The 72,089-nt window shown below is 44.2% G+C and overlaps 1 long non-coding RNA gene and 1 other non-coding gene across 2 annotated transcripts; both read left to right on the top strand.

Annotated features, from left to right (window-relative positions):
- The first annotated feature begins 55,312 nt into the window (after positions 1-55,312).
- Positions 55,313-55,419, top strand: LOC122033179. The gene has a single exon (XR_006126427.1). It is a non-coding gene; the product is annotated as a small nucleolar RNA R71 (small nucleolar RNA).
- Positions 55,420-63,213: 7,794 nt separating this feature from the next.
- Positions 63,214-63,549, top strand: LOC122030978. Its single transcript, XR_006125691.1, has 3 exons — positions 63,214-63,234; positions 63,325-63,348; positions 63,449-63,549. It is a non-coding gene; the product is annotated as an uncharacterized LOC122030978 (long non-coding RNA).
- The last annotated feature ends 8,540 nt before the right edge of the window (positions 63,550-72,089 follow it).

Here is a 72,089-nt window from a genome sequence, read left to right as displayed (position 1 = left end):
CGAACAATGATCACCCTCACCGTCCGCCGCTAAAGTTTGGGAAGACGCGCCACAGCTGTCGCGCTCCCATGTCCCCTAGGGGACAAGAATCTCGCAGTGATCGGGTATGCCTTCGCTTTACTAATATTTTTATTTTAGCTTTTAACTTAACCGCCTTTATTCGCAGAGTTGGGTAGAGCAGATCGTAGTCAAGAATCGACTAGGTGATGTGGAGGATGAAATGAAAACTCAAACTTTGAGGCAAACCAAGGCAATCCACTACCGCTTGAGAAAAGCAAAAAGCTCTTGGAAGCCGAACGGAAACGAGCTTCCGATCTGGCGAGCGAGGTCGCTCGGCTTGAAGCTGTGGTCAAACAACGAGATAAAGAGATCAAGACAGCGACCACTCGGAAGCGCAAGGCCATTGACGACATGGACCTAATGAAGGTGGAGATCAGAGGGCTGGAGCAACGCATCAAGGATCTGGATGCCCTTCTGGCCACCAAGAAGGAGAGCCGCTCGGCCGATTTGCTTAAATTTGAAGGAGACTTGAAGGATCTCCATGCCACCAACGATGCTTCTCGAGCCGCGCTCAAAGAGTATCAGGAGGGGGAGTCGGCTCGCTCTGACGAAGTGAGGAAGGCATTTGTCCGCTCGGACGACTTCGGAGAGAAATTCACCGACAAGATTTCCCTCACTTTCGAAGAGGCGATTAATGCGGCGGTGGATTACTTGAAGACTAAAGGCCACCTTCCCGCCGAGCTGACCATCCCCCCAGAGGATCTGGCTACCATGATGGGCGCCATTCCTGATGCTCTTTTTGATTTTGACGCGTGAGGAGTGTTTTTTATCAACTTTTTTGTATCCTCACTGTTCGGAAAAACTTATTTTTGCTGTAACTTCTTTTGTTTGCCCAGCGTTTGGCGTAAATAGATCATCTTTTCGTTCCTGCAACTTTTGTTTTGGCAAGAAATTTTTCTTTCGTCATGTTTAAAGTGTTGTTTAAAACTCCTCCGCTCGGCTGCATACTCTAACATGAGCTCAAGCCGATTGTTTTCAAAAAACGCCTTTCGCCATGCGACTGCATAGCCGCTCGGGGCGCGAACGTCATTCGTTCACGCGCTCCCATCTTTAATTCTTATTAACCATCTTTTGCTTTGCACCTTACCTCAAAGGGGTTTTTCATCTATTTTTGCTAAGCGAGCCGCTCGGCCGTATGTTGGCCTTAAAGAACAGGCTCTGTCGTCGATCGGCTCTTACTGCCGGAATGTATCACGTGGATGGCTATCCGCTCGGAGGGTTTATAGACGCCGGCTCGTCTCTCGATGTTTAACGTCGGAGCTCGACGGTCTTCCGCTCGGAGGGTTTATAGACGCCGGCTCGTCTCTCGATATTTAACGTCGGAGCTCGACGATCTTCCGCTCGGAGGGTTTATAGACGCCGGCTCGTCTCTCGATATTTAACGTCGGAGCTCGACGGTCTTCCGCCTCGACGCTTATAATGCCTGCCTCGATCTCGAAATCCTTGCACGCTGACGGCTGCCTTCTCGATTTTAACGTCGGCGGACGCGTTTATAAGCGGCCGCCTCTCGATTTTAACGCGCTCGACGCTCTTCCGACGCCGGTCTCCGGTCGCTTATAGACGCCGCTCGCCTCGATTTTTAACGGAGCTCGACGGTCTTCCGCCGACGCTTATAGACGCCGCGCGTTTATTCGATTTTGCCGGGCTGCGGTCTTCCGCTTCGGGCGTTTAACGCCGTTCGGAGCTCGACGGTCTTCCGCCGGACGCTTATAGACGCCGCTCGTCTCTCGATATTTAACGTCGAGCTCGCCGCGGTCTTCGCTCGGACGCTTATAGACGCCGGCTCTCGATATTTAACGCCGGAGCTCGACGGTCTTCCGCCGGACGCTTTATAGACGCCGGCTGCCTCTCTCTCGATATTTAACGCCGGAGCTCGACGGTCTTCCGCCGGACGCTTATAGACGCCGCTGCCTCTCGATATTTAACCGACGGTCTTCCGTATAGACCTGCCTCTCGATATTTAACGTCGCTCGACGGTCTCCTTCGGACGCTTATAGACGCCGCGTCCTCGATATTTAACGCCTGTCGACGGCTTCTCCGGCGCCTCTCGATATTTAACGCCTGAACGCCTGACCGGCGTCGCCACCGCTCTCGATATTTGCAGCTCGACCTCCCGCCGGACGCTTATAGACGCGCCTGTCTCGATATTTAACGCGGAGCTCGCGGTCTTCCGCGTCCGGTCCGCTTATAGAGCGCTGCCTCTCGATATTTAACGCCGAGGCTCGACGGTCTTCCGCCTTGACGCTTATGTCGGCTCGTCTCGATTTTTAACGCCGAACCTCGCTCGGGCTTATGACGCTTACGTCTGGCTCCTCGATATTTAACGTCGGAGCTCGACGGCATTAAAGGCTAACTTTAATGAAGCCGCTCGGCGAACACATTAGCCATCCTTTTAATCATTTTTGCTTCCTGCATTACAAGGACATGGGCGACTAGCATATACACAAAAATGAGTTGCATCAGTGCACCTTTCACCTAGCTCGATAAGGCTAGAGATGATTTGCGCTCCAGGGTCGGTCCAGCTGCCGCCCGTCTTCATCCTCCAAGTAGTAAGCGCCCGAGCGGAGCTTTTCGATAAACTTGAAGGGGCCCGCCCAGGGAGCTTCCAGCTTGCCGACATCGCTGACCGGCTTGACTTTCTTCCAGACAAGGTCGCCGACCTGGAATGATCTGGGGATTACGCGCCTGTTGTAGTTTTGCTTCATCCGTTGATGATACGCCATCAGCCAGACGGACGCCTTGGCTCGCTCCTCATCAACCAAATCCAGTTCCATGTTCCTCCGCTCGGCGTTGCCCTCATCGTAACACTAGATCCGGATGGATTCGACACCGACTTCGACGGGAATCACCGCTTCGTTGCCGTATACCAGATGAAAAGGCGTGACGCCCGTTCCTTCTTTTGGAGTCGTTCGGATGGCCCATAGGACGCCCGGCACTTCATCCACCCAACTTCCTCCCAAATGGTTGAGCCGAGCGCGCAGAATGCGAAGAATTTCCCGATTGGTTACTTTGGCTTGACCGTTGCTTTGGGGATAGGCCACGGATGTGAAGTGTTGCTCGATGCCATAGCTTTTGCACCAATCCTCGAGCAACTTCCCTGTGAATTGCCGCCCATTATCGGAAATAAGTCGACGGGGGATGTCGAACCGACAGATGATGTTCTGCCAGATGAACTTTTTGACCATCTATTCGGTGATCTTGGCTAGCGGCTCGGCCTCCACCCACTTGGAAAAATAATCAACTGCCACTAGCAGAAATTTCCGCTGCCCGGTCGCCATAGGAAATGGACCAACAATATCCATTCCCCACTGATCAAACGGACATGAGACTGTTGATGCCTTCATTTCCTCTGCCGGTCGGTGGTAGAAGTTATGGTACTTCTGGCACGAAAGGCACGTCGACACGGTCCGAGCGGCGTCTGCTTGTAAGGTTGGCCAGAAGTACCCGGCCAATAGGATCTTCTTAGCCAGCGATCGTCTGCCCGGATGCCCTCCGCATGATCCTTGATGTACTTCTTCGAGGATGTAAGCCGAGTCCTCCGAGCTCACGCATTTCAACAGCGGGCGTGAGAAAGCCATTTTGTAAAGCTGATCGCCGATGAGTGTGAACCGACCGGCTCTCTTCCTTAGCAGCTGGGCTTCATTCTGATTGGACGGTGTGGCGCCCGAGCGCAGAAACTCCATAATGGGTGTCCTCCAGTCGCTCGGGAACGTAAGGCCTTCCATACGGTCGACGTGTGCCACCAACAATACTTGTTCAATTGGCTGCTGAATGGCGACCGGCGTTATTGAGCTCGCGAGTTTGGCTAACTCATCGGCCGCTTGATTTTCCGCCTGGGTATCTTCCGACAATAACTTCTAAAATTGGCTTTAAGTTTCTCAAAGGCTTCAGCGAGAGCTTGAGCCGAGCAATCGTTGATTTCAAGGTACTGCAGAGGCGCCGAGCGGCCAATGGGAATCCAACGAAGCGGCACGACCGGCTCCCACATGCATTTCGCGCGTGCATGGCCGCCATGAGGGCCTCATACTCTGCTTCATTGTTTGTAGCTTTATAATCCAACCGGACGGATAAGTGCATCTTTTCTTCTTGAGGGGAGAGCAACAGTATTCCAATCCCGCTTCCGAGCCGAGTGGATGATCCGTCCACAAATATTTTCCACATAGCTTCCGGCTCTGAATTCTGCACTTCAGTCACAAAATCGGCCAAGGACTGCGCTTTGATTGACGAGCGGGGCTGGTATTGGATGTCAAATTCACTTAACTCCGTCGTCCATTTGATGAGTCACCCGGACGCTTCTGGATTTAGTAATACACGCCCGAGCGGGCTATTGATTTTGACAATTATGGTATGCGCCAGGAAGTATGGACGAAGGCGCCAGGCGGCGAGGACCAGAGCGAAAGCCAGCTTCTCGAGCCCAGTGTAGCGAGATTCAGCATCTTTTAAAATATGACTAAGAAAATACACAGGCTCTTCTCCGCTCGCCCTCACTAGTGCCGAGTCGATTGCTTGCTCGGTTAAAGATAAGTAGATACAAAGTAGCTCACCCGCAGCCGGCTTGGCTAATACCGGGAGAGAGTTCAGATATGCCTTCAAGTCTTCGAACGCCCGATCGCATTCTTCATCCCAGTGAAACTTAGTGGCCTTGCGCAAGATTTTGAAAAAAGGAAGGCTCCGGTCGGCGGTTTTGGATATGAATCTGGACAAAGCAGTTATCCGACCGGTCAAACGTTGCACTTCCCTTAGATTTCTTGGGGGCGGCATGTCTTGTAGGGCTTTTACTTTGCTGGGATTTGCTTCAATACCCCGCTCGGTCACTATGTACCCCAAGAAACGCCCTCCTTTTGCTCCGAACAGGCACTTCTGGGGATTTAGCTTGACTCCATATTTGCGTAGCGTTCGGAAGGTTTCCTCCATGTCTTTAAAGAGATCGGCCGCTCGGACGGACTTGATGAGAATGTCGTCCACGTACACTTTCATTACCCGATCCGCTCTGAATACTTTATTCATCAAGCCGATATGTGGCTCCATGTTCTTCAATCCGAACGGCATCACATTATAGCAATAGGTGCCGCCGATCGGTTCGACTTTTCTTGATCTTCACGCGGCGCACTTGATGATAGCCTTAGTAAGCGTCGAGCATACATATTAATTCGCAGCCGGCCATAGAGTCCACCAGCTGATAGAAATCCTTCGAGCAAGCTTTGTTGAGATCCGAAAAATCTATGCATACTCTCCACTTGTTGCCCGCTTGAGACTAATACTACGCTCGCACCGACGACCAGCTCGAACGCGCCATATGGCGGCTTCGAGCTTCTCCACCTCCGCTGGATGATGGCATTCTACTCGTGAAATCTCTTTTTCTCGCTTTCAGTCCGAGTCCGTCGGTGGACATGTAGCTCAGTCTGCTATGCTCTACGAAATTGACATCTCAGTAGACCTGCCGACGAAGACATCACAATTTCTCTGGAGGCATTTGATCACTTCCTCCTTCTGGTTGACCTCCAGATCGGACGCAATAAAGGTCGTGGCCTCTGCTCGGGTTGGGTGAATCTGCACTTCCTCTTTTTCTTCATAAATTAAAGAGGGTGGCTTTTCGGTGATGGCGTTTACCTCGATCCAGGGCGCCTTCCGAGCGGCATTGGCCTCTGCTCGGACCATCTCGACGTAGCATCGCCGAGCTGTCAGTTGATCTCCCCGTACTTCTCCCACTTTGTCTTCGACAGGGAACTTGATCTTCTGGTGGAAGGTGGAGACGGCCGCCCGGAACTCGCTGAGGGCCGATCACCCCAAAATGACGTTGTATGATGAGAGAGAGTCCACCACCACGAAGTTTGTTGTCCGCGTCCTCCTAAGCGGCTCTTCTCCAAGAGAGATAGCCAGCCGGATTTGTCCGACCGGCTGGACTTCGTTACCCGTGAACCCGTAGAGGGGGGTCGTCATGGGCAGCAGCTCGGCTTGATCAATTTGTAGTTGATCGAACGCTTTCTTAAACATGATGTTGACTGAGCTTCCTGTGTCAACAAATACGCGGTGAATAGTATAGTTGGCTATTACCGCTTTGATGAGCAGAGCGTCGTCGTGGGGCACTTCAACTCCTTCCAAGTCACCGGGCCCGAAACTGATTTCGAGTCCACTCGCCCGCTGCGACATAGAATGCATGGATTGGAGGCCTGTGACGCCGCCGCGTTGGAGTCCCTCCACGGTCCACCAACTATGATGTTGATCTCGCCGGAAGCATTGCTTCTATTTTCTTCTTCCGAGCGGACTGGGGACATTCCCTCGACATCCGAAGATTCTCCTGTCTCTGAGAGCGATACCGCCTGAGATTGTTGTCTTCGTCATCCCGCTCTCCTCTCTCGCTTCACGAGACCTCCGCTCGCGTGTGATCACGTGAAGCGTCGACGCCACCTCTCGGGAGCGGGGTGGGCGATTAGTGGAAGACTACGGTAATCCCCGTGTTATGTGTGTCCGTCTGTGAAAGGAGTAACATCGGAGTCCATCTCTTTGTCCGGCTGCTCTCGCTCTTCTTGAACATGAGGTCTTGATGAGCACGAATTGTTTCGCCCGTGGTCCTCTGGGGGCGATGAGCATGTCGTTGTGCTCGGCATGGGAGCCCGCCGACTTGAGTTTTTTTTGAGCGCCATGCGCTTCCTCCACGTTGATGTATTCGTTGGCCCGGTGTAGCATGTGGTCGTAGTCTCGGGGCGGCTTCCGAATGAGCGATCGGAAGAAATCCCCATCCACGAGGCCTTGTGTGAAGGCATTCATCATGGTCTCCGAGGTGGCCGTTGGAATGTCCATGGCCACTTTGTTGAACCGCTGGATGTAAGCTCGGAGCGATTCACGGGCTTCTTGTTTGATGGTGAACAGACTAACGCTGGTTTTTTGATAGCGCCGATTGCTTGCGAAGTGGTGGAGGAATGCCGTCCGGAAGTCCTTGAAGCTTGTGATGGATCCGTCCGGCAACCTCCGAAACCAACGTTGAGCCGATCCAGATAGGGTGGTGAGGAAAACCTGACACTTCACCCCATCTATGTATTGATGCAGGGTTGCCGTGTTATCAAGCTTGCCCAAATGATCATCCGGATCGGTGGTTCCATTGTATTCGCCGATCGTCGGAGGCACATAGTGCTTGGGTAGAGGGTCTCGTAGAATAGCCTCTGAAAATTGGCAATTAATCCGCTCGGGCGATGAGTCCGCGCGGGGGGCTTTTCCTTTTCTGTCATCTCGTCTAGGCATTTCATCCGAAGAAGATCCCCGATCTCTATGAGTCCGCGGCTTCGGGGTGCGGAATAGGGCTCGATGAAATGCACGGGGTCGGTGGTGCTTAGCTCCGACCACCGTATCGATGCAGCTTACTGTCGCGCTTCTCGGCCGCTGTTGCTTTTTGCTCCACAAGCTTGGCGCCCTCAACTCGATCGAGCGCCGAGTTCCTCCGGTGGAAAGCGCCACCGTGGTGTGTCGCCCCCTCGCCCATTGTTTCTGTCGGGATGCGAGGCGCCCGAGAGCAGGCGGCAAATTGATCCGTCCGAAGTGAATCAACGGACTGGGCACGTGGCGCCTCCGAGTCGCTGATGTAGATCTCCGGCTAGTCGAACGAAACTCCGGTGAACCCGCATGTAAGTCGGACAGAAGGGCTCCCGACACCCTCCGACGCCAAGTCGTGCAAGCAAGCAATGAAAAAGTGGCTCCAAAGGTATTTTACGCGTACCTCCGGCGAAATATGAGGCTCTTTATATAGAACGGTGAAAGAGCTCCTGCACGTCCACCGAGGCGCATACGTGTCCGCGTGCCCATACCTCGGTATGTGTCCGGAAAGCTTACCGACACCATACTCGCGCTCCAACCAAGCACGCGTCTTCGATAGGACAACGTAACACCTCGTTGTCGACTTGGAGTATGGTCTAGCCATAGGACTTGACATTTGTCATAAGATGTTCTTGTCCTTCTCATCGACCACAGGCGTCGAGCCGAGAGTCGTAAGTCGGGTGGAGTCCATCCGCCACCCTCATCTACGCCGGCGGCCACGGCCTCACATCACGTCCCGCCGCTGGCATCGATATCTCCGGAGATATTTTCGGAGGGTGCTATGTAGGGACTGCTGTTTAGCGGCATATTCTCTTAGGCCTTCCGCCGGCTCTTACCGCTCAATTGAGGCGACTTTTGCCATCGGCTATTCACCGGTCGGCCGGCCGGGAGGTCGGCCCATCCTTCTCCGATCGGCCACCTGGCCTTTTGACTCCCGCGTGGTATTGACCCCTCATAATGGGGGTCCCCTGTTCTAACTGCCGGATCAACATTGATATTCATGCAGAGAGAAAAAGTAATAATATATAAAAGGGTTTCCATCTACAGGCACAAGTACACTACACTAATCTTCACCATTAGAATTTACTGTTCATCGTCCCTATTCTTCATTGTCTTCTTCCACCACTTGTTTGACTTGAGCATCGGAGTGTCTGGGCTGGGACCCTTCCTTGACCTAGTTGTTGATATTTTTTTCTCCTAGTTCTTGTTTTTACCACATAGGCTCATTCACAATGCCAAGCCCTATTCTTCTCATGGTCAACATCAGAGTTATCTAACCAGCGCATCATTTTCTTCACTTTCAGATAAAATCAGTGTTAAAGGTTGATTACCTCAACGGGCAGCTGTTATAGGTACAGAAAAAGATGTGCCAATTACAATGGTTATAAAAGATGAAAGTCATGCCGCTGCCGCCAGAAATGGTATTTCCGTCCACAATAAAGATGCTAAATAAAAGTAAGAGGTGGATCAGTTCTTCTTGTGTTTCTATAAGTAAGTGAGGATTTCAATGGATGGGGTATGCTCTCTTCAGAACACACACTACATTTCTTCTTTCATTTTCAGTCCATTCCCTACATTCTCCATGCGGTTCCTAACTTGAGTGTTGGAGAAACCGAGCTAAGTTCCACTAGGTCACTCTCTAGCCCTTTGTCCAAGCTTGTTTTTTGTAGTTTCTAGTGACGGAGATCTACATTCGATTCGAGGAGGATCACATTGGCACAAGGCCGATTCGGGAGGAGACGTAGGTTAACATCTGATAATATGTAGCGTAATACCGAATTAACAATACCAAATTCTGTGGGAATTGACTCATCCCTCATATTTGGATCGGAAGAAGTTGGATGATCTTCTAAAAGAGAGAGAGAGGTGACCCAAAATTCTATTCCGGATGAAATGAAAGAAGATTTTTTTGACCTTAACCCTTGGGAGATCCTAACCCAATATATAAACCTTAAATCCGTTTTAGTTATGAGTCCATCGTAAATAATGGATAATAGACTTTCATATATAAAATCATATTCTTTAATTTAGCCCGCCATTGAAATATTAATTAGATCATTTTATTAAATTTATTCATAATGATAATCCTTCAAATAAAGAAAATAATACCAAACATTCCACTGGGGAAGAGAGCAAAACATGAGAGGGGGAATAATACAATCACAACGTGGCACTTAGAAAACTTAGAATTAGTTCGGCGGACAACCACGGACCACCAGAAAATTGACCCAAAGACAACCCCGACACGCCTATTTTCAATGGTATGGTGTGCTGTACTGTGCGGTGCTTGGCACCAAGCCACCAACTCAAGCACATCAACTTCTCGTGAATTATCCCATGTGTTACATGCTTTTATATATGAAATTGAGCTATCAGATGGAGCTAACTGTAAAGTAGATAGGTTGTGGGGCGGATTAAGGTCAGGGGAAGAAGTCCACCAACAAAATATAAAATATAAAAAAATTATATAAGAAAAATTAAAAATTTCCAGTTTGATTAGAGATTAGCAATTTAGCATGAGCCTATTGAATGATATATATATATATATATATATATATATATATATATATATATATATATATATATATATATATATAAAAGTAGATAGGTTGTGGGGCGGATTAAGGTCAGGGGAAGAAGTCCACCAACAAAATATAAAATATAAAAAATTATATAAGAAAAATTAAAAATTTCCAGTTTGATTAGAGATTAGCAATTTAGCATGAGTCTATTGAATGATATATATATATATATATATATATATATATATATATATATGGAAAAATTTATATGTAATCCCCATTAGCAAACATAATTTTATATGTATTCCCCATTGGAAAAATTCTTTGTTTTCACTCCCTAGTCTAATATACTTACCTAATTGCCTCTAATATTTTAAGTATAAAAAGTCTAAAAATGAGTATAAATCCTCTTAAATTCAGTACATTAAACTAGAATCTAGTATATTTTCTATCAAATCCGATTTTCTTTACTCAATTGGATGGAAAATATACTAGATTTTCTTTAAATGGTACTCAATTGGATGGAAAATATACTAGATTTTCTTTAAATGATACTCAATTGGATAAAAAATATACTAGATTTTTTTTCAAATAGTACTGAATTTAGGAGAAATTATATTAAATAGAAAAAAAGTCATACTCAATTAAATAGAAAATATACTCGATTCTAGTTTAAAATGCTGAAATTAATAGGAATTATACTCATTTTTAGACTATTTATACCTAAAAAATATAAAAGGCAATTTTAATAGAAAAATATACTCAAATATACTAGATTTTCTTTAAATGATACTAAATTTGATAGAAAATATACTAGATTTTTTTTAAATGATACTTAATTAGATAGAAAATATACTAGATTTTCTTTTTACATGGTGCTTAATTTAAGAGAAATTATATTAAAATAGGTAAAAATATACTCAATTTAATAGAAAATATACTCGATTCTAATGTAAAGTGCTGAATCTAAGAGGAATTATACTCATTTTTGGACCTTTTGTACCTAAAAATCTGAGGGACAATTAAGTCACAATATTTGCATGAGGCAGTTGAAGCAAATAAAACTTTGCATATAGGGAGTGAGAACAAAGTTTTTTATAAATGAGGATTGCATGCAAAATTCAAGTTGTCATTAGGAATTTTTCTCTACTTTACCGTATGTATATATATATATATATATATATTTATTTATTTATTGGGACTGAGTGAGGCGGGACACTTGAATTCCGAGTGTTACAATGTAAAAAAAATATGTTTTATTTTAACAATAGAGCAGTTACTCAATAGCATAATTACTCAGTACAAAATGTTAAAATATAAAAATAATAATAATTTTATTTAAATTAAAATTATCATATTAAAATACGCTTTATTAAATTATTTAAACTTCATAAAACTTATTTTATAAGTTGATAAAAATAATTTTTAAATAATTATAGAAACTATTAAATAGTTATTAGTAGAAACTACTCACAGCTAAATCCTAAATTTTAAAGATTAAATATTAAATACCAGAATAATATTATATTAACATAATCTTTATCAACTTTATCAAAGTGTATTGAATTTCATCAAAAATTATTTTAAATAACCCTAAAAATTAGGAGGGTAAACGAATCAAAATTAAATCGAACTGAATAATATAAAAATATTAATAATTGAGATCAACTCAAAATAAAATTTGAGCTCGAGCTCAATTTAAATTGTTCGAACCTTTATTTAAGCATATTCAAATTATAATTCGAAATGATTTAATTTGAATTATTTGAACCTTAATTTGAATTTATTTAAAAATTATATATAAATAATTAGAATTTGATTCAAGTTTGGCTTGTGAACGGCTTGTGAATAATCGAATAAAATATTATTGATTTAAATTCAGTTTAAAAAAATTATTGAATAGGTTCGAGTTCGGTTCGAATTCAATAATTTTAAATACAAATCAAATAATTTTTGAGCCGATTTGAAAAGTTTATGAACCGACTCTATTCGATTGTACCCCTGGTAAAAACTGCAAAATGAATACTATATAGTTATCAAAACTACTCATAATTAGTTGCCACACAATTATATCTAAATATTAAATCTTAATCATAATATTTTGAATCCTAAATCTTACATTCTAAAACTTCTTATATGAAAAGTAATAAATATAATAAATTAATCAAAACTATTTAAAATTCATCAAAATTATTTTAAATTAGTTAAAATCATTTAAAAATATCTTTAGGAGTTACTAAAACTGGTATTCTGTTGTTAAAACTACTAAATAATTATGACAATATTACAATGTTATATTAATTATTGCATGTTGAAATAGATACATTGGTTAAACATAATTACTACAACAATATTAAAAATAAAAATATTTTTAAAATAAAATATTTGATGGGCGTTCTTTTAATTACTTTTTTTTTATAAAAAATACATCTTTTTTATAATTTACATAATCTATGATTTTTAAAATATATATATATATATATTTTCCTAACAACTCGCCCAATATCCTAATCATAAATGATCTTATTGAAAACAGTGAAAATAGTTAGCTGAGAATATGATTATGTTGTTGATCAAATGAAAATTTTGCGATGTCCTGCGAAATACAGATAGTGTTAGTGTTAGGTCAGGGAAAGGGTCTTCATGTTAGTCCTCCGACGTTCAAATCAGTGATCGATTTGTGAGGAGAAAATAATGAAGTCACACAGTAACAAATGAGCGTGTCAAATTATAGAGTATTGCATACCTTTGCTTGTAGATGAAGCCCTTTTTTATAATGTCACTATTGTAAATATGCACACATTCTAAAGTATTCCTAAAAAGGACAAGTCATAAAGTGACTCTGACATATTTCCTTAAATAAACCTACAAATCTCTATGATTTGATAGGCTGGAAGCTTCAAATGCGTGATTTATCTCAGGATATTCTGTCCTTTATGGCACAAACTTCCAAAAAAGATTACGAAGTCATTGGGCTTTATGGCCCAAACGGGGCCAACCGACCACCTTTTCAGAGGATCGTCGGCTCGGTCTTGTATAACATAATAAGTAACTTGGACTTCACTCGGCCCCTTCGTTTTCCCTGTATACACCATATGTCCGATCGGCCCGTATGCCCGATCGACTGGAGCAGTTGGTCGACGTAATCAATACTTAGTCTTAAGCCTGATCCATGTGTCGTAAGTTGAGACATGAAGTGCAGTCGATGGGAAGGCCAGGTTGGCCAGGTTCTTGCTACTCCGTGCACACTGCCTACACGTAAGAGAATCCACACTTGAGATTCGAGGCCTCGTCAGCCACTCGCATCTAAATGACAGCTCGAGGCCCGCTCAGCCCCCCCACCCCCCAAGTCTGATTGGCAATTCTAGACTCGATCAACCATATGGTCGATTCAAGCACACCCCCGCTCCTATTGGTGACTTTGACCACTTCTTAACTTTGATCACCTCAACAGCCGTTCTTCCCTGCTTTAACCTTCTTTTGAGGGGTCCACTCTTATCACCGTATCACATGTCTCCCTTGCAAGTCTAGACGAAGGAGATTGTAAGTCCGATTGACTGGATCGTTAGGTTTCGCTTTCTTGGTTGTCACTCGGCTTGGATATCCACTATCCTTATCTATAATTTGTTAGTGAATTTTTTGTTCCCTGACGGGAGAATTCGTAATATGGTGTCGTTCGTCTCAAATACCATCACCACTTAGTTGTTGTCGCCCTATGCCACTTCTTTTTCCCAAGCGGGCTTCCATTTTCCATAGTGCCCCTGGATTATGGTTGACGTCATTCCACTTTCTCGGAAACCAAACAAATCCCCTATTATTAATGCAAAGCATGTCAAGCATGCTTTTTAACATGAGCTTGCTAATTACTTCCATTCCTCATAAATACACCACATGATTTACCACCACGTGTCGCACTCTCAAGCCGCCGAATATTCGATGTGACAGGTGACTATTGAGATTTGATGTGATAACTATCTTTTCAAATTTGATGACCCAGATTAAATCTCGCCTTTTTATATCCTTGATCGGACGGTTTCCTATACCCCTAACTAGGGTTTTTAAAGTCGGTATTATTGGATTGCAAGGTTGCAAACAAAGTCTCACATTGAAAATACATTAAAAAAAAATCATAGATTTATAAGGAAAAGATATTTCTATTGGTATGAGATATTTTGGGTAGAGCCCAAAAATAAAATCATGAGGGTTTAAACCCAAAGTGGATAATATCATACCATTGTGGAGATATTTAAATTCCTTTTATTCCTAACAATTGGGATCAAAGCAGCTTCTGTTCTTAATTGGTGCAACCACCAATCAAGTCAGAGGAACTATTTTATTTCTTTTCAAATTTTAGTTTTTCGTGTTTTATTTAAATTGGTAAAGTTTACCTCTTCATATAATTATTTCTTATTCGATTTTAACTCGAAGTTGGTACAACACCACTCAAGTCTTTAATATTTTTATTTACCTCAAACTCTGCTAATCCAAGACCTAGTCTTAAGATATTTCTCCTTTTCTATTTATTTTGCAAGATAATTCAAATGGCTCAAAGCGAAGGACGAAGTATTCACGAACCTCCACCATACGAAATTGATTACTTCAGAATATGGAAGCATTAGATGGAGTGTCTCATCATGATGGACGACTTTGACTACGGAATAGCATTGAAAAGATCCACCCAAAATTCAGAAGTAAACCAAAAGGTAATAAACATTATTTTAGAATTATTGCCTAATAAAATTGTATGCAAAATTGGAGAAATCAAATATGCCTATAACTTTTGGACCTGGCTAAATGAACTTCACGAAGATCTGTCACAACTAGAATATTAAGTCAAACTCAAGCTTGAATCTGAGTCTGAATCCCCAGAATCTTCCTCAGAATTAGACTTAAGAGAATCATATCAAACCAGCTTCATGGCATTAATGACAAAGGAGGAGATAGAAGGATCTGAATCAGAGTTAAAACAAAAGTTAGAATCTGAATTTAAGACGACAGTGGACAAGTAGGAGAACCCTAACGATGATTCAAAAGGTAAATTTGTAAATTTAAAATTCAAAGATAATATAATATGCTTTAAATGTAGTGAAAGAGGACATTACAAAAGTAAGTGCCCCACCTATAAGACTCAAACCGCACAACCGAAGGTAAAGGAGAAGCCAACACCAAAAGTTCAAAAAGGGAAGGAGCATATCCAATGCTTTAAGTGCAAAAGGACGGGTCATTAGAAACATCAATTCGCAGAAAGAAGACCCAAGGATCCAAGGGAAGCAAGATCCTGTCTGAAAGTCGATGAGATGGAAGCTGGGGATGTGGCGCTCCTGTTAACCTCTAGTGGACTTCGCTCCGACCTATAACACAAGCAGTGTTAGTGCCAAGCCAGGGAAGGGGTCCCCGGCGATGACCCTCCGACGCTCAAGTCAGTCTCCGGTAAAGAACAAGAAGAAGTAAGAAGCGGAGCAACGAGAATTGTAGCGTAACAGTAAATATCGCATACCTCCGCCGATGCTTGGACCTCCCCCCTTTATATAAAGTTCCTGTAGTGTGTGTGCACACTTCTCAAGGTGGGCATGCGTCCCCAAGTTTTCCATGAAAAGATGTGTCAGTAAAGTGTCCCTGACACAGTACCTTAACGGGCCGAGCATATCTCTGAAGTGATAGTGAAAGCTTCCGCCATACGATCTTCTGTCTGACCATGCTGCATTTCAGCGGCACTAGCTCCCTCTCAAAAAGATATTAAAAGATAGTCTACTGTGTTCGTTGCTTGGACGAGCAGAACAGTCGCTCGGTCGAAATTCTGCTGTCCACTGTCCGAGTGTTGTTTGTTGTCGAGCCGAGCGAGAAAGCCGCTCAGCCAGAAGTCTACTACTGCATTCTCTGTTGCTGGGCCGAGCGGGATAGTCGCTCGGCCGGAAGTCCACTATTTGCGTGCTCGGTTGATGTCAATTCTGTTGTCAGGTCGAGCGAGGTAGCCACTCGGTCGAAGTTGAACTCTGTCGATGCCAGGCCGAGCGGGATAGCCGCTCGGCTTGGCTTCTACACGTCGTTCTCCCATGAGTGTTGGTTGTTTTGAATGCTCCCCGTGTCGAAGTCGACAACGAGTCAGGGCCTTCTCCCCGATCGAGCGTGTTTCGCCCGACCGGTCGATGCCTTTTACGCGTTGACCTCCTTTACTTTGACCGAAGTTGACCTCCACCGTGGTAGTAGGGTAGGGCCCCTCATCATCACCGCATCACAAGCCTCCCCATCAAGTCTAATCGAAGGAGATTGTAAGTCTGACTGACTGGACAATTATATGAGCAGATTCTCTCCCGATCGGCCTTCGTCACTGTGTGGTCTCCGATTAGGATAAGACCGATCCTCGTTGATCGGCCTGTTGAAGCTTGTCGCTCAGGCATAAGTATGCTCCCTCTATCCGATCGACATGACGAAGCTTTGCACTTGTAAAAATTCTACAAGGGTTGTCTCAGGTGAGCGCCAACCAGGCTGACATCACCCAGATTTCTTGGGAACCATGCAAATCCCTGCTCATTAAGGCTGAGCACGCTCTATCACGCCCAAGAGGAGTCCCTACCAAAGGAAAATCCGGCAGCATCTCTCTTGTACCGGTGACAATCTGAAGCATGAATACATCACAAAAAACATACATCAGCCCACACGACTGGAATATACACAACCACACAGTTATATATATAAAATAGCCCACACGGTTGTACTAAAAACACAACCACGTAGTTATATATATTAAACAGCCCACACGGCTGCGCTAAAAACACAGCGGAAAAACAAATGAGAAGCCCATACAACCAAAACAACATAATGCGTGCCAGCACGGATTAAACACAAATACAACACCAGGACAACGAAATAGCCACATAAATAAACACCAATACAATGCTAAATCAATAAAAAATATATAAAAAGAAATTAAGAGCGAGGTAAACCGTCTTCTGATGTGACGTGGGACCGGCAGACAGGATACTCCAAGAGACATGACAGATCTATGTGCTAACCTGAAAATAACAATAAAAATAAGGGGTAGTGAGTATAACATACTCAGCGGGTATCAAGCGGATATGTATAGTAAAATATAACTATCAGTAATAATCATGGAGTATAGTCTCCTGAACAATAACAGGTAATGCAAAACTGACACAAGGGGAGAAACTGTGCTCACCAGGGCCTCCTATCCTGACATAAAGGTGTGAACCTCACCAACAGATGCAAGGTCATCAAACCAAATACATCATGTCTCCTGTATGCATGTCAATCATATGCAACTACCAAAATACATCATCCAAAATGCAGCAAGCACAAACAATAAATGCATCCATGCATATGATGCAAATGACATAGTCACCCCTGACGCCAGTCAGCCATCTCACATGCGATGGCGAGACCGAGTGGACAGGATGCTGTCAGAGTACATCTATCCTCCTGCCCCAAACATAGTGGGGGAGCCCAAGCTCTCATCTCCCTGTATCCTAGTCAAGGGGAGGGATCCCTGCCCGCTACACACTACAGTCATCGCTACCCATGAGTGGATCAGCGGAGCCCTGACAGAGCAAACTGCACACACCCTGCCTGACATACCACTAACCCATAAGTGGTTGTGTGTACAAATCATGTAACTGGCGATGTGTTCAATAACAATGGAGCCGACAATCGCTCAGCATACAATCATACAAGATGGTGCATGACACTGCAGCATGTAAATCCTAACACCTCCATAATATATACCAAAAGGTAAAGAACTCCAACAAGGATCTAAGTATCATGAAACTAGGTACACATGTTAGGTATGTCTAGTAACTAGTCTTGTACACAATAAGGCAATGTATGTCACTACTTATATGATCATAAGTACACATGGCAAGAACAAAAGAATATAAGTCTAAATGCATAACAGATAATAACAAACAAAGTCATGTTATAAGTATCAAGTAGTGACATACCAATGGTAGATAAAAACACAACCATTACTGCTAGCTATAAATTACTACGCATATCATAGTGACAATATCAAAAGAGATAAGTCAAAGGTACTCACCTTAAAAATGAAGATCGTATCAGTACAAATCCCACGTTAAGGCACTCGCCTCGAATTAAAGTCCTGCAAATCACATAATGTATTTAGCTAATTACATACAAAGTAAATAGCTAAATCAACTCCCCACCTAATTAGAGCAACTCTCGTCGAACATGATTATGGATTAATCCATCAAAGTGGTTGGATTAAGTTAAATCCTCAATTAACCATAGTCATACCATAAACTTTCTAGATTAAAGTTACCAATCATGAACTTTCCCCCAAAGCAGTAATTGAATGGGTTCAAGTTAACTTTTGGAAATCCCTTTGCAAGAAAACTATCCTCTCGATATCCTAATAACAGCCAACCCAATCAACATATCAAAACCGCATTCTAACTCCTAATCAATGCTAACACAGGACAACAAATCTTAGGTTACAGTATTAATTACCTTCGGCTTCTCTTCCTACATCTGGTTGTTGATCTAGCAACGACTAATACGGCTCATAGCACTGATGAGGCGACCATGATTGGCTTGGCTGGGCACAGCTGATGAGGATGGTGGCAACTAGTGAGTTGAGCTACCGATAAAAGCAAAGGCAGTAATGGCCACGAGCTACTGTGGTAGCTGGAGTAGAGAAACGACGATGGTAGATTTAGGTTTAGTGCATACCTTAAATCCGACCGTTGGAAACCCTATACCAGTGATGGAAAGGAGGGTTCGCACGATCTGGATCGAGCAGGAAAGGGAATTCCGTAGGTGAACTCAAGCCCAAGCCGAATCTCCACTACTCGGCGACGATCCACTAGAGGAAAGGTAGGTCGGCGGTGAAGACCAAACTAGGGCAGAGAAGATGACGCTAGGGCATGGAAGAGGGAGGCGGTGGTGGCTTCAACTTCCGACGAGTGCTTGGCGTCCGCGATGAGAAGAGGAGGCGGCGCTACGACTTCAAGGTTGTAAGGGCGTCGTCGGTTGAGGAGAAGAGGAAGGAGACAACGCAAGAGAGAGGGCTAGTGGCCAGATCCGCGTCGGCGACGAAGAGGGGGGAAGAGGAGAAGGCTTCGCGAGAGAGGAGAAGGGAGAAGAGGGTTCGACGTCGAGAGATTAGGGCATGGGAGAGAAGAAAAGGAAAAGAAATAGAAAATAACTTCGGTTAGATAATTAAACCTAAGGCTAAATTCCTCAATCAGCTCCCATCTTTGGGTATTCCAAACAGGCTTTTCCCAAGCCTATATATGCATCCTCTTAAACTCGTCATACGAGCTCCGGAAAATTTTCAAAAAATTTCTAAAAATTTCTTTAAAGTTATTCGTCCATTAAACCCTATTATTTTATTATTATTTTGTTATGATATTTTACATTCTCCCCCACTAATAAAAATTTGATCTCAAATTTACGCTATTAACCATCAGTAAACACTAGCAATAGCAAAACAAATAAATGCTGAACGGAACTCTAACCCACCTACCTCAAGTAAAAAGATGGGGGTATCAAGCTCGGATCGTATTCTCGAGCTCCCAAGTAGCCTCCTCGTCAGAATGATTATGTCATCCGACTTTAACCAGTCAGATAGTCTTGTTCCTCAATTGACGCTCTTTGTGGTCCAGAATCCGTACTGGAACCTCCTCGTAGGTAACGTCAGGCTAAATGGGAACTGATATATCTGGAAAAATGTGTATAGGGTCGGGTACATATCTCCTCAGCATAGACACATGGAATACATTGTGAATGCCTGCCAGAGCCGGTGGTAGCGTCAGACGGTAAGCTACCGCTCTAATCCTCTCCAAGATCTGGAAAAACTCAATGTATCATGGAGATAGTTTACCTTGGAGGTCAAATCTATTCACCCCTTTCATGGGTGAGACTCTCAAAAATACATGGTCGCCAATAGAGAACTCCAGGGGTCTACGTCTTTGATCCGCATAACTCTTCTGGCGGTCCTGCGCCTCAGACATCCTCCGTCTGATAGTGCGGATCAACTTTGCCTCCTACTGAGCTCTCTGATATCCTAGCAGCTAGGTCTCCCCAGCCTCCTCCCAGAGGGTGGGTGTCCGACAAGGCCTACCATACAGCGCTTCAAACGGTGTCATCTGGATAGCCGAATGATAGCTGTTATTGTAGGTGAACTCTACTAATGGCAAGTAGTCCCCCTAGCTACCTCCGAAATCCTTAACGCAAGGCCTCAGCAAGTCCTCTAGAGTCTGGATGGTCTGCTTTGAATGTCCATCAATCTATGGATGGAATGTTGTACTGAAACAGAGTTGTGTGCCCAAGGCCTGCTGTAGACTCTGTCAGAACCTGGACGTGAACTGTGGGTCTTTATCCGATATAATGCTCAAAGGAACACCATGCAATCTGATGATCTCTCAACAATATAGCTCTGCCAATCGATCCAGAATCGATCTTCCGAATCGCTAAGAAGTGTACGGATTTGGTTAATCGGTCAACGACTACCCAAATCGTGTCATGGCCTCGTCGTGTCCTAGGCAATCCTACTACAAAATCCATAGTGATGTGCTCCCATTTTCACTCCGGAATAGGAATCCTCTGAAGTAAACTGGCAGGTCTATGGTGCTCAGCCTTCACCTGCTGACAGACTAGACCTCTAGCTACAAACTCCATGATGTCTTTCTTCATGTCATTCCACCAATAGGAACGTCTCAAATCTCGATATATATGGGTTCCACCTCAGAAATAAATAATACCCTCGTCATCTCGGGTGAACTCTGTCTGCTGCTCGGAAGCTAACTGGCTGCCAATGGACTGTAAGCGCTGATCACCAGCTTAGGCCTCTCTAATCCTCATCCTGATCGACGATTGAGTAACCATGGTAACCAGAATATCCTGCTTTGTCTATCCTTGCTCCTCAAGGCCTAACTTGGAGAAACCCTAAATCAAGTCTGTGACTAAAACTCGGTGGCAAGCTAAAGTCCCTCTGAACTTCCAGCTAAGTGCATCAGCAACCACATTAGCTTTCTCTGGGTGGTAGCTAATAGTATAGTCATAATCCCTCAGGAACTCCATCCATGTCCTCTATCGGAGATTGAGTTCCTTCTGAGTGAAAAGATATTTGAGACTCTTATAATCAGTGAGAATCTCAAATATAATACCATATAGATGAATGCCGCCAAATCTTCAAAGCAAACATAATGGCAGCCAGCTCCAGATCATGTACCGGGTAATTCTTCTCATGCTCCTTTAACTGACGAGAAGCATAGGAGACTACCCTACCGTGCTGCATCAAAACAGCGCCCAAATCCTGAAGAGAAGCATCGGTGAAGAGTACGAATCCGTCCTCTCTAGATGGCAAAACCAGAACTATTGTCGACACTAATCTCCGCTTCAGCTCCTGGAAGCTGGTCTCGCAGGCTTTTAACCACGTGAACTTCACGCCCTTCCTAGTCAAGCGTGTCAGCGGCATAGAAATGCGAGAGAAACCCTTAACGAATTGTCTGTAATATCCAGCAAATCTCAAGAAACTGTGGATCTCCTGAACTGATTTCGACTGCTCCCAACTGGTGACAACCTCGATCTTCTGAGGGTCTATGGAACTCACTCGGCTAGAAATCATGTGTCCCAGAAAATCGACTGAAGGTAGCCAACAAGCACACTTGTTGAACTTCGTATATATACGATGTCGTCAGAGAGTCTCCAAGACTATGCGAAGATGTTGTGCATGTTCCTCTTAGGAACGCGTGTAGATCAAAATGTCGTCGATGAAAACGGTAACGAACTAATCTAGATACTCTAGAAAGACACGGTTCATCAAATCCATAAATACTGCTGGAGCATTAGTAAGCCCAAATGACATTACCAAAAACTCATAATGTCCGTATCTGGTGCGGAATGTTGTCTTCTAAATATCAGAATCTTTGACTCTTAACTGATGATATCTAGACCGCAGATCAATTTTAGAATACATTAATGTACCTCTGAGCTGATCAAACAAATCCTCGATCTGTGGTAAGGGGTACTTATTTCTAATGCTCACTGCATTCAGCTGTCTATAATCGATGCACAACCTCAGAGTACCATCCTTTTTCTTGACGAACAATACCGGAGAACCCCATGGAGATACACTAGGGCGAATAAATCTCCTGTCCAATAACTCCTGGAGTTGGACATTTAGCTAGTCCAACTCTTTCGATGTCATACAGTAAGGAGCTTTTGATACCAACACGATCCTCGAAATTAGCTCAATAGCAAACTCCACTTATCTTCGGGAAGGTAAGCCTGGTAGCTCATCTGAAAATACATTCGGATACTCTCGAACCACTTGAATGTCTGACAGCTGAGATCTACTACTGTCGTCAGCATTAATTAACAACAATAGAAATCTCTGACAACCATGTGACAGCAATTTTTGAGTCTGTATTGTAGAAATGGTCGATATACCGTCATCCCTGATGCCAGTGAAATTCCATGAGGATTGGTTCGAAGGTCGGAATGTGACCACCCTCGTCAGACAATCAACCGTGGAATGGTATGCTGACAACCAATCCATGCCAAGGATAATGTCGAACTCGATTATTTCCAGTACTAATAAATCTATAGTGAGTATATTGTTACCGAAGTCTAATGGGCATCCTCTGACCTACTGAGTGACGTCCAAAGTATCACCGGACGGTAGGGCGACGGTTAGTCGCCGCAGTCTAAGGATAGGTAGTCTACCAATCTTCCTCATAAATATACGAGAAATAAAAAAATACAAACTATCAGTATTAATTAGCATATCAACTGACAATGTATAAAATAAAAATATACTATAAAAAATAGATCCGTCAACCTGCGCGGTGTATCGTCTCTTAATTTAGCATTGACGAGTTTTGAATCAATAGCTTTTATGATGAGAATACCTGAACAAATGAATCTGAAGCTTCATTCTGCTTTAGAATTTCTCAGACTACCCATAATCTAGGAATGACCCTCTTTTTCTCTTTTTCCTCCTTTTTTTTTTTTTTTTTTTTTTTTTTTTTACTATCGAATAAATATTCCTGGTGCATCTTACCCCATTTATCAAACATTATCCCTTCGGATGAATTTAATGATTAACGTATGAGATATTATCATCATGAGATCTGAGATTTGAATCTCGGTAAAGTCGAGGTAAATGTCTCTCTTATATATTAGTCACTATTCCAAAGGCGAGTTGTCGTCCGTGATTTATCTCCTCCGTGTTGATCTTGGGACGAGTTGACGGAGGCGTTGGGGGCGAGCGTATTCGCTTTTTGCCACCTTGATGCATCTAAAAAAGTGTCCTCTCATATGGGTATAGAGGCTAGCGCATGAAGTGTTGTCACAATGAGGTATGAGATTCGAATCTCGGTAAAGTCGAGATAAATATCTTCCTTATATGCTAGTCACTATTCCAAAGGTTAGTAGTCATCCGTGATTTACCTCCTTCATGTTGGTCTGGGACAAATTGACGGAGACGTTGAGGACAAACGTATTCACCTTTTACCACCTTGATACATCTAGAAAAATCCCTATACCACCATTTCTAGGCCACTACTTTCATTTCTTAACAAGATCTAATTACAAGCTACTGGAAGGCCAACCATAACTCATGATATGGTTGAAATTGTAATCTTATGCAGTCGCACTAATAGATAGTGTACCAATTGCCAATCCTGCTTCGTAAATGTGTATCTCAATATTTAAAAGCCACTGTAATCCAATTGAAGGTCGTACCATTTATAATTTGATTAATTTTCATTTCCACCTTAATCATGAATGGGTAGGGTTTTGTATTGCCACTATGAAGTTTGGGGTTTGAATCTCGGTAAAATCGAGGTAAATGACTCCTTTATGTATTAGTCACTATTCTAAAGGCTAATAGCCGCATGTGATTTACCTCCTCCGTGTTGGTCCTGGAATAGATTAGTAGAGATGCTGAGGATGAATATATTCATCTTTTATCATCATGAATGGATAGATTTGGAAATGAACTAATAAATATATTAAAATTAGATTTATTCCACGTTTAGGATAGTTTTCAAATCCTAAAATATATAAAATAATAGACATGTTATACAATTGAATAAATACATAGGTTCATATTTTTCCTTGATGAAGATATACAAATTATATTGATTTCATTTCAGTAAATAAAATAAAATCAAGTGGGATGTTAATTGCTAACCATCGAAAAATGAACAACTCCACCCCAGCGATAAGTAGTCAAATCAGCCCATACTCCGTATCACTCATCTCAATTGACATCAATGGAACATGATGGATTTGTTTTTGAAGAAGGGATACTCATGCAAGATGTTATTTTATATTAAGTTATGATGAAAGCTCAATAAGCAAATAACATATATTTTTGTAATCTCACCGGCGGAGGTGTTAGGTCAATTGATAAACAGGCATCAATTTCTCTTCTTTGGGCACAAACACATGAAAAGCGTCTTCTAATCCAGGGATTAGATCCTGTCACGACCTCTACATATTCACAATATTCGAGGGTATCTAACTAGGTACGAGGGGTCCATAGGTCAAAAATCTCCATAGAATAGGATACATCGATTCTCTATAGACTGACCAAGCTGACAAGAATATACAACTAATTCAGTCCTTTCTACATCGGTACAAGTCATGTACTCAAACATTCTTAAGATATCTATCTAGGCACGAGTAACCCAAAGATTAAAATCTCCATAAAATAGAGTAAGTCTATCCCCTACTGATCGAACCAACAAAATAAAATCGATCATCTACTAACTGATCCAATACAAGTACATCAATCCTCGACAAAAGTAACTAAGGTAAATTGATCCACAACTACCAAAGTCAACAAGGATAAATCAGTCCTCTACTAACCAAACAAATAAGAGTATACCGATACTCTACTGACAACACAGGTATGTGACTCTAACTCTCGCCTAACTGGTAATAACAGAAGCTAAAACTACTAGTGGTATGATATAAAAAATCCCCTGAGACTATAATCCTTGATCTCCAATAGGGTTGACCGTGATCAGTGGTTGACCCAACACATGCAATATATGCTACAAATTGTTGGGACCGAAATATAGCTAGAGGGGGGGTGAATAACTCGTCGCGCGCTGCGTGTTCTTCGTTGCTTGTTTCTTTGATGGTGTGCAACGGAAATACAAGAAACAAAAACATACAACGCTAACACTTAAGGATTTACTTGGTATCCACCTCACAAGAGGTGACTAATTCAAGGATCCACACACGCACGCACCCTCCACTAATAAAATACTCCTTTACGGTAACTACCGAAGGCGGAGAAGCCCTACAAGTTCACACTACAAGAAGAAAGGGAAAGGATACACAAATACAAGCAAAAACTTACAATGAGTATAGAAAACTCTAACCCTAGCTTTCTTCCTCTTGTTGTAGATCCGCCTCTTGACTTGGAAAAACCTCCAAGAGCTTCAAGAACTGGCGGTGAGAACCCTGTGGAGAAGCTCTGTGATCGCTGGTGAAGATCGGGAGAAGTGGTCAAGAGTTCTACCGAAGGAATCGCACGCCTGCGGCCTTTATCTGCGCCAATGGTCGGATCCCGATCGATTGGATTGCTCCCAATCGATCGGGGAGGCTTTGGATCGATCGGTCGATCGATCCAGAGCGCCTCTGTGCTCTGCGGGAAATGTCTGGATCGATCGGTTGATCGATCCAGCCTTTATCGCGTAAAAACGCGCCACCCCAATCGATCCACTGATCGATTGGGGTCTCTGGATCGATCCAGAGACGTTCTGTGCGCTCTGCGACTTGCCCACTCGAGGCTTGTCGCGGGGACCTTCCCAATCAATCGACCGATCGATTGGGCATCGGCCATCACCGATCGATCCGTGCACGACAATTGGTTTAGCCCCAAACCCAACCCCAAACCCAACATCGGTCAATCGCCTGACTGGTTCATCATGCCAAGTATCCGGTCACCCTTGACCTGCTAAGACTCGCTCATCAAGTGTCCGGTCAATCCCTTTGACCCACTTGGGCTTTCCTCCTTATGCCAAGTATCCGGTCAATCCCTTTGACCTACTTGGACTTTCCACCTCATGCCAAGTATCCGGTCAATCCCTTTGACCTACTTGGTCTTCCCAACACCAGATGTCCAATCAGCCTTGATCCATCTGGATTTTCTCGTGCTTGGCTTCACTCACCAGGACTTCCAACTGCCTAGCTTCACTCACTAGGTCTTTCACCTGGCTTCACTCACCAGGATTTCCTTCTGCCTAGCTTCACTCACTAGGTCTTTCACCTGGCTTCACTCACCAGGATTTTTCTCTGCCTGGCTTCACTCATCAGGACTTCCTTTACCTAACCTCCAAGTTAGGACTTTCACCTGGCTTCACTCACCAGGATTTTTCAGTCAAGTATCCAGTCAACCTTGACCTACTTGACTCTCCACACATGAACAATTGCACCTGCAATCTCCATGTGTTGTCTACATGTATTGTCAAACATGTATTGTCAACATGTATTGTCAAACCATCAAAACATAAATATTAAGACTCGAGCTTGACCCAATTCAAACTCAGTCAAACTAGGTCAAACTTGACCTGGGGAATATTACACCAACAATCTCCCAACAATCTCCCCCTTTTTGATGTTTGACAATACCTTCTTTAAGTTAGGCTAATCCCATAGCCTAAACCTCCGTCATGCCACTAGGTAATAAAGGCATAAGTTAAACCCTTCATTCTCCTCCTAAGAGGGCAAACTCCCTCTTAGATAATGAAGTCCTAACTTAAATCCTACATTTCTCCCCCTATTGGCACACATCAAAACAAACTCTCCCCCTGAAGAGTTACTCAACGTTGTTCACAACTTCACTCGTTGTGATCAACCCGATAATGAAAGTCTCATACCTTGCATTTTCCTTTAACCTTACATTCTTCTCCAATGTAGACAAATGCCCATCCTTGAGTATTTTTAACTTAAACAATGAAGATATCCACTCTCCATTGTAAATAAATGCTCAACCTTGAGTATTTTTACTAAAGAAGGTTAACCACCTTCCAAGGTGTATGAAAAATAATTTTCATGTCCTTAAAGAGTAATTCCCCCTAAAGACATGGTCGTGACTTCTGCCATTGCAACAACAATGACTTGGAATCCCTAAACCTTTAGGAAATCCAAATTTAGAAGTTTTGAGGTTCAAAAATTCAATATGGAAACCAAACCTCGACCTAAACTTCTACTTAGTCTCCCTTAACCAATCTATCCTTGTTTTCATCATGAAAACTTCCCCTAAATGTATACAAATGTGATTTGAGGGGTTTGGAATGGTTACCTAGACTAAAAATGGTCCAAAATGATGAAATCAGGCTTTACCAGCCAAAATCAGCATTCCTAATCGATTGGAGTTGGGTCCCAATCGATTGAACCTGCTTGAATCGATCCACTGATCGATTCAGGATGGCTGGATCGATAGGTGGATCGGTCCAGGAAACTTCTGTTCGCGAGAAGCTTGCTCTCAATCGATCGCCCCAAAACAATCTGAAGCATGAATACATCACAAAAAAACATACATCAGCCCACACGACTGGAATATACACAACCACACAGTTATATATATAAAACAGCCCACACGGCTGTACTAAAAACATAACCACGTAGTTATATATATTAAACAGCCCACACGGCTGCGCTAAAAACACAGCGGAAAAACAAATGAGAAGCCCATACAATCAAAACAACATAATGCGTGCCAGCACGGCTTAAACACAAATACAACACTAAGACAACGAAATAGCCACATAAATAACTAGTCTTGTACACAATAAGACAATGTATGTCACTACTTATATGATCATAAGTACACATGGAAAGAACAAAAGAATATAAGTCTAAATGCATAACAGATAATAACAAACAAAGTCATGCTATAGGTATCAAGTAGTGGCATACTAATGGTAGCTAAAAACACAACCATTACTGCTAGCTATAAATTACTACGCATATCATAATGACAATATCAAAAGAGATAAGTCAAAGGTACCCGCCTTAAAAATGAAGATCGTATCAGTACAAATCCCACGTTAAGGCGCTCGCCTCGAATCAAAGTCCTGCAAATCACATAATGTATTTAGCTAATTACATACGAAGTAAATAGCTAAATAAACTCCCCACCTAATTAGAGCAACTCTCGTCGAACATGATTATGGATTAATCCATCATAGTGGTTAGATTAAGTTAAATCCTCAATTAACCATAGTCATACCATAAACTTTCTAGATTAAAGTTACCAATCATGAACTTTCCCCCAAAGCAGTAATTGAATAGATTCAAGTTAACTTTTGGAAATCCCTTTGCAAGAAAACTATCCTCTCGATATCCTAATAACAGCCAACTCAATCAACATATCACAACCACATCTAACTCCTAATCAATGCTAACACAGGATAACAAAGCTTAGGTTACAGTATTAATTACCTTCGGCTTCTCTTCCTACAGCTGGTTGTTGATCTAGCAATGACTGATACGACTCACGGCACTGATGAGGTGACCATTATTGGCTTGGCTGGGCACAGCTGATGAGGATGGTGGCAACTAGTGAGTTGAGCTACCGATAAAAGCAAAGGCAGTAATGGCCATGAGCTACTATGGTAGTTGGAGTAGAGAAACGACGATGGTAGATTTAGGTTTAGTGTATACCTTAAATCCGACCGTTGGAAACCCTATACCAGTGATGGAAAGGAGGGTTCGCGCGACTTGGATCGAGCAAGAAAGGGAATTCCGTAGGTGAACTCAAGCCCAAGCCGAATCTCCACTACTCGGCGGCGATCCACTGGAGGAAAGGTAGGTCGGCGGTGAAGACCAAACTAGGGCAAAGTAGATGACGCTAGGGCACAGAAGAGGGAGGCGGTGGTGGCTTCGACTTTCGGCGAGTGCTTGGCGTCCGCGATGAGAAGAGGAGGTGGCGCTATGGCTTCAAGGTTGCAAGGGCGTCGTCGGCTGAGGAGAAGAGGAAGGAGACAATGCAAGGGAGAGGGCTAGTGGTCGGATCCGCGTCGGCGACGAAGAGGAGGGGAAGAGGAGAATGGAGAAGAGGGTTCGGTGTTGAGAGATTAGGGCACGGGAGAGAAGAAAAGAAAAAGAAATGGAAAATAACTTAGGTTAGATAATTAAACATAAGGTTAAATTCCTCAATCAACTTCCATCTTTGGGTATTCCAAACACTCTTTTCCCAAGCCTATATATGCATCCTCTTAAACTCATCATACGAGCTCCGAAAAATTTCCAGAAAATTTTTAAAAATTTCTAGAAAATTTCTAAACATTTCTAAAAATTACTTTAAGGTTATTCGTCCACTAACCCCTATTATTTTATTATTATTTTGTTCTGGTATTTTACACGCTCCCATGCCTTCATTAATTGTCGACCCGTGGTGGTGCATCACGTGTCACGCCCGCTACCGCAGCACACCTGACGTGACAGGCATGATGTGATGTTTGGCGGTTTGAATTCAACAGTGAGATCTTGGCCTGGGTTTTCACGACCTAGATCGGATGACTTCGGTCGATTGAGCCCGAGCCTTATAAGCCCATGTGTCGCTTCCTTCACACACTTCTTCGAGTTCGAGTTCACCGACAGCCATATATTCCTGTTTCCTTCGTTCTCCGGTGATCCTCCATTCCGGTGCAACCTTCGCTCCCCAATGACCTTCTTCATAGTAAGCTTTCTTCCAATCATGGCCATCTTCGTGCTTTTCGGCCTTTCTTTCTGTTCCAGTAGTATTCCAGTAGCCTTTTTCTCTCTTCGATCTCATTTCTTCTCCTCAACCTTCTTTTCGTTTTTGATTTCACGATGGCAAGTTCTTTGCAGTCGTCTGCCTCTGTCCCTGGACTCTAGTACACATCCATGGAGTCTAGTTTCGATGGAGGCGGCGTTGAGAGTTTGAGAGACGTTTTTGAAATTCCTTCCGATCATCAGATCATTCTGCCTTCTCAGTCTGATCGGCCTAATTCTCCACTAATCGGTTGTATCTGTTTCTTCTGAGATCAGTTTATCGTCGGTCTATAGTTTCCCCTTCATCCCTTTATTCCCATAGTTTGTAAATATTTTCATATTTCCCTTCATCAACTTTTGTCGAACTCCTTCCGACTGTTGTACGACGTCGTTATTTTTTTCGTCTGCACGGTATCTCCCTTACTCCCAGGGTCTTCTACTATTTTTACTATTCCAAACTGTCCAATCCGAGGACTTTCCTCTTCCAGTCTCAAGTCGGTTTAGTTTTCTTCGACAAGATGTCAACTTCCAACAAGCACTGGAAAGAGTATTTTTTTCTTCACACGCCTTCCCGAGTGGCCAGACTTCCCGACCAGCTGGCAGCTCGAAGTGGCGCCTCAGCCTCCCCTAAAGAGCTACAAGAGCTGATCGGACTACCTGAATGCATCTCCCATGCTAGCTGGTCAGAAATATGAAATCCATAAGCTGTTGTTGGAGGGTGTCATGTATATCTTTGGCCCAAGTCCGATCCACACCCTGCTGTCGACCAGCCTAGGTATGAAGCTTCTCTAATTCCTCCTTTAATGCTAACTGATTTCTCTTTCTCTTTTGCAGCTGAAATCATGATGCGAGCACGTCTAGCTGGCAGGGCGAACCTCAAGGACGCTACGATCAATGTGGTATCCCTTGAAGAATTGGCGAGCTGTGGCCTGCAGTCGGTCGGCTCCCGTGAAGATCCGCTCAGTGTGAGCGAGGAAATGCCTGTTGCAGTGGGCAAAAGGACGACCAGCCGGACTCCCAGTGTTGGGGCGGCTGAGGGTTCACAACAGCCTCCCGAGCGATTGAAATCCGTCCAAGTTGAGGGAGCGTCAGGCTCGGCTTCCTCAGGAGAGCTGCTGATTCGCCGAAAAAGGTGCCGCGCGAAGCCTTAGTCGCGTTCCGCTTCCTCGAGGGTGAGGACTGCCAAGCGGGTCGAGACGTCGACCCCCATTCCAGAGACTGCGGCTGCTGCATCATCCGACCGAACTCCCTCATTAGCTGAGCTACCGTAGGGAACCCTCGCTGCACCTCCGGTGGCCTTCATGCCGCCACCTTCAAAGCCCTCTAAGGTTAAGAAGTCCAGCATTCGACTGACGTCCGCGTCTCGCCCATCTGGTCGGGCGACCTCGGCACAATCGGCCCCGAGCAGCCAATGCCACATAACGGCGATCCTCCATCTGCCCACCAAAGAATATAGCGAGTCGAGCGCCGGGTCTTGAGGCCCCGAGCATCAGATAATCATCCAAGGACTGCTCGCTAAGATCTGGTAGGGTACCCGAGCTCGTGCAGTGATGATGCCTCCAGGCGCGCTCGTGAACAGCCACACCCAGATGTCCACTGGGGTAAGTGTCCCATTGTTGTAATTTCTTACCTTACTTCCGCTCAGCGCTAACCCCTTCATGTTTGTCTGCAGTACTAGGTGGAGAGCCTAGCCATGTGCCACATGCTCGCATTTTTGGAGGAGGAAGTAAAGTAGTTAAAGGCATCGAGCAGCCAATCATCCGCCGCTCAGGAAAAGACAAACGCCGAGGTGGTCAGGCTTCAAGCCTCTCTACAGAAGAGTGGCAAACTGCTTGAGGTCGAACGGGCCAAGAGCGTCGGGCAGGCCACAATGCTGGAACGACTCAATAAACAAGTCACCACTTTTGATAATAAGATCGAGTCGGCAAACGCGTGGAAGAATCGAGCCATCGCCGACCTCGACGAGAAGAATAAAGAGGTCCGGACCCTCGTCCAAAAGCTCAAGGAGGCCAAGGACTTCCTGATCGCCTAGCGGAACAGCTGCTCGGTCAAAGAAACGACCCTTCACGATTAAATTACCTCCAAGGATGCTGCACTGGCCGCCACCAAGGATGAGCTAGAGGGCTCCCGAGCAGCTCTGAAGATTTACCAAGATGCCGAGTTGAGTAGGTTTGAGACCAAGAAGCAAGCCTACATCCGCTCGAATGCATTCTGCAACAAAGTCACCGACCGAGCCCTTCGACTATTTGACTTAGCGATTAACGGGACGATTGATCAGCTCTGCGAGGGATGTCATCTGCCGGTTGACCTGACCAGCAATGTCATAAGCTGGGACAAGCTCACTCCCGCTCTGCGTGACGATGCCCTGGACTATCTTGAGTGAGGCCGAGCGTTCCTGAGTGAGGCTGAGCGTTCCTGTACAATGCAAAATTTTTGAAGTTTGAATGCATGCTCATCCGTTCGGACAAGCTTTACCTCTTTGCATGTTTTTCAACTCCTTTTGATTATTTGCAAAAGCTCTTAGCCTCGTTCATAATTATTCTATCAGCCGACCAACCCCTCTAGTATTCGGAGTCCATGATTCCATGATCTCCCACTCGACCTTAGGAATATTTTAAAGAATAGCGTCGTGCGACTGCTATATTTTGGAGACTTTGTAGCCCGAGTTCACGGTCGGCTATTTATCGACGCTTGCCCACTCACTAAGCTTTCGAAGACTGCTCGACCCTGAACGTGGGAAACAGGGAAATCCGTATGCTGGTCTGAGGCCATGGAAGGCCACTCAACCCTCGAACGGGGGAGGTTGAAATCCGATTTGCTTATCCAAGATAGTAAAAAGTGTTCAACCCTGAACGGAGGAGATAGATACTCTAATAAGCTAGTCCATGACCAGTGAAAATCGTTCGACCCCGAACGGGGGAGATAAGGGAATCCGCTAAGCTGGTCTGAGACCAGTGAAGACCTCTTGACCCCGAACGAGGGAGATAATCTATCCGACATGTTGGTCTGAGACCAGTGATGATCGCTCGACCCCAACCAATCAGCACGAGAGTTTCTAATGTTGAGCTTATGGCTTAAATACAATTCAAACCCAATCGATCGGCCCGGGAGTCTCTGACTCAAGGGTTTATAGTCGCCGCTCGACTGTTGATGAAGACTCGGGTTTAAGATCGCCGCTCGACCATTGTTGAAGAATATGCGAAGACTCGAGTTTAAAGTCACCGCTCGACCGTTGATGTAGACTCGCGTTTAACGTCTCCGCTCGACGATTTAATGTGGACCCGCGTTTAACATCGTCGCTCGATGATTTGATGTAGACATCAACCGTAGACATGAGTTTAAGGTCTCCACTCGACTGTCAGTGGAGACAAGGGTTTAAGGTCATTGCTCGACCGTCGATGGAGACAAGTGTTTAAGGTCGCTGCTCGACTGTCGGTGGAGACAAGGATTTAACGTCGTCGCTCGACGATTTGATGTAGACCCGTGTTTAACGTCGCCACTCGACGATTTGATGTAGACCCAGGTTTAAGGTCGTTGTTCGACCGTTGGTGTTGACTCATGTTTAAGGTCGCAAATCGACCATTGATATTAAATCGCGTTTAAGGTCGTCGTTTGACCGTTGATATAAACTCGATGTACACCCGGGTTTAAGGTCGTCACTCGACCGTTCATGGAGATGCACTTAAAGAGGTCTTCGCCTTTTATTCATATGTTGCCCTGCGTTCGGAATGCATGTAAAGAATACAAAAAGTACAGTATTCACTCGCGCACCTCTCATCCTGCCCTATAGGGTTGAAGATGATTTACGTTCCATGGTCTCTCGAGTTACCTTCCCTCTTCATCCTCCAAATAGTAGGTGCCCGAATAGAGCGTCTGCATGACCTTGAACGGTCCCACCCATGGCGCCTCCAGCTTGGCGACATCGTCGACCTAGAAGGACCTCGGGATCACTCGCCGGTTGTAGTTCTGTCTCATTCGCTGCTGGTACGCCGTTAGCCGAACTGTAGCTTTTGCTTGCATTTCGTCCACCAAGTCAAGCTCCATCAGCCTCCACTCGACATTCCCTTCATCGTAGAGCTATACCCGATTGGATTCTACTCTCACTTCCACGGGAACAATTGCTTTGCTGCCGTACACCAAGTGGAATGGGGTTACACCGATCGCCTCCTTCGAAGTCGTGCGGAGAGCTCACAGCACACTGGGGAGCTCATCGACCTAGCTGCCTCCCATGTGGTCGAGCCGAGCATGTAAGTGTTACGAACCGTAAGTGTACAGTTACGTCGTCAGTAATATAAAAGATATCGTATTCATAGGGACTGGTTATAAGTACTAAAGATATCTTAAAGTGAATTACCTAAACAGTCAACTAAGAATTACATGTACTAAAAGCAACTAGAAAATGGAAATAGAAAAGTAATGTAGAAACTAGGTTTTATGAAAGTTCTAGGAGATTTGGTTTCTTTGTGATACTTATCAATGTAATATGATTTTACCAATTATATCCTCAATTGTCATGTATTCGTAAGAAGTCGTCGGTTATCTCCTGCAGAAAACACTGGCAAGGGACTTATATCTACACCTTCAGCAACTAAATAGTAATGACCCCTATGAAGTCTGTTAGCGGGGCAGCCCTGTCACGACTCCCCTCGGTCATACAACATAGAAACACATTACTAATTAATTCACATCAAGATATAGGGATCAGTTCATCTATCTATCCCACTTCTTTGAAGATTCTTGCTTTACCCTTCAAGGTGATCCCCAAGATGTCCGTTAACGGGGCTGCCCTGTCACGACACCCCTTGGTCATACAACCTAGAGAATTCCTCTACAATATCCACAAGAATTACAAATATCCAATCAAGAATGGTAATTAGATCCAAACACAACAATCCACACAAGATTTAATTGATACAAAACATAACAAAATCATTGAAACAAGAAGTTGGTAAATCCTTGAATTCATACATCAATTCACATCACAAATACTCCCTCCATCCTAGAACAAGGAGATCTACTCCATGGAACAAAAGAAAAGATCCGAAAATAAGAAGATCGTAAACATTTTGATCCAAATCAAGAAGATAGAAAAGAAATGCTTATCTAGAGACGATGAGTAATCTTCGGAACCAATCCTTACTAGCGGAGTCGAATTGGAAATGGAGACATCCTTAGATCGTCGGATCGACACCCAAAAGATGGAGAAGAACCTTCAGATTGGATCTCCCCAAAGGGAGAGCCTCCCCCTTTCAAAGAGGAGGAAGCCCTTTAAATATAGCAGGGGGGTTGGGCGTCACATGACCCGTGTCACGACCATGTGGACCTCACACGGCCTCGCCCATTTTACTCTCGGCCAGAGTCACACGGCTATGTAAAATTCACACGGTCGTGTCATACTCCACCTCTGGACAGCTCACACGGCCGTGTGGCACACACGGTTGTGCCAGTCTTGGTCTCTAGAAAGGTTGCACGGTCGTGTGGCACACACGGTCTGGCAATGCTTGGCCTCTGGAAGGGCTACACGACCGTGTAGATCTACACGGCCATGTTCTCACTCTGCTTCAAAAGTGACACAGCCGTGTGATACCACACGGCCATGTCAGCCCCCTCTCCTACTGATGCTGCACACCCGGTCTGCTCCACACGGCCAAGACCATTTTCCTTCCTGTTTCTTTGGCATGGTCGTGTGGTACACATGGCTTGCGCTGACTTCCTTCATTCATTGATCAAATTCACCATGAACATCATTTCCTTTCCAAATTTGACTCCTGTACACAGAAAATGCACAAGAGCAGATCTCTGAACAAAGAAAAGTAAATATGCTAAAAGTATGAAAATACATAGATAAAGCATGCATAAAATATAGGAATGTGCATCAAAACATACTAAACAAGTGTATAAAATCTACGCACATCACACCCCCAGACTTAAACTTTTGCTTGTCCTCAAGCAAAATGCCACAATCAAAACTCACATGCTCAATAATGCATCATAATCTCTAATGCACTTTCCTTACTCTATCTACTAGTTTCATTGATGAGCATGATCATAGAAATAACCCAAGTATGACTTAAGCATAAGTCTCTTTGTGCGCAGTGCAAATAAGTGACCCAAACTCTTCAAATTCCAATCTTCGTCCTAGTCAAGTCGTCATCCAATTGATTTCCTAATGTTTTCAGTGATAGGCACTTACCTGCCACACACTTGGTTCATATTTCTCAATCAACCCAGGGTCTCAAAGACATGCTCGATATCAAGAGAAGCATAGCGGTCATTTCCCTAATAACCTAACTCGATCTCAAAGGGATAACTTTCTAGTTTTCACTCACGACAACTATTTTTTATATCCCTTTTTTCTTCATCATCATTTTTTCATTCTCTTCTTTTTTTTTTCATTTCATTTTTTCTAAGTGATTGCAAGGTGCAACACTTAAACACAAATATACTGTACAAATGTTGGATATTTTGATTTTTCCAAATGAGCTTACATGATTCGAGCCTCATCCAGTAACCAAAATGAAGTTTGAGAAATCACCATGGAAACCAAGTACTAAATAAATAGGATGAATCATGACTATTTCAATGATATCAACTATTCAAGCTCAAGTAAAGTGTAAGTAAGATCCTTAAGGTTAAGTCAAAAATCAAACTTATTTCCATAGAATACTTAGCTCACATCATGCAACTTAAGATAGAGAACAGATGTACATTAAACATACTAGTATTATTTACAACATCATAAATCAAGATATAAACGTGCTAACCATTTTGCTTTTAGACAAGTAAGCATATAAGTAAGGATTGATGTTCTCAATATGAATGCCACAAAATACTTCAAAAGACAAAAGATGAAATGCAAACCAAACAAGCATAACAAAAAATAAGACAAAAACAAACAAAATGCATAAAACTGAAAATGTAAAAATTTCAGGTTGCAAACCACTCCCCCCCCCCCAGACTTAAACTTTTCATCGTCCCGATGAAATCAATATGGTGGTGGAGGAGGAGGTGGGGGTCTACGTGGACAACCGATAGGAAAACTAGGGAAACCCAGAGTTTCACTCAGAAACTTTTGATATTCATAGAGGACACTAACTTGTTGACTAGTAATACTCATACCCTACATGAATTCTCTCATCCTAATTTGATCAATATTATAGTCCTGAACAAACTCGGCCACTTGACCTTGAAAATTTCTCGTAAACTAGAAATGATCTTGCACCTCTCTAAACTGATTATAGATAAAGAAAAGCGACCCTCCAACATCACACGTTGGGCCTCTTGCTTCTCATGAAGTGAGTCTAGAGATGCGTGAAAATCAAAAAAATCAAATCTAGAATGACCCGTACCATAGACGAAAGAATGCCTAGCAGCTTCTGGATGTCCAGAGGGATGCGGGTGTCTAGATGACGAGGGCTCAAGGTGGGGCTCAATGTCTTCGAATAAAGAAGGGGCATTCTCAGGATCTACATCAGTGATCACCCAATTAGTAGGATTGCGAACAAAAGTCTGCTTGGGATAAGGAAGGAGTAGTGGAAAACCATTCCTCCTAGGAAAAGCAAAATCATTCTCATCCTGGCAAATCATTTTCATAGCAAGACATGCATCAATATCGATCATATTGTTGTCATGAATGATCTCTAGCTCATCTATATCACAACCCAAATTTATAGTTACTTGAGTAATCAAACCGCCAAAAACAATCGATCCTGAGGATGCCTTCCCAGCTCTCACCAAGGTTTGCAAAAAATGGAAATCATAATCAAAATTGTTACGATTCCTCAAGTGCATGAATTCGTCGTCAGTAATATATAAGATTGTCGAACCATAGGGACTGTTGATTAATTACTAGAGATGTCACAAAATAAGTTATCTAGACGGTCAAAAGTTGGCTTTGACGCTTACGAACTAACGAGTGTCATTAAAGAGAGTGAAAGAAGGTTGAGACGAAGAGAGAAGAGAGAGAGAATTGATCTTGGAGGGAATGAGCTTTGGGAGATGGGTTCTAGGATTTCGGTTTCATTATAATACTAGGAGATATTACATAGATTGGTTAGTTTCTACCCTCTATGTCCATGCTCTTGCAGGAAGTTAAATTGGTCAATATTCCTAAGTATCGAATAGAGACGATTCCTATGAAATCCTGTAACGGTTAACCCCTGTCATGAGAGTGCCTCGGTAGATCACAGGAATACATGTCTAGTAAATAACAATAAGGAGAAAGGTAGAGATTTGGTATGGTTTCCTACTTCCTTATAGAGGAATTGCCTCTCCTTTCAAGAGAATGTCCTAGACGTCCGTGAATGGGTTACCCTTGTCACTAGGTCTCCTCGGGTGTACGATCTAGAGCACTCTTTCTATGAGAGCAGCAATTCCTAAGGGATTGTTTCTCCTTTTAAGGGAACGTCCTAGACGCCCGAAAAGGGTTACCCCTGTCACTAGGGTGCCTTGGTCAATACGCTCTAGAGCATCCCCTTTGCGTGATTAATAATCCTCCACATCAATCAATAAAGTATGCATGAACAAGGCATTTACAAGTCATTGAATAGAAATATGGCGAATCTACATAGTTTTGCATCTCCATCACATTACAAATACTTCCTAATCATAGAAGAGGATGTCTACTTCATTGTGAGGGAAGAACGACTCCAAAACATAAAGTAAAGCATACTTACTGTTGGAACCCCAAGGTTATTTTGGTGTGATCAACAAGTTAAGTTAGGTCCTGTGTGTTTCTAACATTGTGTCTAAGTGTGCAGGAGCTTAGGAGCACAGGTAGTCAAGCGGAAGACGCAGCTAGTGAGAAGGACAACAGTCCGAAGGACGAGGTACTGCGGAAGAGTACACCGGCGGACGAGAAGGAAGCGTGCGGTGGTTCCGAGGGACGAAAGCCAGAGCGGAAGATTGCTCGGGGAGCAAGAGACGCAGCTAGAGAGAAGGCGCCTGAGTGCGTCCGAGGGACGAAGACTACGGATGAGTCCGGGACGAGAAGGAAACACGGCGGAAGCGAGGAAAGCTGCCGAGAAGCCGGAAGTTGGGTTGGGTGAGCCCTATTCCGGATGGCGAGATCACCCAAGTAAGCGGATCCGGCGGAAGACCGGACCGAGGCACAAGCGGCGGAGGTCCGGATGAAAAGTCAACGAGTTGACTTTTGGGGTCCGGGCGCCCGGAGGGTTCCGGGCGCCCGGGAGTCAGTTTTTGACCGGATCGAGCTTTGACTCGATCCGAACGTTGGAATAAATTTTATCCCTAGAACCCTTCTAGGTGCCCCGACCAAGGCTATAAATATAGCCTTGGTCCAGAAGCTTTGAATCAACTCAGTAATTAGCATTCCAAACACTTGTGCACTCACTGTTCTAGTTTAGCTTCTGTTTTTGCGCTTTCACCGGTGTAAGAGGCTTCTCCGCCTGAAGGAGTTTTTAGTGCGATCACATTCCTTGGATTAACAATCTCCCCGGTTGTAACCAAGTCAAACACGGTGCCTCGTTTCTTTCTTGTATTTCTGCTTAGCTAATTTTATACAAGTGTTAGTTTAAGAGTTCGAGAAGGGTTACTTTTGTTTTTTTTTTCAGGGCTATTCAACCCCCCTTCTAGCCGGCCCAATGGTCCTACAAGTGGTATCAGAGCAAAGGCGCTTCAGGAGGACTAACCGTCGAACGAAACAACGAGATGGTCGGACCAAGCATTCACCCGTCGAAATTCGAAGGGGATTTTGCCACTTGGAAAAAATATATGCAGGTATTTCTTACAACAGATATTGAATTATTTTTAACAATGAAACTTGGCTTTCAAGCTCCAGAGGACAAGGAAATAGATAAATGGACAAAAAAAGAGCAGGTCGATTCGTGGAGAACGGCAAAGCAGAGTACCATCTGCTAAGCATTCTTTCGCCTCAAGAAGTCAACAGGATCGGTAAATACAACTCTGCAAAGGAATTTTGGGAGAAGTTCCTCGAGCTGCACGAAGGAACGTCCGAAGCCAAACTCGCCAGAAGAGATATGCTTCACAATCAGCTCACCAGCCTGCGACTTGGGGAAGACGAGTCAGTCGCGCATCTCTCGGAGAAAAGGTAAGTAACCGAGATTCGCTCAGGTACGCTTTAAATTCCTTTCCTAGAAATACCAAATGGGCATCATTAGTAGATGCATTTTACATTTCTAAAGATTTAAAAAAGATTTCATTAGAAGAATTCTTTTCAACATTTGAAGTGCATGAGTCAAGATGTGCAGGAATGAAGGAGCCTAAAAACAACGTCGCCCTCAAAGCCTCGAGAGACGGGAATCCTCTCTCGACGACGAGGAAATGGTAATGATGGTAAGAAGATTCAAGAAACTTTGTAAATCCAGATCTACTAACCATCCGCAGGGAAAGAGGAGAAGAACAATCCGAGAGCACGTCAAGGACAACTGCCCCAAGCTGAAGAACAAGGACAAGGAGAAGGGTAAGAAGCCTATCCAAAAGCGAAAGGCTCTAAAGGCGACATGGGATGATACATCGTCCGAATCGGAAGTCGAAGCTTTCTCCGGACTCGCACTGATGGCGAGTCATCAAGACGACGACTGTCATTCAAGCTCTTCCGAAATGAGCATTGAGAGCATCGATGAAGGGGGAGACACGTTTGAAGAAAGCAGCAGCTCAAGGGGAGAAACGGACAACGAGATCGACAAGGTAAGTCAGGTACGATCTCTTCCTCCTGACAAAATGTTTAAGTTCGTTAAACTTTTAACAAAAGATTGCTGCAAATTAGAAAGTGAAAATAAAAATTTAAAAGTAATTCTAGCTAAGTCTTGTCCCATAGAAGAATTAGATAAATTAAAACTAGCAAATGAAAAATTGAAACTTGAAAATGATGATTTGAAAATTCAAGTAGATAACTTGAGAAACCATGCATGTTCATCTAAAACCAATGTTAGAAGATTTAATAATTTAAATTGGTACTTTAAATATCACCCTGGACAAATTAGGAACATTTCAAGAAAATATGTTCCTAAAAACTTTTTAGTTAATCCAGTAGGTTGGAACCTATATTGGGTTCCTAAATCATGCTTAAACTAAATTTTAAAATTAAAATTAGCGCTTTAAGTGAGAAAATTAAACAAAGAATTTCTTTATGAGGCTTTGTCAAGGAAGTGGTTGTTGCTCCAATAACCAAGAAGGCCTAGTGCCTCGCCACGACCTGGAAGCCAAAATATTGAAATAAATGTTTAATTAACTTACTAATGAAGTATTAATACAAGAATTAATTAGTGCTTTAAAAAGGGTTATTCAAAACATTTTATTTCAATTTAGAAATTTACTTACTTAGAAATTTTTAATTGACTAAGTCATTTTTTTTAAAAATGTGCTTAAAAATTCTCAAAAATCATTCTTTCTTAAGTTAAAAGATTTTCTGAAATTAGAAATTTATGCTCAAATTACTTAGAAATTTTTTCCTAAGTCAGATTTTTTTAAAAAAACTTTACTTAGAAATTTTTTTTTAAGTTAGAAATATTTCTCAAAATAATTCTTGCAAAAACTTAAAATTGTTTTTATGAATTTCTTTTAAATATTTTTTCAAATTTACTAAATCTTTAACCATTAGATTGTTTCTCTTGGAACCATATTTTTTGTGATCAAAGGGGGAGAAGGGAAAGTATAAGTATAGGGGGAGGTAGATAGATTTAATTAATTTTTTGTCTATCTTTTTGTACTGAGGTAGATAGAGTTAGTTTTTTTCTATCTTTTTGTACTTAAAATTACAAATTAAGTTAAGTTACTTAATTTTATTTAAAGTTCTATTTTACCCTAGCTTAACTTGGATTGATCACACCAAAAAGGGGGAGATTGTTGGAACCCCAAGATTGTTTTGGTGTGATCAACAAGTTAAGTTAGGTCCTATGTGTTTCTAACCTTGTGTCTAAGTGTGTAGGAACTTAGGAGCACAAGTAGTCGAGCGCAAGACGTAGCTAGCGAGAAGGATGGCAGTCCGAGGGATGAGGTGCTGCGGAAGAGTACACCGGCGGACGAGAAAGAAGCGTGCGGTGGTTCCGAGGGACGAAAGCCGGAGCGGAAGATTGCTCGGGGAGCAAGAGACGCAACTAGAGAGAAGGACACCACGCGGTGCGTCCGAGGGACGAAGACTGAGACCAGAAGTTGGGTTCGGGTGAGCCCTATTCCGGATGGCAGAGATCACCCAAGTAAGCAGATCCGGAGCGGAAGACCCGGACCGAGGCGGGACTGAAGCGAAGCAGAGGTCCCGGATGAAAAAGTCAACCAGAGTTGACTTTTGGGGTCTAGGGCGCTCGGAGTTGACCAGGGCGCCCGGAACCCTTCCGGGCGCCCAGACCTGAGTTTTTGACCGGATTGAGCTTTGACTCGATCTGAACGTTGGGGGATAAATTTTATACCCCCAGGGCGCTCGGAACCCTTCCAGGCGCCTCGACCAAGGCTATAAATATAGCCTTGGTCCAGAAGCTTTGAATCAACTCAATAATTAGCATTCCAAACACTTGTGCGCTCACTGTTCTAGTTTAGCTTCTGTTTTTGTGCTTTCACCGGTGTAAGAGGCTTCTCCGCCCGAAGGAGTTTTTAGTGCGATCACTTTCCTTGGATTAACAACCTCCCCGGTTGTAACCAAGTCAAACACGGTGCCTCGTTTCTTTCTTGTATTTCTGCTTAGCTAATTTTATACAAGTGTTAGTTTAAGAGTTCGAGAAGGGTTGCTTTTGTTTTTTTTTCAAGGCTATTCAACTCCCCTTCTAGCCGGCCCAACGGTCCTACACTTACAACCCTTGATGTGAGAAGAAGGAGAAGAAGAGATGTTTGCCGAGGTTTCCGATGTCTTGGGGATGCCTCCTTGCTCTGGAGATGGACAGAACGTCAAGGGATGGAGGTGGATGAAGCTCTAGGGTTTCCCCCAAAGGGGAGAACCCTTTCCTAAGAAGAGGGACGAAGTCCCGAACCAAAGATGCCCCAAAAAATAGGGTTCTTGACCCTTTTATAAGCTAGGGTATGGCACTACGGCACGGTCGTGTGGATGTGGCACGGTCGTGCCTTATTTTGCTTCTGGCCATGCTGCACGACCATGCAGATGTGGCACGGTCGTGCCTTCTTTTTCCTCTAGCCGCGCTGATCACACGGTCATGTATAGCTTGGTTGCTGGTCATGGGGGGCACGGTCGTGCAGGTTTGCACGACCATGCACTGATCCTCCTTTGTTTGGTCGCACGGCCGTGCAAGAGTTGCATTGCCATGCACTAGTCTTCCTCTGTTTGGACACACGGCCATGCGAGTTTATACGGTCGTGTTCTCTGCCTCGTTCTGGTGCATCGACAATCTATGTTTTTACTCAAAAAGTTGTCTCTGTCAACACAAAATCAAACAAAGAGCAGATCTCCGAACAAAAGAGCATTTATGATGAGTATATGACAAAAGAGACAATCATGCAAAGAATATATACACATAAAGGAAGTGAATGTGCGTTAAAACATGCATAAACGATCATAATATTTACGTACATCAAAAATCAACCTTATGTAACATCGCCCACAAAGCATAAAGTTCCACTTTTCTAACAATTTCATCGCTTTCCCCTCTACCAAAAATAGTTTTAGTCATAACTCGATGTAAGTACCTAAAGATGGGGTTTTGCATATGGGAAGCTTTAGCTCTAGAAGGCTCATAAGATTAATCCAAACCAGTAATCGAATTTCAAAAATTATTCCAATTGAATCTAGAGTTAAACCTGCAAGAGCTACCGGTAGATAATCCAAAACAATTATTGAAATCACTAAACGTCCACTAAAATTCTTAATTCATTAATCTAAAAGTTATTTTACCAACGTAACATCTTTATTAGCAAAGTAAACATCTAATGAACTCAAAAACTCAAGTATAATACGAGGATATGTAGGTAAATGTGTGTGCATGATATCATTTCAATCTAGGGAACCAATCATCCAATCAACATCATCTCTAATCCCTAAAATATTTAGAACAGTTGGATCCATGTACCTTGTGCACACAATCTTTCTATTGACAAGAATATCAAATCTAGATTTATGATCTTCATTTCTAAAAATGATATTGAATTCTTTGTCATTACCTTCGTCGCGTGAAATCCTCTTTCCCTTGCCCTTTGTGGCCTTTTCCTTTGTTGTCTCCCTTCCTCCACTTGATCCACCACTTCCTTTGCAAAGTTTCTTCAAAAGGTTAGACATGATTTGAAGATCAAAATAGGAAAAGGCTTTGTGATTTGAGAAGTGAGATCTTAAGAAAATAGATCTTGAGAAATGAGATCTTAGGAATGGAGGTAATTAGATCTTGAAGATAGGAGAAGAAAATTACTATTTAGATCTAGATCTGAGATAGTTTGTAGAGAAAAATAGGGTAGAGATCTAGATATGAGAGTTTGAAGAAGATAGGTTGAAGATTATAAAGGGTTGAGAGGGGGGTGTAGTCGACATGACTTGGACACAGTCGTGTCTTATAAACACGGCGAGGATAAGAGTTCTCCGCACGGCCGTGTAGATCTACACAGCCCAAACATTCTCCTTCTCGAGTATGTCCACACGGTCGTGCCAAATGGCACGGGCAGTGTAGTCCCCTTCACGGCTTGATTCACACGGCTGTGCATGGTACACGGCTGGTTCCTTCTCCTTCTCGGGAATTTCTACACGGTCATGTCAATTGACAAGAGCAGTGCAGTTTTCCTCTTTTTGTATATTCACACGGCCATGTGTGGCACACGACCGAGCTACTTTTCTTCTCTGGAATCTTCACATAGTCGTGTCTGGCACACGGCCGAGCACATCTCCTCCTTGGGTAAGTTCACACGGTTGTGTGTGGCACACAATCATGCTCTGTTTTGTCCAATATTGATGAGTTTCCTCCTTTCCTACATCTCCTATGTTTCCATGCCCACGAAATACTCATGGCCAGCTCATGGAAACAATTTACAACCTGAAAAACAAAAACAAAAGCAATGTAAAAGTATTAACTAATGGAAAAGAAAGCAAAGTAAATTCTAATCAAATGAACCCTTGGGTTGCCTCCCAAGAAGCGCTTGTTTAAGGTCATTAGCTCGATCCCGTATCCGTTTTCACGGTAATTCCCAAGGAGACACGGATTTATCTCCTAGGGTTGAATGTTCTTCTTTTCCCCTCTTTCTTGCCCTCGGAGGGCAAATGTATTTTTCATTTTTTTATGGGAGACCTTCTCCCAATGCTTGTCGGATCATATTCCTCATCTGGCGGCCTCCCGTGAGGATGAAAGTTCAATTCCTCCAGCTTGTAAGCATTTGCCCTGCTGCAAACACTTACTAGAAAAGAAGAGACATGGTTAGAAGAATTAGCCAAATCATACTCCAACCTTTCCTCACCAATTACCAATGAAATCTTATGATTTTTCACATCAATTATTGCTCTAGCTATTGCAAGGAAGAGTCTTCCTAATATGATTAGAATTTTCGGGTCTTCATCCATGTCAAGTACCACAAAATCTGTGGGAATAATACTCCCACCAACTTCTACCAGCACATCTTCCACAATACCCATTGGGTACCTACAAGAATGATCAGTTAATTGCAGTTCCATGGTAAGTTTAAAGTTTTTGAGACCTAGCTTATTACAAATTGAATAAGGAATGAGGCTAACACTAGCCCCCAAATCACAAAAAGCTTTTTCTATAAATTCAGCTCATATAGTGCAAGGAATATAAAAGCTTCCTGGATCTTTGAGTTTCGGGGAAGTGTTCTTCTCAATAAAAGCGCTACATTCCTCAGTTAGAGCTATGGTCTCGACATGTCCTTTCTTTCTCTTGTTGGACAAGATGTCCTTCAAAAATTTGGCAAACTTCGGCATTTGTTGGATGACATCAATCAAAGGAACTTCAACACAAATGTCTTTAACTTTCTCAAGAAATATGTTGAACTCTTCATCTTTCTTTAACATGATCAATCTTTGAGGAAAAGGGATTGCTTGACTTTGTAAGTGAAGTGGAAGAGTCTCTTCAACGTTTTCGGTATTCTCCTCTTCTTCTTGAATCTGAATTGGTTCAGGAATTAGAGGAGAGAACTCTTCTCTAATTTTCATCCCTTTTTGAGCAGTCATTTGGGGATCTTCTAAAGTTCATCCGCTCCTAAGCTCAATTCTATTGCAGTGCTCTATTGGATTAACATCAGGCTTACCAGGAAATTGGCCAAGTGATCTTGAAGGTGATGAAACAATCTGAGCAATTTGCCTATCTTGGATCTTTTGATATTTTTCAGAACTATCCATTCTCTGAGTCAGCAACTTAATTTCCTGCTTCATTTCATTTGATTGGAAATAACTTTCTCAAGCATTTTCTCCAATTTAGAAAGTTGATAATTCTGAGAAGACTATTGTTGTTGAAAATTTTGTTGCCCAGACTGGAAATTTGGTCTAGCCCCCGTGGATGGTCCTTGCTCTTGATTGTTACGATAAGAAAAGTTGGGATGATTTTTCCACTCAAGGTTGTATGTGTTTGAAAATGGATTGTTCTGTCTATGATTATAACTTATGATAGCATCACATTGTTCCAATTGGTTAATTTGTGTAGAAATAGCTCCCAAAGACATGAGTCTTGAGTATGATCAGAACTTCGACAAGTTTCACAACAACATACTATAGCATTGACCGTGCTAGGATTTGTTCCCATACTTTCTATCTTTTTAGTTAGAGCATCCAATTTTGCAACCATCAAGGTAACTACATCCACATCAAACTTCCCTGATGCCTTTGTTGGGTTAGAATAAGAATAGCCTCCACTTCTTTCTGTAGCCCATTGATGATGATTCTGTGCTACACTCTCTGTAACGCCCAAAAATTCTCAAAACTATTTTAGAAATATTCTATAATTATTCTGGAATTTTTAGATATTTTTTCGTAATTTTTAGAGTAGCGGAAGTAGCAAAAATAATTAGAAAAGCAAAATAGCCTAAGCGGGGATTGAACCCGAGACCTATGGCTTAGGGATAATGCTAGTAACCAGTTGAACCCAGCAGGGCCGTGCTGAAAGAAAAGGGAATCAATAATATTTATATTAGAGTTGGGCCGAAATACCCACTTAATACAAATAGAAAACTTGAGTGGGTTTGGTTTATTTTTCTTTGGTTCGGGAATTCTCCACCGAGACCTCACCTTACACGCCGCCCCTCTCCTTCTCTTCTCCTTCTCTCGGCGCCAACCACAAGAACACCCTAGGGTTCTCTCCCTAGGGCCTCAAGGACATCTTTCGGTGATAACTCCGGCACGAGGACGCTCTCCTTCGTGAGGGGAACGCTTAGACGCGAGAAGATCGTCGAGAAGTCGTCTCCACCGGAATTCTAGCGAATACGAGGTAAGAAACCCCTCACCTACAGTATAAGTAGCTTTCGTTTGAATGCATGCTTTTAGATTAGTTATACTCGGATTTTTGTCGACATCTAGGGTGTATTTAACCCTCCCCGCAGCTTTAGGGATTAGTCGAGCACCTTTAGATGGGCCAGACGCATTTTCCCTCTTCAGTTTGAGGTTTTAGACGTTGTCGGGTGCCTAAAGGCGGTCTCCCCACTAGAGAGGAGAGTTAGAACACACCAAATGCTCGATAAAAAGACTAGGACAGCTTTTGATTCAGTGGGTATTTATTCAGCTCAGTTAAATGTCGTATAAACGTATTGATCCAGTTAATTAGCTTTATTACAGCTTTCATGGGACTAGATGTCCAATGGTTGGGCTCCCACAGTCGCCTCTAGGTTCAGACAACCTTTAATAACAGAGATAAATAATGGACAGATTTTCTGTATTTTTCTATTTGAGCCGTGGATTAGATATCCATTGGGCCATCTAGATAGGCCAGCCTCATATTTCAATATAACCTAGATAACCTTTCTAATTAGGGATGCGCGCACAGCAGGTACAGTTGCCGGGCCCAAACAGCAGCATGATTATTATTTTGAACTATTATGTATGTAGTTTCAAAAGTTCATAAAATAGTTATATAAATTCAGTACAGTTTTAGTATCAGATCAGTAATAGCTTAGCTCAGTATCATGCTCCAGCTTAGTTTTTCCCTGTGAATATGCATGATAACTCCACGTTCAGTTTGATATACATGTTTGAATGATTGTATGCCATGCCATCTTTTACATGTTCAGCATATGTTTTAAATAGCATGTTTTAAAATCATTATTAGCACCGTATGCATGTTTTTGTGAGGTAGATGGTTTCTTACTAAGCTTTAAGCTTACAGATTCTATTTTCCTTATACTGCAGATAAAGGTAAAGGAAAGATGGATTAGCAAAGGAAGCTGGAGGACAATGCAGAGATGGTGTGTGTGGCAGGAACTTGGAATAAAAGATTCTAGGGAATTTTAGCAAGCTTTGTTTAAGCATCAGAACTTTATAGTATTTTATTATTTGCACTCTAGTTGTTAATCACTATGAATTAGTTAGCCATGCACTCTATTATGCTTAGAACCCTTCTTTTATGATGTTAGAATGTTAGTTGTCATTGTTAGAATGTTTCTTAGTCATTTGAGAACTTGTAAGGTAATTAAGGCACGAAACAGTGTTGAAATCAGGGGTTCTGATTTGAAATCAGAAACCCAGATCGATCTACAGATCGATCAGAATTAGGATGTGCCACTGGATCGGTCAGCCAACTGATCCAGATGCGAACAGAGAGTTAGCGTCTGTTATGGATCGGTCAGCCGACCGAGATCGATCAGGAGCTGGATCGTGGCTCACTGATCGGTCAGCCGATCGATCAGGGGGTCTCGGATCGGTTGGTAGACCGATCAGGGACCTGATCCATACATACTGGATCGGTCGGCCGATCGATCAGGCCATACTTTGGATCGATCACGGATCGATCCAGCTAAATCGATCCATGGATCGATTGAAATGCTTTATTACAGCAGGACATCCAGGAGGCATAGATTATCTTCCTAGCATGTGTATAACTCCTAGGTACACGAATATTAAGTTCAGATTTTACAAGAATCGGTTTAGTAAAATTTTAATCAATCCAGTTTCGCAATAGTAATTTAGCACGGCATAATGTAGCGATCGGCCTCACAGTCTGTGGTATCAGAGCGGTGTTCCATACTTCCTACACACACATCAGCAACAACTTCCAAGTAAGAATACCTCTTTATTTATGTTTCTTGCTTTCTTGTTATAGCTCATGTTTATAAATAATTGATGCATGTTAATATGTGATAGTATATAACATGATAGCAATAGTTATACGATTATAATTGTATTAGTTATGCATGTCCTGTCCTCCATGTCTTTAGAAATGGCACGAGGGCCGACTAGAAGGACACCGACTCTCGAGCACCATGAGGCGGGCGGTTGATTGCCTCCCTGCACCTACACTAGTGGCTTAGTTACAAAGCGACAGGAAATAGCCACCTTAAAGGCTAGTCGGCAGAACACTCTCACTGGAACCGAACCTTACGACACCGGTGGTCTTAGAGGTTCCACAGTCCACCCTGACACAGTGGCCCAGCAAGGCAGGCGGGAGAAGCCTATGTGATCCGAGAGTCAAGCGAGAACTTCTCGGGCACTAGTGAACCATGGGATGCACAAGCTTGGTTCAAACTGGCCCGAACACGAGAAGGTGAAGTGTGCCTCCTTCTGCCTGACAGGAGATGCACGCATGTGATGGGAAGTTGTGGGCTGACTTGAGAAGGAGTTCTTTGAGGAATTCTTTCACATGTGGGTCACGAACCGCCACTATGACGAGTTCACGAGTTTCGTCAGGGCAACCTTTCGATGGAGGAAGCCGTGAAGAAATTCAACAGGTTGGCTCGTTTATGCCCGAACTAGTCGAAAAAGAGCGAGTCGGTTGATGCTCAAGATGCCGAGGAAATAGCAATGAACGTGGTGGCGGCATCCACATGCCGCAAACCGAAGAACTAGTCAGCTTGACCCACTACGAGAATAGTATCAGCGAAAATCCTCTCGGAACCTAAGGGTCGAGGCTCGGTACCCGCAGCCTCTCATGGCTCTAGCGGAAAGGGAACTCCGCGCAAACAGGAGTTACCCAAAGGAGGACCACTGGCGGCCAGTTATCAAAGTGTGCTATTTGTGGGAAATTCCATCCCGGAGTTTGTCGTAAGGGCACACGAGGATGCTTGAATGTGGACAAGAGGGGTGGCTAGCGGTGCCCAAACAAGACCGCCTCTTCCTCGATTCGAAGGCTAGCTCGTTACATCGATGCAGCCGCTTTAGATGGCCCACACATCACAGGCATTAGAAGCCCCTCGGCTATGACCAATGCGAGGATCTACTCACTCACGGAGAGGACGTAGCAAATGCCTCGGCGTTATGGTCGATTAGTATTTTTGACAAATAGCAATGTCTTATTCGATCAGGGGCAACCCATTCTTATATAGCCGGGCATTCGCAAACAAGTTAGCAATACCTCCAGAGGTACCTTCGGGAGAGATTATGGCATCTACGGCTCAGCGCTTATTATAGCGGAGAACTCTTTTGAGATCGATAGTGCTAGATATGATGACTACGATGTCATTTTGGAATGGACTTCACGATCGGATCACGGTGCTTCCATAGAGTCCGTAGTCATATTCAACGAGTAAACACAATACATCGGGAACCAAGAAGAAAGGCCAAGAAGTTTCTCTCAGCTAACAGAGGTTGATGGATTCGGGATGCGGGGTTCTTAGCACACGTAGTCGAGTACCGGTCAAGGACCAGACTAGCGAGTTGTATGTGACTACCAGTCTTCAAGAGTTACAGGGCCTAGCACGAAAGGAGATCGAATTTGAGATAGAGCTCATTCCGGTACAAATCCTATCTCCAAAGCACCTTAATAGAACTGAAGGAACTTCATGAGCAACTACAGGAAGGGCTTCATCGTCCTAGTCACTCACCATGGGAGCACCTGTATTGTTCGTGAAGAAGAAGGACGGGAGCATGCGCCTGTATAGATTACAGAGCGTTGAACCAAGTTACCATCAAGAACATGTATGACGACTTGTTCGATCAGCTAAAGGGAGCAAAGTGTTCTCTAAGATAGACCTCAGATCGGGTTATCATCGGTGAAGGTTAAATATACCCAAGACAGCATTCAGGACCAGATGCGGACATTATGAGTTCGTAGTCATGCCCTTTAGCGTGACACAGCTACTTTCATGGACCTCATGAATAGGGTATTCAGAGAATACTTAGATAAGTTTGTTATCGTGTTCATCGACATTCTTATCTATTCAGAAACTCGGGAAGAACACTCTTGCAGACCCTTTAGCGAGAATCGGTTGTACGCCAAGTTCACAAAATGTGAATTTTGGTTAGATCAGGTGTCCTTCCCGGGTCACATCATCTCAAAGGATGGTATCATGGTAGACCCGATAGAAAAAAACCCACGGTGAGATCGAAGCTTTCTGATTAGATTAGAGAGGACTTCTCCGAGATAGCCTCCCCAGCTCTTACGGAAAGAACAGAAAATTTCGGTGGACGGAGAAGAGTTGGTGAAAAGGAGATTGACCAGTACACCTATTCGACTCTACCGAAAAATACATGGTGATGCCTCCAAATTGGACTAGGAGCGATCGATGCAAAATGGCAAGGTGATAGCCTATGCCTCAGACAACTCAAGGACTATGAGAAGAATTACCCTACTCATGACCTTGAGCTTGCAGCAGTGGTGTTCACTCTAAAAATTGGAGACATTACTTGTATGGGGCGCAGTGCAGAGTGTATACAAATCATCGAATCGAAGTACTTCTTCACTCGGAAGGATCTGAATATGCGACAGTAGAGATGGTCAAGGACTACGATATAGACATCCTCTACCACCGGGGAAAGCAAATAGGGTAGATGCACTTAGCGAAAGTCCAGTGCTACCTTATTATCTCTAGCAGCCATGTCACCACCCAAAAGGAGATCACAGATTTCGGTCTCGAACTCATAGTTGGACTCTCTACTATGACCTTAGAGTCGACCTTGCTTGGTGACATCAGAGACTCGAGACAGGATCACGAAATTCGAGAAAATCAAGCTAGGATTAGCGAATGAAAGTGGAGAGTTTAGAGTGTCAAATAGCGGGGTGTTGTATTTTGGCGAGTTATGTGTTCGATCGGGAGGAACTAGAGAGAAAATCCTAGAGGCTCACAAGACTCCCTCGCGATGCATCTGGCTCCACCAAAATGTCGGACTTGAAGCGTTTTGGTGGCACAGGATGAAGAGACATCGCTCGATATAACTTTATCGGAGGTTAAGGCGAATACGAAGACCAAGAGGAGTTTTGCGGCCTATTCGGATACAGAATGGAAGTGGGAAGACATTTCTATGGATTTTATAGTGGGATTACGGAACCACGAATGGTTTTGATACCATCCGGGTAATAGTCGGATTGACTAAATCAACCCACTTCTTAGCTATTAGGATATCCTACTCCATGGAGCACTAGCTCGGTTGTATCTCAAGGAGATCGTTAGACTACATGAGTCCCACGAACCATTATTTCGGTTAGATTCACATCACACTTGTGTGCATCTGGGCAAAAGTTGCTTTGCTTACTTCCATCCTTCGTCACATGACGGATGTGATTGACGGAGTAAATGCACTCGAAGATATGCTCGAGCATGTGCCCTAGATTTCAAGAAGTTGGTGCAAATATCCGAGTTTAGCGAATTTGCACAACAACAATCTATCGAGCCACTATCGGTATGGCACCTTATGAGGCTCTCTATGGGGGAGGTGTAGATCTCAATCTCTGGTATGAGAGTGGTGAGCAGAAGAACTAGAGCTTGACAGATCTAGTATCTGGGAGCTCATTGCCCAGGGACGCAAGGAAGGAGCTCAGTCAGAGCCGCGAGAGGAAGCTATCTACGTAATGGATTGAGTTTTGATCAGCGATGGTGTCCTGTAGTAGCTCCCATGAAGGAGTATGCGTTTTGGGAAGAGGCAAGCTAAGTCCCGAGATATGTGGGATCTACCTTATCGATGAGAAGTGGGCAAAGTAGCATATGAGTTAGAGCTACCCGTGAGCAATACACGATGTATTTCATGTCTCTATGAAGAAGCATATCCCAAATGCCACCGGTGATTGAGCCCTCAGTGGGATCATGAAGACCTCGGCTGATCGGCCTATTCGGATAATAGGCAAGCGGTTAAGAAATTCGGAACAAGGAAGTACCATTAGTCAAAGTTATTTGGCATAGTCACACAGCAGCCAGAATTATTCTAAGTTCGAGGATGAACTTTTATAAGGTATGGAGCTCCAAAATTCTCAAAACTATTTTAGAAATATTCTATAATTATTCTGGAATTTTTAGATATTTTTCCAGAATTTTTAGAGTAGCGGAAGTAGAAAAAATAATTAGAAAAGCAAAATAGCCTAAGCGGGGATTGAACCCGAGACCTATGGCTTAGGGATAATGCTAGTAACCAGTTGAACCCAGCAGGGCCGTGCTGAAAGGAAAGGGAATCAATAATATTTATATTAGAGTTGGGCCGAAATACCCACTTAATATAAATAGAAAACTTGAGTGGGTTTGGTTTATTTTTCTTTGGTTCGGGAATTCTCCACCGAGACCTCACCTTACACGCCGCCCCTCTCCTTCTCTCGGCGCCAACCACAAGAACACCCTAGGGTTCTCTCCCTAGGGCCTCAAGGACATCTTTCAGTGATAACTCCGGCACGAGGACGCTCTCCTTCGCAAGGGGAACGCTTAGACGCGAGAAGATCGTCGAGAAGTCGTCTCCACCGGAATTCTAGCGAATAGAATTGTAAGGAAATTAGCGTACTAGGTAAGAAACCCCTCACCTGCAGTATAAGTAGCTTTCGTTTGAATGCATGCTTTTAGATTAGTTATACTCGGATTTTTGTCGACATCTAGGGTGTATTTAACCCTCCCCGCAGCTTTAGGGATTAGTCGAGCACCTTTAGATGGGCCGGACGCGTTTTCCCTCTTCAGTTTGAGGTTTTAGACATTGTCGGGTGCCTAAAGGCGGTCTCCCTACTAGAGAGGAGAGTTAGAACACACCAAATGCTCGATAAAAAGACTAGGACAACTTTTGATTCAGTGGGTATTTATTCAGCTCAGTTAAATGTCGTATAAACGTATTGATCCAGTTAATTAGCTTTATTACAGCTTTCATGGGACTAGATGTCCAATGGGTGGGCTCCCACAGTCGCCTCTAGGTTCAGACAACCTAGCTCTAGGTTCAGATAACCTAGAAACAGCTAAATAAAATAGTACAGCTATTCAGTATTTTACTTTTCAGTGGCACTGTACAGGATTAGATATCCATTGGGTTGGGCTCCCACAGTCGGTCCCTAGGTTCAGATAACCTAGTAACCTTTCTAAATTCGGGACTTGCAAACCCGGGTCTAGTTAGGGATGCGCGTACAGCAGGTACAGTTGTCGGGCCCAAACAGCAGCATGATTATTATTTTGAACTATTATGTATGTAGTTTTCAAAAGTTCATAAAATAGTTATATGAATTCAGTACAGTTTTAGTATCAGATCAGTAATAGCTTAGCTCAGTATCATGCTCCAGCTTAGTTTTTCCCTTTGAATATGCATGATAACTCCACGTTCAGTTTGATATACATGTTTGAATGATTGTATGCCATGTCATCTTTTACATGTTCAGCATATGTTTTAAATAGCATGTTTTAAAATCATTATTAGCATCGTATGCATATTTTTGTGAGGTAGATGGTTTCTTACTAAGCTTTAAGCTTACAGATTCTATTTTCCTTATACTGCAGATAAAGGTAAAGGAAAGATGGATTAGCAAAGGAAGCTGGAGGACAATGCAGAGATGGTGTGTGTGGCAGGAACTTGGAATAAAAGATTCTAGGGAATTTTAGCAAGCTTTGTTTAAGCATCAGAACTTTATAGTATTTTATTATTTGCACTCTGGTTGTTAATCACTATGAATTAGTTAGCCATGCACTCTATTATGCTTAGAACCCTTCTTTTATGATGTTAGAATGTTAGTTGTCATTGTTAGAATGTTTCTTAGTCATTTTAGAACTTGTAAGGTGATTAAGGCACAAAACAGTGCTGAAATCAGGGGTTCTGATTTGAAATCAGAAACCCAGATCGATCTGGATCGATCGAGATCCAGACACATTAGTGCTTGGATCGGTCGGTCGATCCGGACGAATCCGAATATGGCCACCGCAGAGAGTTACGCATAAGCGATCATATGATCGCCACCGCGATCGGCCTGGACGGTGATCGCGACGATCGAAGCACACGGTGAACGCCATCTCTGATTCTCGATCCGGACGCCCCATGACATAGCTTTATAGATTATGGATCGGTCGACCGTCGGCGATTCTGCTGCCAGGTGTCATCAGTGTCACAACGGATCGCCAATCGATAGCCCATCGATCCATGGATTGATGACTGCAGGACTAGCGGGAGACATCCGGAGGCATAGATTATCTTCCCTAGCATGTGAAACCTAGGTACACCTAATATTAAGTTCAATTTAGAATTTCGATGTCGGTTTAGTAAAATTTTAATCAATCGATTTAATAGTAATTTAGCACTAGATGGTAGAGCCGGCCTGACCTCTGAGAGGAGGCGGGTTACACTCTACAATATCTTCACCTCTAAACTTTTATTCATAAGTGCCCCTCTAGCTGCTGAATCTAGGGACACCTTTGTGTGATAATTGATGCAATTATAAAATGTGTGCAACACTAACCATCTTTCAAATCCATGGTGTGGCCATTGTCTGAGCATGTTATTATATCTATCTCATGCTTCAAATAAATATTCTGAGTCTGATTGTTTGAAGCTTGTAATTAAATTTCTCATATGAGCTGTCTTGCTTGGAGGATAGAATTTATCAAGGAATTATTGCTCACATTGTTCCCAAGTGGTAATGTTATTTGCTGGTAGTGAATTTAGCCATTGCTTGACTTTATCTCTTAAAGAAAACTCAAACAATAATAATCTCACGACTTCAGATGGAACACCATTCATCTTCATCGTTCCGCGGATTTCATAAAAAACTTCCAAGTGTTGATTAGGATCTTCATGTGGTCCACCCCCAAATTGATTCTGTTGGACCATACTGATTATCGCAGGCTTGATCTCAAAATTATTATCTTCAACAGAGGGTCTTGTGATGCTAGAACGAAATCCTCTGGCATAAGGTGATGCGTAATCTTTAAGCGGTTTGTTTGTCATATTTGAATGTACTTGTTCTTCTAAATGTCTTTGTGAGGTTCTCCTTTTATGAAAGGTTCTATCAATTTCGGGATCAAAAGGTAATAGATCACCTACAAAGTTAGATCTTCGCATATAAGAACAAGATTACATAATTTGATTCACAAACAAAAAGAGTAAAAGAATGCAAAGAAAAATTAAAGAACAGAATTACAAAACTAGTTACAAGTTAGATGTGAGAAAAACAAAGAACAGTTTAGTCTAACTCAAATGATAATCTCTAATGTTATAGACGTAGTCCCCGGCAACGGCGCCAAAAACTTGTAACGAACCGCAAGTGTATGATTACGTCGTCAGTAATATAAAAGATATCATATCCACAAGCACTGGTTATAACCACTAAAGATATCTCAAAGCGAATTAGCTAAACAGTCAACTAAGAATTACATGTACTAAAAGCAACTAGAAAATGGAAATAGAAAAGTAATGTAGAAACTAGGTTTTAAGAAAGTTCTAGGAGATTTGGTTTCTTTGTGATACTTATCAATGTAATATGATTTTACCAATTATATCCTCAATTGTCATGTATTTGTAAGAAGTCGTCGGTTATCTCCTATATGAAACACCGACAAGGGACTTATATCTACACCTTAAGTAACTAAATAGTAATGACCCCTATGAAGTCTGTTAGCGGGGCAGCCCTGTCACGACGCCCCTTGGTTATAAAACATAGAAACACATTACTAATCAATTCACATCAAGATATAGGGATCAGTTCATCTATCTATCCCACTTCTTTGAAGATTCTTGCTTCACCCTTCAAGGTGATACCCAAGATGTCCGTTAATGGGGCAGCCCTGTCACGACGCCCCTCGGCCATACAACCTAGAGAATTCCTCTACAAGATCCATAAGAATTACAAACATCCAATCAAGAATGGTAATTAGATCCAAACACAGCAATTCGCACAAGATTGAATTGATGCAAAACATAACAACATCATTGAAACAAGAAGTTGGCAAGTCCTTGATTTCATACATCAATTCACATCACAAATACTCCCTTCATCCTAGAACAAGGAGATCTACTCCATAGAACAAAAGAAAAGATCCGAAGACAAGAAGATCGTAAACATTTCGATCCAAATCAAGAAGATAGAAAAGAAATGCTTATCTAGAGACACCGAGTAATCTTCGAAACCAATCCTTGCTATCAGCGTCGAATTGGAAATGGAGACGTCCTTAAATCGCCGGATTGACACCCAAAAGATGGAGAAGAACCTTCAGATTGGATCTCCCCAAAGGGAGAGCCTCCCCCTTTCAAAGAGGAAGAATCCCTTTAAATAGAGCAAGGGGTTTGGGGACCACACGGCCCGTGCCGTGTGGACCTCAGACGGCCTCGCCTGTTTTGCTCTGGGCCAGAGTCACACGATCGTGTGAGATTCACTCGGTCGTGCCATGCTCCACCTCTGGACAGCTCACACGGCCGTGTGGCACACACGGTCGTGCCAGTCTTGGTCTCTAGAAAGGTTACACGGCCGTGTGGCACACACGGCCTGGCAATGCTTGGCCTCTAGAAGGGCTGCACGGTCGTGTAGATCTACACGGCCATGTTCTCACTTTACTTCAAAAGTGACACGGTTGTGTGATATCACATGGCCATGTCAGCCCCCTCTCCTGTTGATGCTGTACACCTAGTCTGCTCCATACGGCCAAGATCATTTTCCTTCCTGTTTCTTTGATATGGTCGTGTGGCACACATGGTTGGCACTGACTTTCTTCGTTCGTTGATCAAATTCACCATGAACATCATTTCCTTTCCAAATTTGACTCCTATAGACAGAAAATGCACAAGAGCAAATCTCCGAACAAAACAGAGTAAATATGCTAAAAGTAAAGCAAGAAGTATGAAAATGCATAGATAAAGCATGCATAAAATATTGGAATGTGCGTCAAAACATGCTAAACAAGTGTATAAAATCTACGCACATTAGTAAGACTTTGAGGATCTCCTGATTGGTGACTTCAGCTTGCCCGTTGCCCTGAGGGTAGGACACCGAGGTGAAGACTTGTTGGATATCATAGCCTTCACACCATTCTCTAAGCTCCCGGCCGACGAACTGCCTTCCGTTGTTGAATACGAGTCGACGTGGGATTCCGAACTGGCAAATAATGTTTTGCTAAATAAATTTGATGATCATCTGCTCGGTGATTCTTGCCAGCTGCTCGGATTCGACCCACTTCAAGAAGTACTCCACCGTAATGAGTAAAAACATCCGCTAACCTGTCGTCATGGGAAAAGGTCCAATGATGTCCATGCCCCATTGGTCAAACGGGCAATATACCGTGGACGCTTTCATTTCCTCGGTCGTTCGGTACAACATGTTGTGATAGTTCTGGCAGGACAAGTAGGTGGCCATCGTCTGAGCGGCATCCTCTTGGAGGGTCGGCCATAAATATCCGGCCAGGAGTATCTTTTGGGCTAGTGCATGGCTGCCCGGGTGACCTTCGCAAGAGCCTTGGTGCACCTCCTTCAGGATGTACTCGACGTCTTCCGATCCGATGCACTTGAGGAGGGGCCTGGAGAAGGCTCTTTTGTAAAGCTAGCCCCCGATCAAGGTAAATCGTCCGGCCCTCTTCTTCAGCAAGTGAGCTTCTTCCGGATCGGCAGGTGCATCTCCTGACCGCAAGAACTCTATCAAGGTCATCCTCAAGTCATTCGGGAAGGTTATTCCCTCCATTTGGTCAATGTACGCCACAAGTGAGACTTGCTCGATCGGCTGACCTATGACGATCAGCGTCAACAAACTGGCTAACTTCGCTAACTCATCCACCACCTAGTTCTCCAATCGGGGGATCTTCTATATAATGACCTCCTAGAAGTTAGCCTTCAGTTTCTCGAAAGCCTCTGCATAGAGCCTTAGCCGAGCGTTGCTTATCTCAAATGTCCCGGATAGCTGCTAGGCGGCGAGCTGGGAGTCTGAGTGGATGAGGAATTTGACTGCTCCCACGTGCCGAGCTGCTTGTAGGCCGTCTATCAGCGCCTTATATTCTGCTTTGTTATCAGTGGCTCGGTAGTCTAGCCGAACGAATAGCTGCATCCGGTCCTCCCACGGTGAGATAAGCAATATGTCGATCCCGCTACCCTATCGAGTGGATGAGTCGTCCACATATATTTTCCATGTCGCTGCCAGCTTGTCATTCTGAACTTCTATGATGAAATCTGCCAAGGCCTGAGCCTTGATCGCCGATCGGGGTTGATACTGAATGTTAAACTCACTAAGCTCTATCGTCCACTTAATCAGTCGTCCGGGTGCCTACGGATTAAGGAGGACTCTTCCTAAAGCGCTGTTAGTCATTACAATTATTGAGTGCGCCAGGAAGTACGGGCAAAGCCTCTGTGCGGTGAGTATTAATGCATAAGCCAACTTTTCGAGACCAGTGTAGCGAGACTCAGCATCTTTTAATATATGGCTCAAAAAATATACAGGTTGCTGCTCTTGGTCGTTCTACCTAACTAGAGCTGACCCAACCGCATGCTCATTGGATGTCAAGTAGATCCAGAGTGACTTACCCACAACCGGCTTGGCTAATACAGACAGTGAGTTCAGATACTCCTTCAGCTCCTCCAGCACCCGGTCACAGTCGACGTCCCATTGGAATTTTGTAGCCCAGTGAAGCACCTTGAAGAACGGCAGACTCTGATCAGATGACTTAGATATAAACCTGGATAGTGCTGTGAACTGACCGGTCAGCCTCTGAGCTTCCTTCAAATTCCGAGGCAGAGGCATGTTTTGCAAATCTTGGACCTTGCTCGGATTGGCCTCGATGCCCCGCTCGATGACTATGTAGCCCAGGAAGTGGCCACTCTTCGTGCCGAACAAACACTTGCTCGGGTTCAGCTTTATTCCATATGTCCTCAACATCCGGTGAGTCTCATTGATATCTGCGCATAAGTCAGCAGCTCGGAGAGATTTGATCAATATGTCGTCAACGTATACCTCCATATTACGGTCGATCTGCCGTCGGAACACTTTGTTCATCAGCCTCTGGTAGGTGGCTCCGGCATTCTTTAGTCCGAATGGCATGACGTTGTAGCAGTATGTTTCATCGGTCATAATGAAGCTGACCTTTTCCTGGTCCCCGTTGGCGAGCAGCACTTGGTGGTACCCTTGATACGCATCAAGCATGCAGATCAACTCACAACCCACCGTCTAGTCCATCATTTGGTCTATCCTGGGCAACAGATAGAAGTCCTCTGAGCATGCCTTGTTTAAATCATAGAAGTCGATGTAGACCTGCCATTTGTTGCCCGGTATGGAGACTAGCATGACATTGGCTAGCCAGCTCGGGAATTGGACTTGCTTGATATGTCGGCCTCCAGTAGTTTCTCTATCTCTGCCCGGATAATCACGTTCTGCTCCGCACTGAAAGTGCTTTTCCTTTGCTTCATCGACCGAGCGCCTAGTCGGACGTGAAGCTCATGCTGAGCCATGCTCGGGGAGATGCCGGGAAGCTCATGGGTCGACCAGGTGAATACGTCGTGATTTAATTTAAGGCAAGCGACCAGCTCTGTCTTCTTCTCCTCCTCCAGGTCAGCGACGATGAAGGTTGTTGCCTCCGCTCGGCTGGAATGGATCTGGACCTCCTCTTTTTCTTCGTATACTAGAGTGGGAAACTTCTCAGTGATAGTGTTTACCTCTAGCCGAGGAGTCTTCCGAGCGGGTTTTGCCTCGGTCTTGACCATCTCCACATAGCAGTGCCGAGCAGCTAGTTGGTCGCCTTTGACCCCGCCCACTTGATCATCCACTGGAAACTTTATCTTCTGGCAGTAAGTTGACACCACCGCCCAGAACTCGTTGAGGGTCGGTCGGCCCAAGATAACGTTATAGGTCGATAGTGCGTCCACCACTATGAAGTTGTTGGTCTGGGTCCTCCTCAACGGCTCTTCTCCCAGCGAGATTGCCAACCTTGCTTGGCCGATCGGCAAAACTTCATTGCCTGTGAATCCGTAAAGCAGGGTCGCCATGGGCAGCAGCTCGCTTTGATCAATCTGTAGCTAATCGAACGCCTTTTTGAAGATGATGTTCACCGAACTCCCCGTGTCGACGAAGGTTCGGTGAATGGTGTAGTTAGCGATCACCGCTCGGATGATCAGAGCATCATCATGAGGGATCTCTACTCCCTCCAAGTCTTTAGGGCCGAAGCTGATCTGGGGGCCTTTAGCCTTCTCCTTGCTGCATCCTACGGTGTGGATCTTCAACCGCTGAGCGTATGACTTCATGGCTCAATTGGAGTTGTTGGACCCTCGGTGGCCAGCTAGAAGGGGGTTGAATAGCCCTGAACAATATAAAAATAAAACCCTTCTCGAACTTTAAAAGAACACTTGCCTAAATTAATTAAAGAAAGAAACTAAAAAGACTAGGCTCATGGTTTTGACTTGGTTACAACCGGGGAGGTTGTTAATCCAAGGAATGAATCACACTAAGTATCTCCTTCAGGTGGAGAAGCCTCTTACATGAAAGTACAGAAATGAGAAGCTTAAACTAAAAGAAGAGTGCATAAGTGTTGTAATGCTAATTGCTTGTTCATTAGCTTTTGGACCAATGTTGTATTTATAGCCTTGGTCAGGGCACCTGGAGGGTTCCAGGCGCTTGAAAGGGGATAAAACTTTATCCCCTTCGCAACGGATCACAGTCAAACATGATCTGGTCAAAGTTGCATTCCGAGCGCCCGGAAGGGTTCCGGGTGCCCAGACCCTTAAAGTCAACATTGTTGACTTTTTGCGGTCTGGGCTCTATGCTCTGGTTCTGGTCGCCTCGGTGCGAGTCTTCCACTCCAGCTCCTCTCGCTTGGGTGATTTCAGCCAACTGAAATAAGGCTCACCCAAACCCAATATCAGCCTTCTTGAGCAACCTTCCGCTCCGGCTTCTCGTCCCTCGAAAACGTCGTGCGCTTCCTTCTCGTCCGCCGGCGTACTCTTCCATAACACCTCGTCCCTCGGATGCACCAAGCCCGTCGACTCTCTCCTGTGTCGTCCTTCTCGCTAGCTGCGTCTTTTACTTGACTTCTTGTGTTCCTAAGCTCCTGCACACTTAGACACAAGGTTAAAACACCACAGGACTTAACCTAACTTGGTTTATCACATCAAAATAACCTTGGGGTTCCAACAATCTCCCCCTTTTTGATGTGAGCAACCCAAGTTAAGCTAAGGTAAAGAAACATAAAGTAAAAATAATATATTCCGCAATAAAGTGCAAAAAAAAAAAAATTTGAATCTACCTCCCCCTAGACTTAAACTTTTCCTTCTCCCCCTTTTATCACATAAAAATGGGGTACTAAGAAAAATCTAAGGGTAGAAAATTTTGAAATAACTCTTTCAAATTTTGAAAACTTTGAAAATTTTAATAATACTGAAAAATTTTGTTAAAATTTCTAAGTTAAAAAAAATCGAAGTAAAAAAAAAATCAAGCAGAAAAAATATTTTTGACTAACTATTTAAATTAAAAAATATTTTTTTGAGAAATTTTTCTAAGTTTTTGCAAGCAAAAATATTTTTGAGAATTTTCTAAGAAAAAAAATTCAATCCAAAAAATTTTCCAAGAAAAAAATCTAAGTTAGATATTTTTGCAAAATATTTTTGAGACATTTCCAAGTAAGAAAAATATTTTAAAATTTTTTTAAAGCATTAACTAATCCTAATTTAATGTTTTATTAGTTAGTCAAATAAACATTTTATTTTAATATTTTGGCTTCCACGCTGTGGTGAGACACTAGGTCTTCTTGGTTATTGGATCATCAACCACTTCTAGACAAAGCCTCATACAGAAATTAAACGTTTAATTTTCTTACTAAAAGCGCTAAATCTAAATTAAGGTTTAAGTTAAACAAGACTTCGGAACCCAATATAGGTTCCAGCCAACTGGATTAATTAGGTATTTCTTAGGGATATATTTCTTTGAAATATTTCTAATTTGTCTCTTGTGATATCTAAAATACCAATTTAGATTGTTGAATTTTCTAAAACTTGTATTAGCACTACAAGAAAAATGGTCTATTAGAACATTTTCTTTATGACACTTATTATAAAATGTCATTATAAATCCTTTATAACGACATTTATTAAAACTAATTAATTTTAAAAATATAATATTTGATTAGATATTCTATCTTGACACAATTTATAAATGTCATCATAAATAATAAATATATTAATCTAACTTATATCATGTAGTGTTTAACCTAGATAAGATTAACTTTTCCCAAACGCCCGTGCCCCGTCTCCGCCACCACCGTCGCTGGCCTTGACTTTTCCCAAACGTGTGTGCCCCATCTCCACCACCGCTTCTCCTCAATCGTCTCCGTCGCTACACCTCGATCGTCTCTGTCGCTGCGCCTCGATCGTCTTTATCGAGCCCCATCTCTGTCGTTGTTGCGCCCCATCTTTATCCATTCGCCGCCATGGGTATATCTGTTCATCTCTATTGTCCTTAATTGTTTTTTGTTCTTTTTTTTTTTGTTTCATCTTTCATTTGTTTGGTATGACTTTTTGCAGCCAAGATCAAGATTGGCATCAATGGTAGGCTTTCTTTTTGGTTTCACAAGAGTGTCTTTTTAATTACTTATTGTCGATCTTGGTTTCTGTTGGGTTTATCTTTTGTTTTGTTGGCTCGCTATAGGTTTTGGTAGGATTGGGTGATTGGTCGCCAGAGTCGCGCTCCAGAGTGAGGATGTGGAACTCGTTGCCGTCAATGATCCATTCATTACCACCGATTACATGGTACTCTTTAGCGTGTCGATCTACCTATGCGGTTACTTTTTTATGCTTTCTTTTGGCTTTACTAGTCTGATTTGTATATTTATTGTGCTTTGTTCATTTATCTTCCATCAAAATATATTATTTAGAAGTGGATGGTTGTTACATATATAGATCCAAACTGCAGATCCTATGGATTAGATTTTTTATGCTTTTAGTTTATACTATGTTTCTTTAGCTGTATCTTAGATCTGGCTTTCTAACTCGGATACATTTGTAGATATACATGTTTAAATATGATACTGTACAAGGGCAATGGAAGCATCACGAGATAAAAGTGAAGGATTCCAAGACCCTTCTTTTGGGAGAGAAAGAGGTTACTGTCTTTGGCATCAGGTGTTTAAAATGTTATTGTCTGTTCTGAAAGAAGTAGATGTTGTCACTGAATTTTTTGTTGGTGTTATTTACTGAGATTGTGGTTGTGTTTAGGAATCCTGAGGAGATTCCTTGGGGTGAGACTGGAGCTGACTTCATTGTGGAGTCTTGTTACGCTCCGCAAGTGTACGGAAATGTCGCAAGTAATATAAAAGATTATCGTATCCACAGGAACTGGAATAAGCACTAGAAATGTCTCAATGCGAATTAGCCAAACAACTATCCAATCGTTTCAAATGCAAAGTGAAGGTAAACAAATCTAATATTAAAGATCAACAAACAAGAGTTTAGTGTTTTGGGTTATGATAAAGGAATATTCTAGGAGTTTCAGTTTCTTTGTAAGATTTCTTGAATGTAAATGGTTCACCAATTCTTTTCCCTCAATTGCCAAACACTTGTAGAAAGTTGTCGGTTCTCTCTTGCAATAGATAACCGGCTAAGGACTGAGAAATGTATCTAAATATGATCAATTAGACATGAACCTACGTTGTCCTTACACAGAAGCGCACCTATTACTATGCCTTCCTCGGATATCAACATAGAAGCCCACAACTTATTAATCTATCAAGATACAAGAAACTAATCACAAAATCCATCCTAGTCTCTTGAATATTCCTATTTCCTCTTTAAGATTATCTCTCAAACGTCCTTACACGGGATTGCACATGTCACGTGGATCCCTCGGATGATCGAGTGAGAGTTTATCTTTACAAAGTCCACAAGAAATCCAAACAATCAATCAAGAATGAGAATTAAGCACAAATCAACATTAATCATTCAAGATCTAATTGATACAAGCAAGACAATGTCATTGAAACAAGAAAATGGCAAATCCATATGAGATTACATCAATCCATCATACAAATACTCCCTTAATCCTAGAATACAAGATCTACTCCATGAATCGAGGAAGAATACCCGAAGAAATAAAGATTACAAGCATTTCTTAAATCCCCAATCCAAGAAACCAAGAAAAGGGGAAGGAGAAAACTTATCTACGAAGAAGCCTCGTCTTCGGATCCAATCCTCGCTCCGGAGTCGAAATCGTCAAGAACTCCCTTAGAATCGCCTGAAATCCTCCCAAGAAAGGGAGAAACCACCAAATCTTGCCTTCTCCCAAAGGAGAGATCCCTTTCAATTCATGAAGGAAGGTTTAAATAGAGGAGAAATCGGGCGCCACACTTGTTCCACCGCCGTAGTGTGAGATTCACAGCCATGTCCATTCCCTCTCTGCCAAGCGGCATGGAGTGTGACTCCACGCGCGAGACCTACTATTCTCGGAAGTGCTACGGTGGTGGTGCACGGCCACCACCTTGGTCTCTGGAGAAACCTCACACGGTGGTGTGATGCACGCCACCACCACACGCAGCCTCTGGAAACCTCACCAGTCGTGTAGATCCACCACGCCATGTAAGGCATCTGCTCTGATTTCTTCAAATCAAGACACGGCCGTGTGAGATTCACACGGCCATGTCCTCTTCCATTTCTGTTAAGACTACACGGCCATGTGTGGTACACTGATGCTCTCTCCTTCAATTACTTCCAAGCTTGCGAGGGACGCATAATCTTCACCAATTTCGACTCACTATGCGAAATGCACAAAAAGCATATCTCCGAACCAAAAGAGTAAATATGCTAAAAGGAAAGCTGGAAGTATAAAAATGTATAGATCAAGCATGCTCAAAGTATGTAAATGTGTGTAAAAACATACATAAAAGAGTATATAATCTACGCACATCACACCCCCAGACTTAAACCTTTGCTTGTCCTCAAGCAAAATGCTGCAGTCTAAATTCATATGTTCTACAACACATTCATAAAACCTAGTGCACTTTCTTAATTCTATCAAAAAGTTTCATTAACAAGCATGATCATGGAAACAAGTAAAGTATGGTTCAAGCATAAGAATCTTGTGCACAGTGTAAAAGTAACTCAACACCCTTCAAGTTTCAATCCATGTCCTAGTCAAGTCGTCATCAAATTTGAATTCCTAATGTTTCCAGTGAAAGACAAGTAACCAGTGATAGGCACTTACTCACCATTCACTTGGTTCATTGATCCTGTCCGAACCGCCGAACCAAAGGATGCTGGGCACGTGGCGCGCTCCTATTCGATGGTGTAGGTCTCCGTCTGGCCGCACAAATCTCCGGCGAACCTGCACTGAAGTTGGGCCGGGAAGGAGTTCCCGGCGGCGACCCTCCGACGCTCAAGTCAGGTAAGTGGCGGAAAAAGGAGCTCCCAAGCTTGTAGAATGCGTACCTCCGGCGAAGTCTACGGCTCTTTATATAGGGTGATGAAAAAGCTCCTACACGCCTATCGAGGCGCGTGCATGTCCGCAGCCCATGCCTCGGCGTGTACCTGTCAGAGAGCTTACCTGACGCCATACTGCGGCAGTCCCATTGCGCCTTCGATGGGACAACAGGACACCCCGTTGTCAGGCTAGGAGTATGGCCTAGCCATATGATTCGACGGCTGTCAGAAGATGTTCCCCCCTCTTTACTGTTCATAATCCGGGGAGTCCGGCCGGCCCTTCCTCCTTTTACGCGTTGGCCGGACGGCACTCACCTCGCGTCCAGTCCGCCGTTGACATTGGTGTGCTGGGGAGATTTCTAGTAGGCGCTATGTAGAGACTGTTAACAGTGTCATTGTTTCCTGGTCCTTCCGCTCGGCTCTTAACTACTGTTTCGACAGAGCGTCGGAACCCCGACCCGGTCAGGGCGCCGTTTACTACCGAATGTCCCTTAGTCAGCCGATCGGTCTGGTCCATTTCTTCCAAGTCCGGTCGGCTCACGCTTCTTCGGCGGGCTGCTTGGCTATTTGACCTCTACGTGGCGTTGACCCCTCGTTGGGGGGTCCCGGGCTCTTACCACCGGATCACTTGCCTTCCCTTCGAGTCTAGTCGAAGGAGGCGAAGTCCGACTGACTGGACTGCTGATCTGACAGAACAACGATCCTTGCATTGGGCCGCTCGGCCAGGCCTAATGATGCTCGTCCGTTCGGCGGTATCTGATCCGTGCCTTGTGGTCTCTTGGACCCCATGTTCGATGCTCTCCCCTACTATTCATCACGTGCACTGCGCACGGTAAGGGGAGCTCATTAAATGCGGCCAGTATCCCGCTAACACGTGGCGATCATGCGCTTGTCAGCGTATGGCGGTGGCGTCACTTCCGATGGGACAGCCGCCGTTTGAAATGGACGGCTGGATGATGACCTTGTTATCAACAACCTGGATCGGACGGTGGAGGTTGCTCCCGGGCGGCGATATAAAGCCCGCGACTCCGTTTCCGCCGCCTTGTTGCTTCATCCTCTTCCGGCGCTTCTCTGCTCCTTTTTTTTCTCCGGCGACCTCGCCCCTCCATTCTTCGGCAAACCCCAGGCCCTCGTCGATCATCTTTCTTGCTCGTAAGACCCTCTTTCTTGTTCCCCAACGTTTTCTGCTCTTTGTTACTCGTTTCCTTCAGTCGGTTTTCCTCCACTCCTTGCTTGAACCTTCTCTTTCGGTCCCGTATTCTCGTCTTTCGCCCATGACTAGCACCTCGCAGTCGACCGGCGGCGCTCCGGGCCTATGGTACGCAACCATGGAGAGTCGCTTTGATGAGGAAGACGCATTGCGTCTCGTTCGGACTTACGACCTGCCGACCGACCACCAAATAGTGTTAGCCACACCGGCCGATCGGCCTCATGAACCGCCGCCCGGCACCGTTCTTTTCTTCCAAGACCAATTTCTAGCCGGACTGCGTTTTCCACCCCACAAGTTTCTCTTAGAAGTTTGCAATTATTTTCGCATTCCGCTCGGCCAGGTAGTTCCCAACTCTATTAGGCTGCTGAGCGGAGTGATAGTTTTGTTCAAACTGAACGGCATCCCCTTAGACCCAAAAATTTTCCACTACTTCTACTATCCCAAGCAGGCCGAGTGGGGTACTTTTGTTTTTCAATCTAGGATAGGTTTCGTCCTCTTCGATAGCATGCCGAGCTCCAACAAACATTGGAAGGAGCATTTTTTCTATATCGTTTTCGAGCGAACTTTTGACCAAGTGGCGGCGTCAGCGATCTACAAGGAACTCGGCAAATTTAGAGGCGACGCTGGCCTACCTTCATGCAGCACGAACGGCTGGTTGGCGGCTATCATATTGACAAGCTACTACTCCTGGGAGTAATGCACATATTCCGCTTGTCCTCTACGACGACACTGCCTGCAGACATGAGTAAGTTCCCTATCTTCCGGTTTGTTTTATTCTAAGCGTTTATTTTTGCTTGCCTGAAGTCATGTGGCGCGCCAAAGCTTCCGAGAAGCTCAAATTGAAGGCCGCTCAGATCGAGACGGTGACGAACAAGGAGGCCGCCGAACGGGGCCTTTCCCCAGCTGATCCGGTCGGCGAAGAAGGTGAGGGGACACCAACTGTCCCCGAAGCCTCAGACGCCCCTGCCTCTCACGATGAGGCCGCGGGCGACATAGAACCTCCTACCGAAGTCGAGGTGGAGGGTCGTTCGACCGATGACGTGCCGCTACGCACTCGGAAGCACCGACGACCGGAATCCGCATCTGCCTCCACTACACTTGATGAGTTACAGCCCGAGCGGGGCGCGGATGCACCGGTGCTGTCCGAGACGGTTTCCCTCGAGAGTACTCCGACCCCTCGTGGTTCTCCGAGGGCCAGCTCTGAGGTGCCGCCGTCCAGCCCTTCAAAAACTTTGCGCCGTATCAGGCACTTGGGCGAGCTTCCCTCCTCGTCCACCGGTGGGCCGTCCGGTAAGGCCAACGCTTCCAAGAGTGAGCCGAGCGGCCAGAATTTAATTAAAACCATTTTGCGCCTTCCTTCGGAGGCGTACATGGCTGCTGCTGATCGGCCTGTGGTCCCCGAGTAGCAGATTACCTTGACAGGCCCTCTGGCCCAAGCTTGGGTGGACGCTCGGCGTCGAATAGCCAAGATGACTCCCGGACACCTCGGCGATAGCAACCTACAACAGGCCACCGGGGTATGCTCTGTTTCTTTGTTTGGGTATTTGAATTATGTTTTTAACCTGTCCACATTTGCTAGCAGAACTGGGTGGAGCAGATCGCCATTAGCGATCGATTGGCCGAACTGGAGGACAAGTTGAGAAAACAAAAAGCTGCGGGGGGTACCGAGCAGTCGACGGCCGCTCTGGAGAAGGCCAAAAAACTACTGGATGCCGAACGGAAAAGGGCTTCCGATTTAGCGAGCAAGGTCGTTCGGCTTGAAACGATGATCAAGCAACGAGATAAGGAGATCAAAACAGCGACCACTCGGAAGCAACAGGCCATCAATGATATGGACCGCATGAAGGTGGAGATCAGGGGGCTGGAACAATGCATCAAAGATTTGGACGCCCTGCTAGCCACCGAGAAAGAGAGCCGCTCGGCCGATCTCCAAAGGTTTGATGGAGACTTGAAGGATCTCCAAGCTGCCAGCGATGCTGCCCACGCCGCACTCAAAGAGTATCAAGAGGGGGAGTCGGCCCGTTCTGACGAAGTGAGGAAGACTTCGGGGAGAAGTTTACCGACAAGATATCCCTCACTTTTGAGGAGGCAATCAAGGCGGCGGTGGGCTATCTAAAGACCAAAGGCCACCTGCCCACCGAGCTGACCATCCCCGAGGACCTCGCAAGCGTGATGGACTCCATTCCCGACGCTCTTTTTGATTTTGATGTGTGAGGAGCGTTTTTATGAACTTTTTTGTATTCCCGCCGTTCGGCCCAACTTATTCCTGCAATGACTTGTTTGATCTACCTAATGAGTAATAGATAACCTTCTGCTCCTTTCACTTCTATTTTAGCAAGGCATTTTTCCCTCGTCGCGCCAAAGTGTTCTTTATATCCTTTCCGCTCGGCACCACGCCTCTGTCCGGCTCAGTTCGATCGTCTTAATGACATCTATCATGCGACCGTGCAGCCGCTAGGCTTTCGAACGTAGCCGCTCGGCATTTACATGCTAATACCTCACTTCCACTGACCAACTTTTTCTTTGTGCCTTACCCCCAAAGGGGTTTTCCGTACATTTTTGATAAGCGAGCCGCTCAGCCGTATGACCAGGCCATCGTTGATTGTATCATGTGACTGGCTATCCGCTCGGACGTTTATAGACGCCGGCTCGTCTCTCGATATTTAACGTCGGCGCTCGACGGTCTTCCGCTCGGACGTTTATAGACGCCGGCTCGTCTCTCGATATTTAACGTCGGAGCTCGACGGTCTTCCGCTCGGACGTTTATAGACGCCGGCTCGTCTCTCGATATTTAACGTCGGAGCTCGACGGCCTTCCGCGGACGTTTATAGACGCGCTCGTCTCGATATTTAACGTCGGCGCTCGGCGGTCTTCCGCTCGGGCGTTTATAGACGCCGGCTCGTCTCGATATTTAACGCTCGGCTTCGGCGGTCTTCCTTCGGACGCGTTTATAGCGCACGCTCGTCTCGATATTACGCCGTCGGCGCTCGGCGGTCTTCCGCTTCGGACGGCGTTTATAACGCCCGGCTCGTCCTCGATATTTAACGTCGGAGCTCGATGGTCTTCCGCTCGGACATTTATAGGCGCGGCTCGTCTCTCGATATTTAACGCTCGGGCTCGGCGGTCTTCCGCCGGAGCGTTTATACGCCTCGCTCTCTCGATATTTAACGTCGGCGCTCGACGGTCTTCCGCTCGGACGTTTATAGACGCCGGCTCGTCTCTCGATATTTAACGTCGGAGCTCGACGGTCTTCCGCTCGGACGTTTATAGACGCCGGCTCGTCTCTCGATATTTAACGTCGGAGCTCGACGGTCTTCCGCTCGGACGTTTATAGACGCCGGCTCGTCTCTCGATATTTAACGTCGGCGCTCGACGGCCTTTTACGGCTAACTTTTAACTGATTACATACACCCTGCCGAGGGGCGAGGGGTCTTCGTTATCGAGTGTGCGGCTCGTATAATATACCTCCGGCCTAACGGTCCGGGGCCTTCGATATCGAGCGTGCGGCTCGGTTATTTATATGCCCCGGCCGAACGGCACGGAGTCTTCACGCAGTAAGCCGTTCGGCAGAGAATGCTCAATGTGTTTTCATCTTTTTGCTTCCTGCATTACAAGTACATAGGCGACTAGCATATACACAAAAATGAATTACATTCGTGCACCTTTCATCCAGCTCGATAAGGCTGGAGATGATTTGCACTCCACGGTCGATCCAGCTGCCGCCCGGCTTCGTCCTCCAAATAATATACGCCCGAGCGGAGCTTTTCAATAACTTTGAAGGGGCCCGCCCACGGTGCCTCCAGTTTGCCGACGTCGCCGACCGGCTTGACTTTCTTCCAGACGAGATCACCGACCTGGAATGATCTGGGGATTACGCAGCGGTTGTAGTTTTGCTTCATCCACTGCCGGTACGCCATCAGCCGAACGGACGCCTTGGCTCGCTCCTCGTCAACCAAATCCAGCTCCATATTCCTCCGTTCGGCGTTGCCATCATCATAGCTCATCCTCCGGACGGACTCAGCACCGACTTCCACCGGAATGACCGCCTCACCGCCATAGACCAAATGGAACGGTGTGACGCCCGTCGCTTCCTTCGGAGTCGTTCGGATGACCCATAAGACGCCCGACACTTCATCCAGCCAACTTCCTCCCAAATGGTCGAGCCGAGCGCGCAGAATACGAAGAATTTCCTGATTGGCCACTTCGGCTTGACCGTTGCTTTGGGGATAAGCCACGGACGTGAAGTGTTGCTCGATGCCGTAGCTTTTGCACCAATCCTCTAGCATCTTCCCTGTGAATTGCCGCCCATTATCTGAGACCAATCGGCGAGGGATGCCGAACCGACAGATGATGTGTTGCCAGATAAATTTTTTGACCATCTGTTCGGTGATCTTAGCTAGCGGCTCGGCCTCCACCCACTTGGAAAAATAATCAACCGCCACTAGCAAAAAATTTCGCTGCCCGGTCGCCATCGGGAATGGACCAACAATATCCATTCCCCATTGATCGAACGGACATGAAACTGTGGATGCCTTCATTTCTTCTGCCGGTCGGTGGTTGAAGTAATGGTACTTTTGGCATGAAAGGCACGTTGACACTGTCCGAGCGGCATCTGCTTGTAAAGTCGGCCAGAAGTATCCAGCTAGCAGGATCTTCTTAGCTAGTGCTC

Source organism: Zingiber officinale, chromosome 11A, assembly GCF_018446385.1.
Source record: "Zingiber officinale cultivar Zhangliang chromosome 11A, Zo_v1.1, whole genome shotgun sequence".
In the NCBI taxonomy this organism is placed as follows: Eukaryota; Viridiplantae; Streptophyta; class Magnoliopsida; order Zingiberales; family Zingiberaceae; genus Zingiber; species Zingiber officinale.
This window is presented reverse-complemented; position numbering and strand designations above follow the sequence as displayed.